The 72,089-nt window shown below is 37.3% G+C and overlaps 6 protein-coding genes across 6 annotated transcripts; all 6 read left to right on the top strand.

Moving 5' to 3' along the window:
- Positions 1-9,606: 9,606 nt before the first annotated feature.
- LOC142108868 (olfactory receptor 2F1-like) lies at positions 9,607-10,434 on the top strand. The gene has a single exon (XM_075192805.1). It carries the CDS (start codon positions 9,607-9,609, stop codon positions 10,432-10,434), a length of 828 nt encoding a protein of 275 aa, XP_075048906.1.
- A 9,192-nt stretch (positions 10,435-19,626) lies between these two features.
- Positions 19,627-20,553, top strand: LOC142108763 (olfactory receptor 5V1-like). The gene has a single exon (XM_075192617.1). The coding sequence runs from the start codon at positions 19,627-19,629 to the stop codon at positions 20,551-20,553; it is 927 nt and encodes a 308-aa protein (XP_075048718.1).
- A 12,527-nt stretch (positions 20,554-33,080) lies between these two features.
- On the top strand, positions 33,081-34,007 carry LOC142108669 (olfactory receptor 5V1-like). Its single transcript, XM_075192492.1, has one exon. The coding sequence runs from the start codon at positions 33,081-33,083 to the stop codon at positions 34,005-34,007; it is 927 nt and encodes a 308-aa protein (XP_075048593.1).
- Positions 34,008-43,824: 9,817 nt separating this feature from the next.
- LOC142108497 (olfactory receptor 5V1-like) lies at positions 43,825-45,654 on the top strand. The gene has a single exon (XM_075192191.1). The coding sequence runs from the start codon at positions 43,825-43,827 to the stop codon at positions 44,749-44,751; it is 927 nt and encodes a 308-aa protein (XP_075048292.1). The 3' UTR covers positions 44,752-45,654.
- Positions 45,655-57,409: 11,755 nt separating this feature from the next.
- LOC142108668 (olfactory receptor 5V1-like) lies at positions 57,410-58,336 on the top strand. Its single transcript, XM_075192491.1, has one exon. The coding sequence runs from the start codon at positions 57,410-57,412 to the stop codon at positions 58,334-58,336; it is 927 nt and encodes a 308-aa protein (XP_075048592.1).
- Positions 58,337-68,100: 9,764 nt separating this feature from the next.
- LOC142108484 (olfactory receptor 5V1-like) lies at positions 68,101-69,930 on the top strand. Its single transcript, XM_075192173.1, has one exon. The coding sequence runs from the start codon at positions 68,101-68,103 to the stop codon at positions 69,025-69,027; it is 927 nt and encodes a 308-aa protein (XP_075048274.1). The 3' UTR covers positions 69,028-69,930.
- Positions 69,931-72,089: the final 2,159 nt, after the last annotated feature.

The following is a 72,089-nucleotide window of genomic DNA, read 5'->3' as shown; positions in this document are numbered from 1 at the left end:
ATTTCTATTATGAAAAAATCGGCAACATGAAGTCCCTCCTACAATACTAATAAACAGCATCCGGTTTTGTGTTGAATAGTGCTGGAAGTCTTTCACACCCTCATGAGCAAGTGGTTATGGGTAATAAGAGATTGGGATTCCAAGAGGGGTCAATATGCTATATTTACATCAGACCAGAATGGACAAAAGGTCTCTAAGACTCCTAATCATTATATCTGAAATAGTAATAAAGAAATAGTGTGTATAGACACACTCTTCATCCCCTCTAAATATCTTTATTAAAAACAAAAGTCCAAAAATCTTCTTTTCTTCAATCTGACATAGCTTAAGCACTGATTATGTATTTCCCACCCAGTGAAGTCCTCATCCATGATCTTTTGTTTTTATAGACATATTTTAACCATCAGGAAAAGGAAAGCATAGACAGTATCAACCAATGTTTTATGAGCAAAAACAGGATAAGCAGAAAAAAAAATCAGCAAGCTAAAAAAAACAAATAACAGGAGCAATAGCCAGATGATAAGTTGCCCAATAACCTTCAAGTGAGAATACTTCCAAATTAATGGTGTAACCAGAGAGACCAGGTTCCCCAACCTAGGGTAGAGGGAACCAGGGCCCCGACCCTCTGCATCTGCCATGCAGTGGGCCCCATTATCTCCAAGGGCCCTGAGGCACCAATAGTAGTTCTGCCACTGACACAAGTCACTGCAACTTAACTGAAGTTTAACTAGTATTGGTATACAATATTTTGTCATGTTGTAATGGATACTCATGAGTTCCAGCAAGATAAATTTACCAGGCATGAGGCTATAGTACAGGGATAGTGCAGAGGAATGAGATCAAACATCATAACAATGATAGACAAATACTGGCTGCTGCTTTGTATACTACAGGTGGATAAGCACTACATTGTCCATGATAATGTAGGTAAAAAGGAAGCTATTACTATTATTATTGTAGATTTGTAAAGCGCCACAGTGCTCCACAGCGCCGTACAGTAGGGAAAACAGGACATACATAAAACAGGGACATACAAGGTAGGCAAAATAAATGCAGACATGAAAACAAAGGATATGGAGGACCCTGCACATTAGAGAGCTTACATTATAAGTGGAAGAGGGCACAGCTGAAACAAGAGGAGCAAATGTGGCTCAGAGTGGAGAGTGGACAGTTGTGAGGGTGCATTAGTTGAAATGGAGAAAGAGAATCTAAAAGGATTTTTTGAGGCGTGAGAATTCTACTATAATGCCCTTGCTATTGGGTAAGCTGGGTCATTATTATTATTATTATTATCATTTATTTGTTGGGCGCCACAGGGTTTTTGCAGCACCTTACATAGTACAAACAGTAGACCATACAGGGTAAAACATTACATAACAATAAACACTAAGTACCAATGCTTCAGAAACTCCGGCAGACATATGGAGTGAGGGCGGAGCAGAAGAGTCGGTATGGAAACAGGAGGGGAGAGGGGCCCTGCCCATGCGAGCTTACATCCTAAGGGAGGGTGGACAAAACAGGCACGAAGAAAGGCAGTGATGCAAGGGAGAAGAAGGGACCAGGGGAGAGAGGGGAGAGCAAGCACAGTGGATGAGGGGTTAAGTGGATGGTTGGTAGGCTTTCAGGAACAGGTGAGTTTTGAGTGCCCATTTAAAGGAGCACAGATTGGGAGCAAGATGGATGGAGCGAGGGAGGTCATTCCAGTGCAGGGGGGCAGCTAGGGAGAAGTCTTGGACTCTGGAGTGGGAAGAGGTAATAAGAGTGGAGGAGAGGCGACGGTCATTTGCCGAGTGCAGGAAGCGGGCAGGAGTGTGAATGGTAAGAAGGTTAGAGATGTAGGGTGCAGTAGACTGGGAGAGAGCTTTGTAAGTGGTAGTAAGGAGTTTAAAGAGGATTCTGTAGGGGAAAGGGAGCCAGTATAAGGCCTGGTAGAGAGGGAGGAGCGGCGTGAGAGAAAGATGAGTCTAGCAGCTGCCTTAAGTACAGATCGGAGCGGGGCAAGATGGGAGAGAGGGAGGCCCATGAGGAGGAGGTTGCAGTAGTTCAGGCGGGAGATGATGAGTGCGTGGATGATGGTTTTGGTGGCGTCTTGTGAGAGGAAGGGTCGGATGCGGGCGATGTTGCGCAGTTGGAAGCGACAGGCTTGAGCAAGGGATTGGACGTGGGGGGCAAAAGAGAGAGAGGAGTCAAGGGTGACACCCAGTCAACAGAGTTGGGTGACAGATGAGATGGTTGTGTTGTTAACAATGATAGAGAGGTTGTGGTGGGAGGGGAAAGATAATGAGTTCCGTTTTAGAGATGCTAATTTTGAGAAAGCGTGAAGACATCCAGGAGGAGATGGCTGAGAGGCAGTCAGATACGCGAGAGAGGAGGATGGAGGAGAGATCAGGGGGTAAATGTATCAATCTGCGGGTTCTTCAACACCCGCGTGTTCAGCCTCTTCCGCAATTAAATTTCAAGCGGCGCTGCATTGTAAAGGGAAGTTAACCCTTTACAATGCAGCGCCGCTTAAAATTTAATCGCGGAAGAGGCTGAACACGCGGGTGTTGAAGAACCCGCAGATTGATACATTTACCCCCAGATGAGGAGATGTAGAGTTGAATGTCGTCAGCATAAAGGTGATACTGAAGACCAAAGGAGGAGATGAGCGCACTAAGGGAGGAAGTGTAGAGCGAAAAGAGAAGGGGGCCGAGGACGGAGACCTGGGGGACTCCTACTTGGAGGGGGGAAGGGGCGGAGGAAGAGCCGGACGTGGAGACAGAGAAGGTGCGGTTTGCAAGGTAAGAGCAAAACCAGGCGTGGAAAGAACCAGAGAGGCCGAGAGAGAGAAGAGTTTGCAGAAGGAGGGGGTAGTCCACAGGGTCAAGGCCGCGGAGAGGTCAAGGAGGATAAGTAAGGAGAAGTGACCCCTGGATTTGGCTGCTAGGAGGTCATTGGTGACATTGGCCAGGGCAGTTTCAGTGGAGTGGAGGTGGCGGTAACCAGATTAGAGAGGGTCGAGGAGGGAATTGTCGGAGAGGTATCTGGTGAGACGACAGCAGACTAACCGCTCAAGAAGTTTGGAGGCGTAGGGGAGAAGAGAGATAGGGCGATAATTTGCGACGGAGGTGGGGTTGAGATTAGGTTTTTTAGGATAGGAGAGATAAGAGCGTGTTTGAATGAGGAGGGTACAACACCAGAGGAGAGTGATAGGTTGAAGAGGTGTGCCATGTAGGAGCAGGCAGTGGGAGAGAGAGCGCGAAGGAGGTTAGAGGGGATGGGATCAAGAAGACAAGTGGAGGGAGGAGAGGAAAGAATAAGGGAGCGAACTTCTTTGCCTGATGTGGGGCAGAAGGGGCACCAGAGTTGTTTGTTAGAGGGGGGTGAAGCATTAATGGCAGCGGGTGAGGGGTTGGAGGAGGAGATGTGAAGTCTGATGGCTTCAATTTTGGAAGAGAAAAAAGTGGCGAAGTCACCAGCTGAGAGGGAAAGAGGGACCCTTATGGGGGGGTAGAAAGGAGGGAGTTAAAGGTGGCGAAGAGACGACGGGGATTAGAGGACTGAGAGGAAATGAGGGATTTAAAGAAGGTTTGTTTAGCCAGGGACAGGGCAGAGCAGAATGAGGACAGGATAAATTTAAAGTGAAGGAAGTCAGCCAGGGAGCGAGATTTCCTCCAGAGACATTCTGCAGTGCGAGAGCACTTTTTGAGGAAGCGGGTGAGTTTGGAGTGCCATGGTTGGGGGATGAGACGGCGTTGGCGTATGGGAGAGGCAGGGGCAACAGCGTCAAGGGCAGTAGTGAGGGAGTGGTTGTAGAGACAGGACACCTGGTCAGGGCAAGCCAGGGAGGGAAGAGGAGAGAGGAGAGAATCAAGAGAGGAGGAGAAGGAGATGGGGTCGATTGCTTCAAGGTTGCATCTGGTGAGGGTGGCTTTAGGCGGGGGAGGAGCAGGGGAGGAGGACAGAGTGAAAGAGAGGATATGGTGGTCAGAGAGTGGGAAGGGAGAGATGGAGAACTCGGAGAGATCGCAGAGATGCGGGAAGACAAGGTCGAGGGTGTGACCAAGACGGTGGGTGGGGGAGGAGGTCCACTGGGTGAGACCTAAGGAGGAGGAGAGGGAGAGAAGTCTGATAGTGGCAGGGTCTGAGCAGTTGTCAATGGGGATATTGAAGTCGCCGAGTATGATGGAGGGAAGGTCAGAGGAAAGGTAGTGGGGGAGCCAGGCAGCGAAGTTATCCAGCAACAGGGAGGTAGGGCCAGGGGGGGTGGTAGATGATGGAGACCCAGAGATGGATGGGGGAGAAAAGACAAATTGAGGAAAAGGAGGAGAAAGAGAGGGAAGGTACAGTGGAATGACCCGAAAAGTACAGCAGGGGGATAGGAGAAGTCCCACTCCACCTCCTGGACGTTCATCCGGTCTGGTGGCATGGGTAAAGGAGAGGCCACCATAGGAGAGGGCGGCGGGTGAGGTGATGTCAGAGGGAGTGAGCCAGGTTTCAGTGATGGTGAGAAGGTTAAGAGAGTTGGAGATGAAGAGGTCATGAATGGAGGTCAGTTTGTTACGGATGGACCTTGAGTTCCAGAGGGCACAGGAGAAAGGGAGGGAAGGATGAGGGGAGATGTGGATAAGATTGTCGGGGTTTCTGGAGCGAGGGGGGGGTGTGAGTCGGACCGGTGAAGGGGGCTGGGGGAGAGATTGAAGTAGCGAGGGGGGGAGATGGGATCATGTGAGAGGGACTGGTGGAGGTGGCCCGGGGAGAAAATGGGTATGGGAAAGGAGCGAGGCGGCATAGTGAGAGATGGGGGACAGGAGTGAGAGAGACGAGGCAGCAGAGGAAAATTGAGCTATGTCAAATGGGCAGCAGAAGCTGGAGGAGAAAAATTGAGCTGGGTCAAGTAGGGACTGACATAGCAAAGAAAGACAGTACGTGGGAGAGTAAAGGATAGAGGAGCGGAGTGAAACAGAAGGGCAGTAGCAAAACAATATGAACGATGCAAAGTGGGGAAGAGCAGGGGCAATTCGATGGAGACAATGTTTAGTGGAGGAGAATAAAATAAAGGTGGAATAAATAAATTTGATTAAAATGCAATAAACACATTAAGTTAAAGATAAAGATAAAAATTGGTGGTTAGATCACATAAAACACAAGAACAAGCAGTGAAGGGCTACCGAGAGCCCATACCGGGAAGCCGGAAGGATAACTCTGGAACGGGGGAGTCCCGGAGGATTCTGGTGGTCACAAGAGTCGGAGTAGTCCAGGGGGTCGATCGATCGGGAGGTGGTCCAAGGGGTCCAGCGATCGGGAGGTAGGTGCAGGATCAGAAAAGTCCGAGGGGGTTAAGTGATCAGGAGGGATCAGAGTTCCGGAGGGTCAAGACAACCGGTCCAGTACAGAGTTCAGACCTGTAGAGGCACGAGAGTCAGAGGGTCCAAGGGGTCTGGAGTTACGGGGAGTCCGGTGGGACAAGGTGGGGCCGTGAGGAGTGGCAGGGGTGAGAGGATATTGGATATAAACAGGCCCTGAGTTGATGAATAATTGCCCAATTTTTGGTGGATAATTGTGATTTATTTTTTTTGTTTGTTTGTTTGTTTTTTTTATATATAAATCAACCATATGCTGGGGCAGGGAGCATGAGAGGCAGCCCAGAGTGAAGGTTAGATTCTGGAGACCATGAGGTTGAGGCCAGTGCAGAGGAGCCACGGAGACCTCAGGGGAGCAGGGACCCACATGGAGAGGCAGCCGGCGGAGAGGGACACAAGGGGTTAACTTGAGTGCCCGTAGCAGGCGGGGTGTCCAGTGGAGGGGAGTAGGCTGAATCCGGAGCCTGTGATGAGGTGAATGCAGAGGAAGGGAGAGCGGGTTCACCGTTAGTTGTCAACGGAAATCACCGGAGATGGAGCAGCGGGACACATGGGCTGTGCCACTGGAGGGAATCAGCACATCCAGGAACAACAGACTCATAGACTCAGCAGCAGCTTAGGTCCACAACGTGGAGGTGGGAAACAGCAGTCATGGAGGTCAGACGGCGGCGATGTAGCGTTCGGCACATCCAGCACTTTCAAAACTGGCCCACGACGTGGAGGCAGGAAGCAGCAGTGGAGGTCACACAGCAGGCTGTGAACAGACGAGTGGAGCGGGAGGAGGAGCGGCAGGAGTCGGCAGCGTGAGAACAGAAGGCAGCAGGCAGGGGTCAGGCATTAGGTTGGAGGTCAGGCTACAGGTAGAAGGTAACCGGAGGAAGTGAGGCAGAGTACCCCAGCCATCAGCAGCAGCGCTCGGAGGAAGAGGCAGGCATCTCCGTAGTGAGATTCGGGGCCCAGAGGGGTTCCAGGCTGGGCTCCAATGGAGACACGTCTGTCCTGTTCAGAGGTCTACAATCAATTCCTGGGTCATGTGACCAGCCAGGATGAGTTGAGTGAGTTGGATCATGGAACTGGCCAGGGTGAGGCCCGTCATATTAAATATCATTTAAATTTCATACTACATGAAAAAACAGTATTTAAGTTATGTGCAAAACAGAATACTAATTTGCACCCCTTGCATTGTAACATGGTTTTGTCCAGGAGACTGATTTAATGAATCAGGCCCTATGTTCCATACATTATTTCTCATAAAGTGCCACCCAAACTAGAGTTACCAAGGGATGGTAGATTGGCTTTCAGAATTTGAGCAAAAGGTGTACTCACTTTAATTGCAAAATATGTGGGTTAATTGGGGTCCTAGAATGCATTTTGCTGTACTTGTTTGTCACATAGGGAATACATTATATTTTAAACCTTCCATGTTGGGTGTTGGAAAAATGGCACATTAAGCCTTACTGACCAACAGCAATGACACACTGATACTTGGGGGTCCCAGAAAATTTGAACATGGACACTTAGAGTGCCAGAACAATGGTACAATGAAACTTGGGGAAGCAGAACAATAGCACACCAACGCTTAGGGTCCCAGAAAAATGGTACATTGACACTAGGGGGAAAAAAGGTAGTTACACATTTAGTGCCTGATTCATTAAGGGGAGTAAACAGCAATTTTGGGCATATGATCCACTCAATTACTGTGATCCAGACAATATACCACATAACGCAGCAATGTTCAATTCATCTTCAACTGCAAAAAACACTTACTATAGCCAGGGCCATCTTTTCCATTGGGCACGTGCCCGGGGGCCCCATGGGCAAGGGGGCCCCATAGGCAGGGCTCTTAATTAGAATAAATAATCCTGCAAAAGAAAAAACCTGCAAAAAAACCCTTCAAGGTTCACTGAGCAAGTACATCTATCTATCTCTATCTCTATACATCTATATATATATATATATCTATATATGTAGGGGCCCCGGTGCACTGCTTTGCCCGGGGGCCCATAATGTTGTTAAGATGGCCCTGACTATAGCCTATGATTTCAGGGTGGTGCAGGGCTGGGAATGAGTGGATGTCTGTAGTCAATGTAGAGACAAGGTGTGCGAAAATCAGGGGCAGTTGTAAACATGTGTTTTATGTGCAGTAAACATTCTAATAAATATGTTTCATGAAACAAAAATATTAAAAATACACTTTATTTTTTAATGTTCTATCATTAATATGAGGAAACCACCCTTAGCTGGGAGATAGAATGAATCCACTGACATACTGCTCTCCTTATAGTCCTGGCTCTTTACACAGAGAATAGGGTCAAGATGTCCCAATCCTCCCCCTTTCAGCAGGGGTCTATCAGTGGACACTTATCAGAGCAATATCCTAAGGTAGCAATAAAATAAATACGAATATGTGTCATATCCAACTTTTTATCCTCTTATCTGGCCTCCATATCTGCAAGTTAGGTGAGAGCATACACAAAACTGGAATCACATAAATATTTCTTATGATAATTAGCACACTCAACCTTGCTTCAAATAGAATAACACATATAGGATGGAATTCAATTGGCCACATTACTGTAAAAAGTAATGCGCACTATTACCGTTATTGCAGTAATAATTCGCTTAAATACCGTTATTATGGTAGTTTCAAATCCGGCTTTTTGCTGGGCTAAATTTTCCATAATAATGTTAGTAGGATGACACTGTTATGTTTGTTACGGAAACCAGCTATACAAAGAGTATCCTGTGATAGACATGACCTGTGAATGACCTGGCATTGTGTGCTAGCACTGTTCTGCTGAAAGGATGAGGAGGAAGATGATGAACAATGATGTGTGTAAAGCTTGCTACAATCCCTATGAAACATAGTGGCAGAGCACTGCCTGGTTGGGTGGTCATTTTAGACAAGTAGATAGACAAAGGTGGGCTGCACCTAGAAGAAATATAGTGAAAGACCAGGCATGCTATAGTTTTAACATTAGACAGCATCCATCATAGAAAGTGATAGGCAGTGAAAAGCAGAGGTTATTAGACAGACAGCTGTATCAGTACATTTCAACAAGTAGATAAACGAAGGTGGGCTGTACCCAGAAGAAAGTGTTGAAAGAAAGACCACGCACTCTATATTTTTAATGTTAAACAACATGTCTCATGGAAAGTGAAGAGGCAACAGTCAGAACTCATTAGACAGACATCGGTGGCATCAATAAACCCACTCATCCATATGTTAAAAAGGACATGCACATAATAAAATCAAGCACCTCATCGACAGGGACTGACACTTGTGTGGTTAAATTGCTTGATTTGTTTGTGCTCCCACAAAACCAAACCTTTTGGTTGTTGGCTGTTGAACTGAAATATAGATAGGGATTTTAACAATTTATTAATGGACATTTGGCTAACAGTGGTCATCTTTCTCAATGGTGATGTCATCATCCTCATCACAGATGTCTAGATCAATTACATTTTCATTTTACAAAAAAACTACACAATGTACCAGTAATGTGACTAGTACCGCTTGTTCACATATCTTTAAGTGGATAGTCGGTGCGATGACATTTTCTAGGGACTTATAGATGGTTGTAGTGAGCCGCGCTCAAACCCCAAAACCCACTAGTGTAGTGCAGCAACACATAGATGTCAAGGTATCACTCCTTGGGATAGTATATATAGACAAGTTTTCATATAGAACTGCGGTCACACCACACTTGATATTATAAATGAAAGACTAATATGGTAGGTGTTCACGGTTAAATTCAAAATGTCCAAACACTAGTTTTGAATTAGGGTGTAGTACTGTTGGAATATCCAGTATCGTAGCAATGATAGACCAACATTAGACTTTATGGTGCTATTTACTTCTGCCAGTTGGGACTAAATAACACTATTTGAGGAGCTATCTTTGTGACTCAAGTATTTTAATGTATGCTTTCTTTATTATCAGAGTCATATTTATTGATGCCAACTGTTTATTTTAGATGATACATTATCTTACCAATTCTATATATGTTATTTATTTATTGGCTTGTGCAATAATTGTTATATACTGTGCACTTTATAGTTTTAATAGTTTAGTATAATAAAATTGTGTTTTATCTTTATATCAGAGTCATTTACATAATATAAGACAACATTTTAACCGCTAACATCTACCATATTAGTATTTCATTTATAGTATCAAGTGTGGTGTGAGCGCAGTACTATATGAAAATGTTCTAGGGACTGAATTTACCTCCAGGTTATCTGTTTCCTCATTGTATTGTTGATGTATATAATCACGTTGTCAGGAAATCTACTACTGATCATTGTGGTGAGGAGCAACCCAAAATTACACAGTCCCATGTACTTTTTCCTGTGTAACCTCTCTATCATTGACATAGGTTTCTCTTCTTCCATAGTTCCCATAATCCTAATAAACACCCTAGCCAAAGACAGAAGTATTTCCCTGTTAGGATGTGCAGCCCAGATGTTCTTGTCTTTAGCACTAGGGGTAACAGAATGCATGATACTAGCTGTCATGTCTTATGATAGATTTGCTGCCATATGTAGACCGTTGCACTACAACAACATCATGAACAAGACAATGTGTTTTTATTTAGCTGTCATTCCATGGAGTGTTGGCTTCATAAACTCTTTCATTCAGGTGCCCCTCACATTCCAACTGCCATTCTGCAGGTCCCACCATGTCAACCACTTCCTCTGTGAGGTTCCTCCATTCCTACGAATGTCCTGCAGAGATACTTGGCTCAATGAGACATCAATTTATATCTCTGCAGCGATTATTCCTATGTGTTCTTTCTCCTTGACTCTAGTTTCATATGTCCATATTATCGCCACCATCATGAAAAACCATTACTCCCAAGGGAGGCATAAAGCTTTCTCCACTTGTGCCTCGCACCTTAATGTTGTCACTCTCTATTATGGTACAATTACGTTCATGTATCTACGACCCCACTCCACTAACTCTCATGAAACAGATAAGGTTGTATCTATTCTCTATACAGCAGTGACTCCAATGCTGAATCTCTTCTTATACAGTATGAGGAATAAGGATGTGAAAGACACCATAATTAATCATATAAGTAGGCAATAATTGTTGAAGAAAAGTGTGCTCCGTATGCTCTCTCTTCTCTCACTCTCTCTCTCTGTTGGTCCTCTAGTGTCAACTGGTGCAGGGGTGGTGATCTATGACATCAGCATTCTGCTGCTGTTTGACCATATTACCCTGCTGTATGACCCTATGACCCTAGCTGCATTCTATAACTGTTACAACTGCTGCATCCATTAACCATGTGTGTACCTGCATCACTGCTGTTGTTCCTGTTCTCAAAAAAACCAACAACTTGGTTAAGTTTAACGCTGTGTGGACTAACATACCTAGCCAACACTAATGACACCTTACAGACACCAAAAGTTTCTGGCAATAATAACATCTCTAAAACCAGCTTTTCCTATGAGATGATATCCATATCTAGTTGTGTTTAATTTCCAATTATTCTATTAAAGTTGCCATAGTGGAACCGTTTTAAGTGGAATAATGGTAGGAACTGACTCATCTTCTGATGAACTATCCATTAGTGATACAGTACATAGTAATTATATAAGTGTTACAATAAACAGTCACCATTCATGAAGAGCAAGATAACATGCAGGCCAATCCCTGTGAATATTGAGCATTCAAACTCCTTCAATGTTATTGGGCAATAATCTGATTGACAGAAACAGGTAAGTTATCATATGGAAACATAATATGTCTTGTATAATTCAAACATTTATTTTTTGGCATTGCACTTAATCCCAATTCCCTCTTCAATCATACCAGTATATTGCCTCACCAATTTATTCTCTGCATCTATTTGCTGTAATCCTCTACACTGACCCTATATATATATATATATATATATATATATATATATATGTCAGTAATGAAACAGAAAAACTTCCTGCAGATGATGCCAAACTTTGTCACAGTACGAAATTCCTCGAGTCTTCCGTGACTTGCTGAACCCTGGCTGCTGTGGATTGTACTGGTTGCGGAACAGCCACATCTTGATGGAGGCCGATGTATAGATCCAGAAAATATGAAATGTACTCCACGTGGAGGAATGCCCCCCAAGAAAATTGTGGTGAGTTCGAATAGCTGTTCTTGTAATTCTCTACACTGCCCCTATATATATATAAATGGCAGTAATGAACAGAAAAACTTCCTGCAGATGATACCAAACTTTGTCACAGTACGATATCCTGCGAGTCTTCTGTGACTCGCTGATCCCTGGCTTCTGTGGATTGTACTGGTTGCGGAAAAGCCACATCTTGATGGAGTAAATGGCCCAGGCCATCCAGCGAGCCCGATGGATAGCTCCAGGAAATATGAAATGTACTCCACGTGGAGGAATGCCTCCCAAGAAAATTATGGTTCGTTCCAAAAGCTCACGGTAATCATCTCTCAGTTGAAATTTCTCTAAATGAGCAACTACAAACTTAATGATGTCATCTTTCCAGGGAGCAACCACCCCTGATGTATTTTCATCTTTAATTGCTGAGCTGAATGGAGCTTGATCGATTCTAGGCGAAAAGTCTCAGAAGTGGACGAAAAGCTCCATGTTTGGAGATTTAGAAACATCATGGATACTGAAGACCTCACCCAGCATTATTTCAGAGATGTGATGTTGAGACGCCAAAGTCAGTAGTGATCAGCCAATCTGAGACTCCAGCAGCACACATACTCCACCTTTCACTCCAGTGTTAGATGCTGTGGTATCAAAATAAAGCCCTTGGATGTTGTCCCGCAATCCCCACTCATCTATGGTTTCCACCATAGTTTTTGCTTTTCCATCCTGAAGTTTCGGAACTGAGAGCACCTTTATGACATTCTGTCCTGAAACCAGAATAGGGAGCCTGTCAACCCGTGTTCGGGGAAACACCGTAATAACACTGAATATCTCCCATATAATCACTCATTGACATGACTGCAGTGCATTAGGTTGTTAATGTTCACTTCTATTTGTTCCTGCAATTATACAGCATTAATAGAAATATGTATAATGCACATTCTTAGCATAAATTGTGTATTGGCAAAGTCACTACGTCTGATATTGTGGAAAATCATATAATATCAAACTTTGACCATCTTGGGCAAGTAGAAAATATGCAGTGAATAAAAAAATATTTATCATTCATTGTCAGTATAACAAGTGGAACCGGATGATGGGTTGGAGAAGTTTGAAAAAAAAAATGGCCATTGGGGAAGAAATCACTATAATATAAATATATATATATATATATATATATTTCTATAGTTTAAACAATACATTTCAAGCATTTAACAGCTGTAACGTCTCACCATTGGATAGTTTTGGAAGTATTACTGAATACTTATCTAACCATTCAGTGATCTCTGATTCCTCAACAGCTACACAATAGCAGTCTTCCAAGACTGTTGCTCTGCATCAGCTCACTCATGGATTTGACGACCTCAAAATATCACTTTCTCCCACCATCCAAATCCTCAGGTATTCTCTATAATATAATTTATTTTTACTTTTAGCCATCTCCCCTGGTTGGACATCCACCCATCTGTCTCCAGGCTGCACACACAACTTCGGCAAATGGTGTGCCCACGTGGCTTAATAGGAAGCTCTGGGTCCAAATAGTCACTTTTCCAGCCTTTAATCAGGTTAAGTCAGATTGGGATGGAGTCCCATCTGGCCCCATAATGATCCCCACTGCTGTTTGCATTGTACCTGCCTCCACCCTCTCTTGGTACCCCTGATTGTACATAAAGTCCAACCAATATATATCTTCTATTATGAATAATGTTAGTTTTTGTTGTGACAATAGTAATTTTCCCTTTCCTTGAGGTTCACTATTCATTGTGGATTGTGAGCTTTTCCTGGCAAGATCCTCACCACCAATTTCTTTAATATATACATATATTATCCTATACTTAGTTGATTACAAGTACACGTATACAAGTACAGGTACAGTGGTACAGAATATGCTGAAACTTTAGAAACAAAAAAGCAATAATAATTATAAATATTATAATAAATTGCATTGAGACGACATAATATAAGTATAACGTTATTAAGTCATTATTGTTTATTAATATCTTATCGGCAATAAAGAGAGAGAATGAATAATTACAGACATCTGAGGACCTATAGTTCATCTGGGAGCTTCATACCCAGCTCAACTCTCTACCCTGGAGATCAATGTTCTATCACATAATGTATAAGAGAGACATTGAAACATTTAAATTTGCTGTAGGTTCTTGGAGATCAATTACTTCAACAAGTAGAGATCCCCAGATTAAATGCAATTACTACAGACTGTGTAGAAGAGTATTTAAAGTCCTTACAAAATGCAATCTAATCTACTTAAATTGTTTTAACAACACAAAAGGTCCACTTGTTTATTATACGCCCATCTGAAGGGCATTTCCTCTTAAGGTAAGTTCAAAGCCAATTAATCCAGAGAACATGATTAACCAGGTGCTAAGTAAAACAACTCAATTTGTGCTAAATTTACTCTGCATAAGTTGGGTGAGAGCAAAGACTATTTTTGGTATCCCCAAATTTGTATATAAAGAGGGCCACTTATATGTTAGTACTGTCTGCTCACGGGTAGGATACTTTTAAAACAAATATGTCATACAGCATTGACTATGTAGGCTCTCTATGATGTTGGAGGCCACCAATTGGACAGTCCAGATAATCCGGTATAATTAGACAGGTGAATGCAAATTCTCAAAACAGCAGTCTATGATTATAACACTGTCAGGTAACTATAAATGCTGGATGGAGCATAGAGGCTGTTTTTGGGCCATCAAGCATTTGAAAAAGTAGAGCAAATACTAAAAATGTTATTCTCAGTGTGAAGAGATCATTATTTTGAGGAGTGACCGTATTTACCTTCTGTTGAACACAACCCAAGGCAATAGACAGCCCGCTAGGAAGAAAAAAGCTTTCTGAATAGATTATTTTTTTGTTATAATGTCTACCTGATATTGCCCTTAGGCCGACCTCTGATCTGCACAAGACTAAAAGTAATGGGCACTAGTCTCTCTGTACGTACATTAAAGGAACACGTTTCAGCATAAATCATTTAAGCACTTTCAGCTGTTGTTAAATAAATTGCTTCTGCATTATCCCATCCTTTATCAGGCTCATTGCCCAAAGTCCACTTGCTTCAGGAGCTAGCACTCACTAGCTGCATTAATAAGTGTCCTCCCGTTGCACTTCTCTCCTCCTTTTCTGTGGCTTTTTGGGGTAGCTGTTTAAAGTTGTTCTAATCACTCTATTTGCAGATCTCTTTGCTACACTAGGCAATCCTGTGTAATGAGGAGCCTGGGTCCCCTCTCATAATGCTCTTGTGTGCTGGGACAGCTGCACTGTAAATTTTCTTTTTGTAAAGCTAGTAAATGCTCTGCTACCATAGGTAATGTTATTTCCCTGGACTGTCAAAGGTGCTCTTTACTCTGGACTGTTTAGGACTATTTCATTATGAAAAGTAAGGCAAAAAAAGGAGTAACTTTCTTCTGGACAAACCATGTTACATTGCAAGGGGTGCAATTAGTTTATTATTTTGCACATAAATTAAATAATGGCTGTTTTTTCATGTAGTACATAGATACTTGATAGCTTTACTTTTAAACTGACGTTTACAGTTGATCTAGGACATGCCCTATCCCAACTATAAATCTGTCCCCACATTTTACATTTACCTCCCCCTCCAATACAACATGGTTTTGCCCAGGTGCAAAGTTACTCCTTTTCATAGCTTTACTTTCCTTAATGAATCAGGTCAAAACTGATTAGTCCATGAACTAGCACTCTCACAAGCTCTCTCAACTCATGGCCTCTTCCCGTTAAATAGAGCATTGTTCCCTTTCAAACATCACAAGGGGGCATTACATTTTTTTTATTTTTTGTAAAAAAAATTAATGAAAAAATGTGTACTAATTACCAAGAAATTTGCTTCTTTTATGGAGAAATAGTTACCACATGCATATTATACTCAAGCTTTTTACTTTTTAAAATATATACAATTAATTCTACATAAAAAAATCTAATTTGTTGTTATATCTATGGGCAATGAGAAGAAACAAAAAGAGAAATGACTGAATGCAAATTTCTTTAATATTTTAATTTACTTTATTCTCTTTGAAAACATTTTGGAAAAAAATATGTAATATTAGCCAGTATGCCTATTTAGTAATAATTCAAACTAATGTAAAACTTATGAGATATCACTCTGAACTTTGTGTAATAATTTTTTGTTTTTTTGCAGAAACTTAATATAAATTGAAACCACTGTACAATATTTGTGTTAGTGTGCAAAATATGCTATCTTGTGTCTGTTATTTTCAGTTTAATGTTATTAGTAACAAAAACATGTATACCATGGCGACGTTGTAAAATAAAAAGTACAACTATGGAATTAACATATGTAATTGATAGTTTTGTTCCAAATAATAAATTGGACCCACAACATGTACTAGTGATGCTTTTATGTTAGTCCACGGGAGATTCTTCAGACATGAAACTGAACAACAAGAAAATAAAAAGCTATGATAAAAAACAAAAAACAGAAACAAAAAAGATCACCTAACGTGTACTATTTAATAGCAAAATAGTGTTACTGAAAGTAGCAGTGTAACCTACAAGTGCATTAATGCAGACTGTTGTTAAATAACTAAAGGTTTCTGTAAAACACTTATATTTATATCAGTTAGTAATATGAGAGGACCAGTAGCCGCCTGCAACCCGTTAAGACTACTCCAATTAGAGAAAAAAGCTGTGGACTGTTTGCGTGAAGCAATGCATAGCGTGAGAGGAGGAAGGAGGGGGCTGCCGATGGCTTTTGTACTGGGCCCACAAATTCTGGTAGCAGCTCTCCCTGTACTCCTCACATCCAAATAATTAAATCACACATAATTATTGAACACACAGGGATAAATCCATGATCACATTTAAAATGGTTATGTTTAATAGAATGAATACATTGTTTATAACTTTTCATAATATTCAAAATATCTTTTATGCTTATCATCCTCTTGGTTACAATTTACTTTTTATTTGCCCATGTTTGGGTCAAGCTGATTAATACATCACCCCCTTTTTATAATTATTATGATTACACACATCAGATATTTAAAACATAGGGAAACTGTTTCCCGTCATTCTGCAACACTAATACTGACTTGTCTAAATGTGCTGTAGGTCACAATATTTTCTTTTCAAAGTAGAAATGCTTTGTGGTACAGTATTGTATTGCAACTTGGTATCATTTCACCTTATATTGGTGGTTAGAATATTTTAAATATTCTGCATGATGGTATAAAGCATGTTAGATCAATGCTTCATTATACTTGTCGCTCTATATTATTATTTCAATATTTAATTCAATTATGTATTAGTCCATCCTACAATAAATTTATGTCTTTTTCATAGGTGCTAAAAATTAACTAAAAAAAAATTCACATGAGACTTGTGAACCAATTATATGGGATTTTAGTGAAGAACTAAAAACATTAACTCATAAAATAAATAACTAAATAACTGAATGTGTATAGTAAGTGATGGTTACTAGCTACGACTAATAATAATTAAATAATAGCAAAATATGAGGTAACCAAAATATGAGGTAATTTGCTTATTATATATGATAATGTAATAAACCAGTGCACAAATTCCAACCATGCAGTGTCAAAGTGTAAATATGTGAATATTAACAATATGTATAATATATATTAATCTTAAAAAAAAATTAAAACATTTAATATGGAATACTTTTTTTTGTGACTCACCATTATTTTCTCATAGTGTAAGGCATTCATAGGGAAAAATTTATAAGCATCTTTAAGATATTAGTGTCTATATTTTATCATCATACCCTATACTCTATCATAGTTCTTTATATAGAATATTGTACTTCCTTATACATAAAGCTCAATCTGTAAATACCTTATAATGTAATTGTATTATTTTAGCCAGGAAATGTCACATCATTTATATCTTCATATAAACCTCAAAGTGCTAGAATATTCAGAAAAAAAAATCAATTTACTTATATTTTTGGCCTGGAACCCTGCAAGATCATAGAATGTTTCATTGAATGATTCAGTGCAACCCGACAAAATTTTACCTAAGTACTTCTCCCATTCTAGAATTTCACCCAGGTGGTGTGCAGGTGGAACTGGCTGTTTAAAAATGACTCCCAGCATGTCCTACCCCATGAAACCTATGTTTTCACTTTATTTTTTAACTTTCTTTTTTACTTTTAGCACTTAATTTGGTTATGTGCAGCCCAGGCACTTCCTGTGCAATGATCTTTTATTACTTCCTGTTGCCATAATTAATGTTAAGTGCGTGGTTACAAAGCTTTGAGAGAGGTTTCATGGAACTTCCTGAGTGTCCATCAATTAGCATTGATCACTGAAACAGTAAGTGCAATGACAATTTCTGGTCACAGTCCCACCTCTCCTTCATATAAGAGTTTGAAAAATATTATATTGCAACGTCTAATTCATTAATAACTTTAGAATAATGATTGTATTATGTTTTGGGGTGAGAATAGTAAACAACTGGTGAGTTTGAACATAACCCCCTTTATCAAAACTTTCTTCATAATGCAATTTCTTGTAATAATAGCCACAGGCCCTCTGATATCTTATGCCCCCCCCCCCCCATCAGCCTCCATGCTTCCTGTGGTGGTCCTAGCTCTGTTTCTGGAGCTTTATCAGTGGTCTTGGAGAAATAGGCAATGAGTACAAGGGTTTGACCAAAAGCCACAGATATGCCCAATCGGCCTATCCAATTTACAATGCTCTTTATTGCCATTGAAAGACTATCTTGCATGAAATTTCAGAAAAGAATAAAACATTTGTTCAATCATTAAATTAAAAGTTATTTACAATGCCCCTAAATAACTAATTAAAGACTCCACCATGGACGCCTCCTTCCAAGGTACACATTACATGTTGTCACCCTTTCCAAATAAAGGGTGGGAATTAATTAAAGCTCAATTAACGTTAATATGGTCTATCTTCATTTATATAAATGTTGGGGGGGGCATCATAATTGCCCCCCAAGCAGTTCCCTCTTGCACTAATGAGTTTGGAGCTGTAGCGGTCACATACAGTAATTGGTACCAAATTACTCAAAGGGGTTCACATTGTTAAAGGTACATTAGATATAACCACTTAATCTAATTCTTAAAACATATTACACAAACAATTAGGAGAAAACATGATTTTTTTCTCTTCATGAATGATAACCTAACATGGGATATATAATTTAGTCCAAACGAGATACCAATAAAAGGCTGAACTTGTCTTAAAAAATATACATTTACATGCTGTGCCTGAATTTTAATTAAACATAAAAAGATGCCCCTTTTGTGAATGAGCAAATATACGTTTGCACTTTTTCATTTCTTTGTTTTGAGTTAGATGCATCTAATCATATATATATGTATCCAGAATAAATATGCGTCAATCTTTATCTTCAACGCCAAAACTTGAACCTGGTTTATGTAGATGCACCTGTACTCCCGTGCTGTATTGCAATTGTATGATAGATCCAACTCTCAATATTAATATTATTAATGCAATTTATGCATATGTGCAGCATGTACATTTCGCACTAACACGCATCTTTAAGTCATACAAATTTCAAATCAGGCCCTTAGTGTGCACAGAGGAAGTCACATGAATCATAGTTAAACTGATGCACTGCATATCAACATCATTTTATAGTTGTCACATGACTGCCCAATCAGGTGCTGCATTCCACATATGTCTTCTCAGCATAACTGTGTATCTGCAGGTCTCCAGCCTCTGAAAGCGCATCACTTGGTCACTTAAGTGACGCAAACAGCAAAATATGGAGTCCCGCAGAAGATGGAATCTTTCCCAATACTTTTCTACAATGGAAAACCCCTTTAACATACTCTTGAATCCTCAAGGTCACATGTTTCTTTGATAATCAAGAGATTAATGAATATTTTAATCTTTTTGCCGAAAAGCTCCAGAAAAAAACAAATAACCACTTTCAGCTTTTTTCAAAAATGGAAAAATAATTTATATTTTTGATTGATTGAAAGTTAAGTTGATGAATTCATACCTGCATTTTGTTTAGTGGGAATTTTAGTTTCTGTTTCTTCATTTGTTTTGTTTTTAACTGATATTGATGATGAGACTGATACATTGCTGGAGGAGACAGGTGTGGTGAATTTTAATTTCATTTTCACCATTCTTTACTACCAGGTATCAATGGATGTTATGGAAGACTCAAACCAAACTTCACCAGACAGGTTTATCCTACTTGGTTTAGCTAATGTCCTTTACCTCCAGGTTATCTGTTTCCTCATGTTCTTGTTGATGTATATAATCACGTTATCAGGAAATCTACTACTGATCATTGTGGTGAGGACCAACCCAAAATTACACAGTCCCATGTACTTTTTCCTGTGTAACCTCTCTATTATTGACATAAGCTTCTCCACTTCCATAGTTCCCATAATCCTAATAAACACCCTAGCCAAAGACAGAAGTATTTCCCTGTTAGGATGTGCAGCCCAGATGTTCTTCTCTTTAGTATTAGGGGCAACAGAATGCATGATACTAGCGGTCATGGCTTATGATAGATTTGCTGCCATATGTAGACCGTTGCACTACAACAACATCATGAACAAGACAATGTGTTTTTATTTAACTGTCATTCCATGGAGTGCGGGCTTCATAAATGCATTCATTCAGGTGGCTCTCACATTCCAACTGCCATTCTGCAGGTCCCACCATGTCAACCACTTCTTCTGTGAGGTTCCTCCATTCCTACGAATGTCCTGCAGAGATACTTGGCTCAATGAGACATCAATTTATATCTCCGCAGCGATTATTGCTATGTGTTCTTTCTCCTTGACTCTAGTCTCATATGTCCATATTATCGCCACCATCATGAAAAACCATTACTCCCAAGGGAGGCATAAAGCTTTCTCCACTTGTGCCTCCCACCTTAATGTTGTCACTCTCTATTATGGTACAATTATGTTCATGTATCTGCGACCCCACTCCAGTAACTCTCATGAAACAGACAAGGTTGTATCTATTCTCTATACAACAGTGACTCCAATGCTGAATCCCTTCTTATACAGTATGAGGAATAAGGATGTGAAAGACACCATAATTATTCATATAAGTAGGCAATAATTGTTGACAGCATACTCCTTATTCTGTCTCCTCTCTCACACTCTCTCTCTGTTGGTCCTCTAGTGCCAAGAGTGACCAATGACATTAGTATTCTGCTGCTGTTTAACCCTATGACCCTGCTGTATGATTCTTACTGCATTGTATAACTGTTACAACTGCTGCATCACTGCTGTTGTTCCTGTTCTCAAATAAACCAACAACTTGGTTAAGTTTAACGCTGTGTGGACTAACATAAATAGCCAATACTGATGACACTTTACAGACACGAAAATATTCTGCCAATAATAACATCTCTAATACCAGCTCCTCCTATGAGATAATATCCATATCTAGCTGTGTTTCATTTTCAATTATTCTGTTAAAGGTGCCATAGTGGAACATTTTTATGTGGTATAATGTTAAGAACAGAATGGCAGTGCACTAGGCCATTAGCAAAATTCACTCATTTTCTGATGAACTATCCAATAGTGATACAGTACATAGTAATTATATAATCCTTATAATAAACAGTCATCACTCATAAAGTGCAAGATAACGTGCAGGCTAATCCCTGTGAATATTGATCATTCAAACTCTGTAAATATTTTAGAGCAACAATCTGATTGACAGAAACAGGTGATCTATCATATTGTGAAGGTCAAATAATTGGATGAAATAAACCAAATTGATTAATATTGTTTACCGTGCGATTAATACGACACGTGTCGTGACACAATCGCACGGATTCATAACACACACATTTACATTCGCACTTACACTTCTCTATAATACACATTTATTTATGTTCCAATCCACATTTATTTATTAGTAAAATGTATTAGAGTTTGTTTATACATAAATGTTAATATATTAAAAGTATCTAAGGCTCAGGATATAGGAAATGTATCATGTTTAGTGTCACTTTAATCTGCATATTACCATCTCGAATCCGCTACTTTCGGCTTTGCTATCGCTTCCTGCTATCAATAGTTATGGAAGATAAAAGATTAATAATCAAAATGACATTGTGTTTGAAAAACTGATAGGTTGGTAGAATCTGGTTTAAGTCAGTTCCTTAAGCACCAATATGTGTGCAGCAGTTGGGGGTGGGTTGGTCACACCTTATCAGAGGAATCCTTGGAATAAACCTATGACCAGCAGACAACTGGAACATCATTAGCCCTGAGAAAATGAAGAACCCCTAGACGTGATGCTTGTGTACATAGTGACATCATCAGTAGTTTTTTTCTATACTGAAACTTTATATTATCAAGCATCAACATGACTCCTCTTATACTTTCTTGCTTTATTGTAATATCTTTTATGCGTAATAATGGCTTACTGTAAATCCTGCTATATTTTGCAATTAAATAGCTTTGTGCTTTGGAACCACAATAATTGCATTGGTCAATGTTAATTTGGTAAGTGATAAAATGACTTTAATATATGGAAACATTGTAAATCATTACATATATTAGAACATTTTAGACTCCGTTTATCAACCATCTATATCTCCAAAACCTACCAAATATCTGCTAAAATGATTGACTGTTGACAAGACAATCAACAACATTACTGTCATCCAGATCTTCAAACAGAATCCAGACTCCCCAACAAGAATACACATTCAACAACAAAAAAAAAAAAAATAGATTATATTCTTGATAATGTACATAATCAGAATTGTCAAATGTTGTCACGGGACCATCATCATCATCTATTTATATAGCTCCACTAATTCTGCAGCGCTGTACAGAGAACTCACTCACATTAGTCCCTGCCCCATTGGAGCTTACAGTCTAAATACCATAACATACACACATAGACCAAGAGAGACTAAGGTAAATTTAATAGCAGCCAATTAACCTACCAGTAAGTTTTTGGAGTGTGGGAGGAAACCGGAGCACCCGGTGGAAACCCACACAAACATGGGGAGAACATACAAACTCCACACAGATAAGGCCATGGCCGGGAATCAAACTCATGAACCCAGTGCTGTGACACACTCAGTGGGCCATACCTTTCACTAAACACTAAGCCATTTTGTTTTCGTCATGGCATTGAAACTTAGAATATCCTTGTCTGCCGCTTGCCCTGACCTTGGTTTGTGACCCATACTATTCTGTTTGCAACTTTTTGAATTGTACTATTTTGAATTGTACCTGACTACTTTGCCTCTTATATTCAGGTATCAGGTGTCATCTGGTATTAGCTATGTGTTGATTCAGGGTAATGGTAATCATTATATCTTTTGTATGTATCTGTTTATAAATATAAACTTATTCCATTGCAGAAAGTCCTAGGTGTAACTAAGTAGCAGTGAGTATATATCGTACTATGGGAAATAGTGTCTGCTATAGATGAATACCGGACCTTCAGTTATATGGGTTTATAAAATAACTGGTGGAATATATTTCATAAATATGATATAAAGAACAACATTGTCTTCATCTAGATCATTATGACATCTACATTGTATACAAGAGAAGAACTCCAGCATTGTGATAACAGCATGAGCTACTGGTAAACTTGGTTTCATTAGCCTTCTGGCAAGAGGTACCCAGTTCTGGTCTTGGTTTAACAGAACCAGTGCTGATAAAACTCAATTAATAAAGTTAAAAACTGGGCAGTGCACCCCCAACCCCAAAAAATATCATACAAGCCTGCTCTAGTTTCATAGCCTGTTATCACTATAATGGGGAAATCCATAGCATGTTTTTCTCCCATCATAGTGTTAAAGTTGTATATATATATAATAATAATAATAATAACATTTATTTATCAGCAACCTGATTTGCAATATTATTATATATTATTGTTGTAATACATATTATTATTTTGAGGAATAGCTGGTAAAATACTGTGACAAGGCTAGGAACTATATCTTGTGCAAATATCTCTTCTAAGAAAGTAGATCAGTGAAGTTAATGCTGATTCATTGTAAACCATCCATGTGACCTCTGTGATGACATCATTTTGTAAACACACCCACCAATGTAAAAGTTTTTAAATTGACCTGCAGCCAACTGAGCACACACTCTCTGCGAAGAAATCATGGTCTGCAGGCTGTATGGAAAATTAACTCGGTCTTTGGTAACTATGTAACTTAAGATCTGAAAATGAAGTAAATCTCTTTTTATTGCAAAATCTACAATTGGACTGGACAATATTGGTTTATTCTGGAAATGAAGTCAACAAGATGGGGGCCCTAATAGAATTTTTCAATCTTTCTGCTATGGCCAACTTTAGCATATCAACAAGAGAGTAGAATAAGGAAAATGGTAAGAAATTATTTTTTTGTTGAAGAGCTGAAGGCTTGTCCATTAGGTGAAAATTGCTAAAAATAAATTCTGGGACATTTAAGGTAAACTCTTGTCCTGAAATAGCTATTTCAATTGTAGATTTTGCTGTAAAAAGGTAAGTTTAAATGTAGTTTTATATGAATTTTTCATGCTGTCGCAAATCTAATATTAAGTTGGTTATAAAAATATAGAAAATATAGGTATCTTATTTAAGCATGCCAATGGAGAAAACTGTACTATTTGATTTAATGTATATTTTCAGGCCTCTGTATTGTGTAAATTTGAAAGTAATGTGTTAAATGTATATTGTTGCATCATAACAATAGTCTGCAGCTTAAAATAGCACTGGATTTTTAATAAGCAGTTTAAGTTGGAATTCTTAGGAATCTTAAAATGTCTGCTGTGTAAAATGCCACATGGATCGGCCATTTTAAAGACAAGCATGGTGGTGATGCAAAAATATTTTGTATAGTACATGGAATAAATAAACTATATATTGTAAAGTATGTTATAGAAATGAGAGGTAGAGTTTTGACATCATGTAAAAATTCAAAATGGTAGTTAATTTTGTAATAGATTAAGAAACTAAGTAATATAATACGGTTCTAAAGTAATTTTTTTTGTGTCTAGTTTCAAAGAAGTCTGATAATTGTGGGGCAGTTGCCTATAGATACATACTAATAGTTCTTTTTTATATAGACTCATAGTTAGCAGGCTTACAAGAGAACTTTTTTGTAACTTTGAAAGAGAATTATGTTGTCTGTGCAGGTAAGTTATCATATGGAAACATAATATGTCTTGTATAATGCAAACATTGTTGTAATTCTCTACATTGCCCATATATATATATATATATATATATATATATATATATATATATATATATATATATATATATATATGTATGCGGATAGATAAACAAGTATGGCGCTCCAATGTGTAGTATTGATAGTAATATGGGAAGATGTAATAAAATGCGTACCATATAGATGAAATCAATGATCGTATGGTAGAAACGGAGTTCCTCTTCTGAGGTAATGTCTCCCCCTCTCCAATAATAGCGATAATGTGGGTCAAAAAATAGAGAAACACAAATAGTGTAATAGAGTTTATGTACTGTATCACCACATGTGATAAACCTCCACCAGGATCAAATGTTAGCCCGGCACCAAATGGGTTAATCTTATGAGTACACCTCCACAAAACACCAACAGCTTATACTGCGTACCAGATGCTGCAGAGTGAACTGGGTCTCTGGTGTCTGCAGTCGCCACATTGTCTATATATATATACAAGTTAACCCGTGCATGATACTCATGCATTCTAGTCAAATCAAGCTACTTAAGGTGTTAAAAAGGTTCTTGTCATGCATTTGAGCCTAGCCCAGGCCTCCTCAGGGGAAGAGCGTTACTTCCCGACGCAAGCGCCCTTTTTTAACGTGGTTTTGTCCACATGTCACCACCTCATCATTTTTCTCCATCACCTCATCCTTCATCTTCCACGCCACATCCTTCATCAAGCTACTTAAGGTGTTAAAAACTCCCCACTGTCACCCCCGGCAACCACCAACCACTCCCAACTGTCACTTCTCCTTCAAGAAATATATAGGTAAGTGTATAACTCTGCCCAGCAGGTGGCGCTGCAGCTTGTTTTTTTTTTTCCACACACGCCACTAGGCATTTATATAGTAGATATATATATATATATATATATATATATATATATATATAAATGTCAGTAATGAACAGACAAACTTCCTGCAGATGATGCAAAACTTTGTCACAGTACGATATCCAGCGATTCTTCCGGGACTCGCTGAACCCTGGCTGCTGTGGATTATACTGGTTGCGGAACAGCCACATCTTGATGTAGTAAATGGCCCAGGCCATCCAGCGAGCCCGATGGATAGCTCCAGGAAATATGAAATGTACTCCACATGGAGGAATGCCTCTCAAGAAAATTATGGTGAGTTGCAATAGCTCACGGTAATCATCTCTCGGTTGGAATTTCTCCAAATGAGCAACTACAAAATGATGTCATTTTTCCAGGGAGCAACCACAGCTGTTGTATTTGCATCTTCAGCTTCATTCAGCTGAATGAAGCTTGATCGATTCTAGGCCAAAAGTCTCGGAAGTGGACGAGAAGCTCCATGTTTGTAGAATTAGAAGACCTTTTCCAGCATTAATTCAGAGATGTGATGTCAACAAGCCAAATTTAGTAGTGGTCGGCCAATCTCAGACTCCAGCAGCTCACATACTCCACCTTTCACTCCAGTGTTATATGCTGTGGTATCAAAATAAAACCCTTGGATGTTGTCCCGCAATCTCCACTCATCTATGCTTTCCACAATTGCCTTAGCCGTAGTTTTTGATTTTCCATCCTGAAGTTTCGGAACTGAGAGTAGCTTTATTTTAGTCTGTCCTGAAACCAGAATACGGAGCCTGTCAACCGGTGGAACGAAATGACGGGTTAGAGAAGTATGAAAAAAAAAATAATGGCCGCTGGGGATGGAATCACCCTAATAAATATATATATATATATATATATATATATATATATATATATATATATATATAAAAATATATATATATATATATATATATATATATATATATTTATATATATATATATTTCTATAAGTTAAACATTACATTTCAAGCATTTAACACCAGCAATGTCTCTTAAACGCTGTCTCACAATTGGATAGTTTGGGAAGTGTTACTAAATACTTATCTACCCAATCAGTGATGTCGGATTCCTCAACAGCTACACAATAGCAGTCTTCCAAGACTGTTGCTGTGCATCAGCTCACTCATGGATTTGACGACCTCAAAATATCACTTTCTCCCACCATCCAAATCCTCAGGTATTCTCTATAATATAATTTATTTTCACTTTTAGCCATCACCCCTGGTTGGACATCCACCAATCTGCCTCCAGGCTGCACACACAACTTCAGCAAATGGTGTGACCACGCGGCTTAATAGAAAGCTCTGGGCCCACATAGTCACTTTCCCAGCCTTTAATCAGGCTAAGTCAGATTGGGATGGAGTCCTATCTGGCCCCATCATAATCCCCACTGCTGTTTGTATTGTACCTGCCTCCACCCTCTCTTGGTACCCCTGATTGTACATAAAGTCCAACCAATATATATCTTCTATTATGAATAATGTTAGTTTTGTTGTGACAATACCAATTTTCCCTTTCCTTGAGGTCCACTATTCATTGTGGATTGTGAGCTGTTCCTGGCAAGATCCTGACCATCAATTTCTTTAATATATACAAATATTATCTTATACTTAGTTGATTACAAGTACACGTAGACAAGTACAGATACAGTGGTCCAGAATATGTTGAAACATCCTAAATAAAAAAAAGTAATAATAATTATAAATATTATAATAAATTGCATTGAGAAAACATAATATAAGTATAACGTTATTAAGTCATTATTGCTTATTAATACCTTGGCGGCAATAACGAGAGAGAATGAATAATTACAGACATCTGAGGACCTATAGTTCATCTGGGAGCTTCATACCGAGCTCAACTCTCTACCCTGGAGATCAAAATGTTCTATCACATAATTTATAAGAGAGACATTGAAACATTTAAATTTGCTGTAGGTTCTTGGAGATCAATTACTTCAACAAGTAGAAATCCCCAGATTAAATGCAATTACTACAGACTGTGTAGAAGAGTATTTAAAGTCCTTACAAAATGCAATCTAATCTACTTGAATTGTTTTAAAAACACAAAAGGTCCACTTGTTTATTATACGGCCATCTGAAGGGCATTTCCTCTTAAGGTAAGTTCAAAGCCAATTAATCCAGAGAAAATGGTTAACCAGGTGATAAGTAAAACAACTCAATTTGTGCTAAATTTACGCTACATAAATTGGGTGAGAGCAAAGACTATTTTTGGTATCCCCAAATTTGTATATAAAGAGGGCCACTTATATGTAAGTACTGTCTGCTCACGGGTAGGATACTATTAAAACAAATATGTCATACAGCATTGACTATGTAGGCTCTCTATGATGTTGGAGGCCACCAATTGGACAGTCCGGATAATCCGATATAATTAGGCAGGTGAATGCAAATTCTGAAAACAGCAGTCTATAATTATAACACTGTCAGGTAACTATAAATGCTGGATGGAGCATAGAGGCTGTTTTTGGGCCATCGAGCATTTGAAAAAGTAGAGCGAATACTAAAAATGTTATTCTCAGTGTGAAGAGATCATTATTTTGAGGAGTGACCGTATTTACCTTCTGTTGAACACAACCCAAGGCAATAGACAGCTCGCTAGGAAGAAAAAAGCTTTCTGAATAGATTATTTTTTTGTTATAATGTCTACCTGATATTGCCCTTAGGCCGACCTCTGGTCTGCACAAGACTAAAAGTAATGGGCACTAGTCTCTCTGTACGTACGTTAAAGGAACACGTTTCAGCATAAATCATTTAAGCACTTTCAACTGTTGCTAAATAAATCACTTCTGCATTATCCCATCCTTTATCAGGCTCATTGCCCAAAGTCCACTCGCTTCAGGAGCTAGCACTCACTAGCTGCATTAATAAGTGTCCTCCCGTTGCACTTCTCTCCCCCTTCTCTGTGGCTTTTTGGGGTAGCTGTTTAAAGTTGTTCTAATCACTCTATTTGCAGATCTCTTCGCTACACTGGGCAATCCTGTGTAAAGAGGAGTCTGGGTCCCCTCTCATAATGCTCTTGTGTGCTGGGACAGCTGCACTGTAAATTTTCTTTTTGTAAAGCTAGTAAATGCTCTGCTACTATAGGTAATGTTATTTCCCTGGACCGTCAAAGGTGTTCTTTACTCTGGACTGTTTAGGACTATTTCATTATGAAAAGTAAGGCAAAAAAAGGAGTAACTTTCTTCTGGACAAACCATGTTACAAAGCAAGGGGTGCAAATAGTTAATTATTTTGCACATAAATTAAATAATGGCTGTTTTTTCATGTAGCACATAGATACTTGATAGCTTTACTTTTAAACTGACGTTTACAGTTGATCTAGGACATGCCCTATCCCAACTATAAATCTGTCCCCACATAGTAAATTTATCCCCCCCCCCCCTCTAATGCAACATGGTTTTGCCCAGGTGCAAAGTTACTCCTTATTTTGTTTCACTTTACTAAATGAATCAGGTCAAAAGTGATTAGTCCATGAACTAGCACTCTCACAAGATCTCCCAACCTATGGCCTCTTCCCTTAAATAAAGCATTACTCCCTTTCTTACATCACAAGGGGGCATTCCTATTTTTTATTTTTTAGGAACTTTACATGAAAAAATGTGTACTAATTACCAAGAAATATGCTTCTTTTATGGAGAAATTTATTATTAGCAACAAAAACTTGTATACCATGGCGATGTTGCAAAAACAAAATACAACTATGGAATTAACATACATAAATTATAGTTTTGTTCCATATATTTCAAGGTGTACTAGTGAGGCTTTTATGTTAGTCCACAGGATATTCTTAAGACATGAAATTGAACAACAAGAAAATTAAAAGGTATGATAAAAAACACAAACAAAAAAGATCACCTAACGACTACTATTTAATAGCAAAACAGTGTTACGGGAAGTAGCAGTGTAACCTACAAGTGAATTAATGCAGACTGTTGTTATTTTTAGCGCTATTGATAAATAATTAAAGGTTTGTGTAAAACACTTATAATTATATCCGTTAGTAATATGAGGGGACCAGCTAACACTGCTCCAATTATAGAAAAAGCTATGGACTGTTTGCGTCAAGCCATGCATAGCGTAAGAGGAGGAAGGAGGGGGCTGCCGATGGCTTTTGTACTGGGCCCACAAATTCTGGTAGCAGCTCTCCCTGTACTCCTCACATCCAAATAATTAAATCACACATAATTATTGAACACACAGGGATAAATCCATGATCACATTTAAAATGGTTATGTTTAATAGAATGAATACATTGTTTATAACTTTTCATAATATTCAAAATATCTTTTATGCTTATCATCCTCTTGGTTACAATTTACTTTTTATTTGCCCATGTTTGGGTCAAGCTGATTAATACATCACCCCCTTTTTTATAATTATTATGATTACACACATCAGATATTTAAAACATAGGGAAACTGATTCCCGTCATTCTGCAACACTAATACTGACTTGTCTAAATGTGATGTAGGTCACAATATTTTCTTTTCAAAGTAGAAATGCTTTGTGGTACAGTATTGTATTGCAACTTGGTATCATTTCACCTTATATTGGTGGTTAGAATATTTAAAATATTCTGCATGATGGTATAAAGCATGTTAGATCAATGCTTCATTATACTTGTCGCTCTATATTATTATTTCAATATTTAATTCAATTATGTATTAGTCCATCCTACAATAAATTTATGTCTTTTTCATAGGTGCTAAAAATTAACTAAAAAAAAATTCACATGAGACTTGTGAACCAATTATATGGGATTTTAGTGAAGAACTAAAAACATTAACTCATAAAATAAATAACTAAATAACTGAATGTGTATAGTAAGTGATGGTTACTAGCTACGACTAATAATAATTAAATAATAGCAAAATATGAGGTAACCAAAATATGAGGTAATTTGCTTATTATATATGATAATGTAATAAACCAGTGCACAAATTCCAACCATGCAGTGTCAAAGTGTAAATATGTGAATATTAACAATATGTATAATATATATTAATCTTAAAAAAAAATTAAAACATTTAATATGGAATACTTTTTTTTGTGACTCACCATTATTTTCTCATAGTGTGAGGCATTCATAGGGAAAAATTTATAAGCATCTTTAAGATTTTAGTGTCTATATTTTATCATCATACCCTATACTCTATCATAGTTCTTTATATAGAATACTGTACTTCCTTATACATAAAGCTCAATCTGTAAATACCTTATAATGTAATTGTATTATTTTAGCCAGGAAATGTCACATCATTTATATCTTCATATAAACCTCAAAGTGCTAGAATATTCAGAAAAAAAAATCAATTTACTTATATTTTTGGCCTGGAACCCTGCAAGATCATAGAATGTTTCATTGAATGATTCAGTGCAACCCGACAAAATTTTACCTAAGTACTTCTCCCATTCTAGAATTTCACCCAGGTGGTGTGCAGGTGGAACTGGCTGTTTAAAAATGACTCCCAGCATGTCCTACCCCATGAAACCTATGTTTTCACTTTATTTTTTAACTTTCTTTTTTACTTTTAGCACTTAATTTGGTTATGTGCAGCCCAGGCACTTCCTGTGCAATGATCTTTTATTACTTCCTGTTGCCATAATTAATGTTAAGTGCGTGGTTACAAAGCTTTGAGAGAGGTTTCATGGAACTTCCTGAGTGTCCATCAATTAGCATTGATCACTGAAACAGTAAGTGCAATGACAATTTCTGGTCACAGTCCCACCTCTCCTTCATATAAGAGTTTGAAAAATATTATATTGCAACGTCTAATTCATTAATAACTTTAGAATAATGATTGTATTATGTTTTGGGGTGAGAATAGTAAACAACTGGTGAGTTTGAACATAACCCCCTTTATCAAAACTTTCTTCATAATGCAATTTCTTGTAATAATAGCCACAGGCCCTCTGATATCTTATGCCCCCCCCCCCCCCATCAGCCTCCATGCTTCCTGTGGTGGTCCTAGCTCTGTTTCTGGAGCTTTATCAGTGGTCTTGGAGAAATAGGCAATGAGTACAAGGGTTTGACCAAAAGCCACAGATATGCCCAATCGGCCTATCCAATTTACAATGCTCTTTATTGCCATTGAAAGACTATCTTGCATGAAATTTCAGAAAAGAATAAAACATTTGTTCAATCATTAAATTAAAAGTTATTTACAATGCCCCTAAATAACTAATTAAAGACTCCACCATGGACGCCTCCTTCCAAGGTACACATTACATGTTGTCACCCTTTCCAAATAAAGGGTGGGAATTAATTAAAGCTCAATTAACGTTAATATGGTCTATCTTCATTTATATAAATGTTGGGGGGGGCATCATAATTGCCCCCCAAGCAGTTCCCTCTTGCACTAATGAGTTTGGAGCTGTAGCGGTCACATACAGTAATTGGTACCAAATTACTCAAAGGGGTTCACATTGTTAAAGGTACATTAGATATAACCACTTAATCTAATTCTTAAAACATATTACACAAACAATTAGGAGAAAACATGATTTTTTTCTCTTCATGAATGATAACCTAACATGGGATATATAATTTAGTCCAAACGAGATACCAATAAAAGGCTGAACTTGTCTTAAAAAATATACATTTACATGCTGTGCCTGAATTTTAATTAAACATAAAAAGATGCCCCTTTTGTGAATGAGCAAATATACGTTTGCACTTTTTCATTTCTTTGTTTTGAGTTAGATGCATCTAATCATATATATATGTATCCAGAATAAATATGCGTCAATCTTTATCTTCAACGCCAAAACTTGAACCTGGTTTATGTAGATGCACCTGTACTCCCGTGCTGTATTGCAATTGTATGATAGATCCAACTCTCAATATTAATATTATTAATGCAATTTATGCATATGTGCAGCATGTACATTTCGCACTAACACGCATCTTTAAGTCATACAAATTTCAAATCAGGCCCTTAGTGTGCACAGAGGAAGTCACATGAATCATAGTTAAACTGATGCACTGCATATCAACATCATTTTATAGTTGTCACATGACCACCCAATCAGGTGCTGCATTCCACATATGTCTTCTCAGCATAACTGTGTATCTGCAGGTCTCCAGCCTCTGAAAGCGCATCACTTGGTCACTTAAGTGACGCAAACAGCAAAATATGGAGTCCCGCAGAAGATGGAATCTTTCCCAATACTTTTCTACAATGGAAAACCCCTTTAACATACTCTTGAATCCTCAAGGTCACGTGTTTCTTTGATAATCAAGAGATTAATGAATATTTTAATCTTTTTGCCGAAAAGCTCCAGAAAAAAACAAATAACCACTTTCAGCTTTTTTCAAAAATGGAAAAATAATTTATATTTTTGATTGATTGAAAGTTAAGTTGATGAATTCATACCTGCATTTTGTTTAGTGGGAATTTTAGTTTCTGTTTCTTCATTTGTTTTGTTCTTAACTGATATTGATGATGAGACTGATACATTGCTGGAGGAGACAGGTGTGGTGAATTTTAATTTCATTTTCACCATTCTTTACTACCAGGTATCAATGGATGTTATGGAAGACTCAAACCAAACTTCACCAGACAGGTTTATCCTACTTGGTTTAGCTAATGTCCTTTACCTCCAGGTTATCTGTTTCCTCATGTTCTTGTTGATGTATATAATCACGTTATCAGGAAATCTACTACTGATCATTGTGGTGAGGACCAACCCAAAATTACACAGTCCCATGTACTTTTTCCTGTGTAACCTCTCTATTATTGACATAAGCTTCTCCTCTTCCATAGTTCCCATAATCCTAATAAACACCCTAGCCAAAGACAGAAGTATTTCTCTGTTAGGATGTGCAGCCCAGATGTTCTTCTGTTTAGCATTAGGGGCAACAGAATGCATACTACTAGCTGTCATGGCTTATGATAGATTTGCTGCCATATGTAGACCGTTGCACTACAACAACATCATGAACAAGACAATATGTTTTTATTTAGCTGTCATTCCATGGAGTGTTGGCTTCATAAATGCATTCATTCAGGTGGCTCTCACATTCCAACTGCCATTCTGCAGGTCCCACCATGTCAACCACTTCTTCTGTGAGGTTCCTCCATTCCTACGAATGTCCTGCAGAGATACTTGGCTCAATGAGACATCAATTTATATCTCCGCAACGATTATTGTTACGTGTTCTTTCTCCTTGACTCTAGTTTCATATGTCCATATTATCGCCACCATCATGAAAAACTATTACTCCCAAGGGAGGCATAAAGCTTTCTCCACTTGTGCCTCCCACCTTAATGTTGTCACTCTCTATTATGGTACAATTATGTTCATGTATCTGCGACCCCACTCCAGTAACTCTCATGAAACAGACAAGGTTGTATCTATTCTCTATACAACAGTGACTCCAATGCTGAATCCCTTCTTATACAGTATGAGGAATAAGGATGTGAAAGACACCATAATTAATCATATAAGTAGGCAATAATTGTTGAAGAAAAGTGCACTCCGTATGCTGTTTCTTCTCTCACATGCGCTCTCTGTTGGTCCTCTAGTGTCCACTGGTGCAGGGTTGGTGATCAATGACATTAGTATTCTGCTGCTGTATGAACCTATGGCCCGGCAGTATGACCCTAGCTGCATTCTATAACTGTTACAACTGCTGCATCCATTAACCCTGTGTGTACCCGCATCACTGCTGTTGTTCCTGTTCTCAAATAAACCAACAACTTGTTAAAGTTTAATGCTGTGAGTACTAACATACCTAGCCAACACTGATGACACCTTACAGACACCAAAAGTTTCTGGCAATAATAACATCTCTAAAATGAGCATCTCCTATGAGATGATATCCATATCTAATTGTGTTTCATTTCCAAATATTCTATTAAAGGTGCCATAGTGGAACATTTTTATGTGGTATAATGTTAGGAACTGAATGGCAGTGCACTAGGCCATTAGCAAAATTCACTCATTTTCTGACAAACAATCCAATAGTGATACAGTACATAGTAATATATATATATATATATATATATATATATATATATATATATATATATATATAATTGTTACAATAAACAGTGACCATTTATAAAGACAAAGATAACATGCAGGCCAATCCCTGTGAATAATGAGCATTCAAACTCCTTAAATGTAATAGGGCAACAATCTGATTGACAAAAACAGGTAAATTATCATATGGAAACATAATATGTCTTGTATAATGCAAATATTTTTTTTCTCACATTGCACTTAATCCCAATTCCCTCTACAATCATACCAATATATTGCCTCACCTATTTATTCTCTGCATCTATTCGTTGTAAATCTCTACACTGCCCCTATATAAATATATATATATACACATAAATGGCAGGAATGAACAGACAAACTTCCTGCAAATGATGTCACAGTACAATATCCTGTGGGTCTTTCGTGATTCGCTGAACCCTGGCTGCTGTGGATTGTATTGGTTGCTGAACAGCCACATCTTGATGGAGTAAATGGCCCAGGCCATCCAGCGAGCCCGATGTATAGCTCCAGGAAATATGAAATGTACTCCACGTGGAGGAATGCCTCCTAAGAAAATTATGGTGAGTTCCAATAGCTCACGGTAATCATCTCTCAGTTGGAATTTCTGAAAATGAGCAACTAAAAACTTAATGATGTCATCTTTCCAGGGAGCAACCACAGCTGATGTCTTTTCATCTTCAATTGCTGTGCTAAATGAAGCTTGATCGATTCTAGGCCAAAAGTCTCGGAAGTGGACGAAAAGCTCCATGTTTGGAAATTTAGAAACATCATGGATACTGAAGACCTTTTCCAGCATGATTTCAGAGATGTGATGTTAAGATGCTAAATTCAGTAGTGGTCGGCCAACCTCAGACTCCAGCAGCTCACATACTCCACCTTTCACTCCAGTGTTAGATGCTGTGGTATCAAAACATTGCCCTTGGATGTTGTCCCGCAATCCCCACTCATCTATGGTTTCCACCATTGTCTTAGCCATAGTTTTTGCGGTTCCATCCTGAAGTTTCGGAACTGAGAGCACCTTTATGACATTCTGTCCTGAAACCAGAATAGGGAGCCTGTCAACCCGTGTTCTGGGAAACACCGTAATAACAATGAATATCCCCCATATTATCACTCATTGACACGACTACAGTGCATTAGGTTATTAATGTTCACTTCTATTTGTTCCTGAAATTATACAGCATTAATAGAAATATTTATAATGCATATTCCCAGCATAAATTGTGCATTGGTAAAGTCACTACGTTTGATATTGTGGAAAATCGTATAACATCAAACTCTGACCATCTTGTGCAAGTTGAAAATATGCAGTGAATAAAAAGAAATGTATGATTCAATGTCAGTATAACAAGTGGAACCGAATGATGGGTTGGAGAAGTATGAAAAAAAATGGGCATTGGGGATGGAATCACTCTAATATATAATATATACAAGTTAACCCGTGCATGATACTCATGCATTCTAGTCAAATCAAGCTACTTAAGTTCTTAAAAAGGTTCTTGTCATGCATTTGGACCTAGCCCAGGCCTCCTCAGGGGAAGAGCGTTAGTTCCTGACGCAAGCGGCCTTTTTAATGTGTGTTCATGAGGTAAAATTACCTCACGAAAATGAGTTTGACCCCTCAACTTGTAAATTTAGCTTTTACTACCCCTCCCACGGGGGGAAGGGGGGATGATGGAAGTTAACTGACTTAACTATTCTAATTTTTTTGTCAAATAATGTCAGTATACCAAATTTCAGGTCAATTGGATGAGCCCTTTCTGAGAAAATAGTTTTTTCCACACACACACACACACACTAACACACGCCTCTACACATGTGTGTTCATGAGGTAAAATTACCTCACGAAAATGAGTGAGCCCTACCAAATTTCAGCCCTTTTTGATTTTTTTTTCCCACACACACTAAGAATTTAGTAGGTCAGTGTATAACTCTGCCCAGCAGGTGGCGCTGCAACTTGTTTTTTTTTTCCACACACAGACGCCACTAAGCATTTATATATTAGATATATATATATATATATATATATATATATATATATATATATATATATATATATATTTCTATAGGTTAAACAATACATCTCTAGCATTTAACACCAGAAATGTCTCTTAATCACTGTCTCACCATTGGATAGTTTGGGAAGTATTACTATATACTTATCTACCGATTTAGTGATCTCAGATTCCTCACCAGCTACACAATAGCAGTCTTCCAAGACTGTTGCTCTGCATCAGCTCACTCATGGGTTTGACGACCTCAAAATATCACTTTCTCCCATCATCCAAATCCTCAGGTATTCTCTATAATATAATTTATTTTGATGTTTAGCCATCACCCCTGGTTGGACATCCACCAATCTGTCTCCAGGCTGCACACACAACTTCGGCAAATGGTGTGCCCATGTGGCTTAATAGGAAGCTCTGGGTCCACATAGTCACTTTCCCAGCCTTTAATCAGGCTACGTCAGATTGGGATGGAGTCCCATCTGGCCCCATAATGATCCCCACTGCTGTTTGTATTGTACCTGCCTCACCCTCTCTTGGTACCACTGATTGTACATAAAGTCCAACCAAAATATAATCTATTATCAATAATGTTAGATTTGTTGTGGCAATACCAATTTTCCCTTTCCTTGAGGTTCACTATTCATTGTGGATTGTGAGCTTTTCCTGGCAAGATCCTCACCACCAATTTCTTTAATATGTACATATATGATGATATACTTAGTTGATTACAATTACACGTATACAAGTACAGGTACAGTGGTCCAGAATATGCTGAAATTTCATAAATAAAAAGGCAATAATAATTATAAATATTATAATAAATTGCATTGAGACCACATAATATAAGTATAACGTTATTAAGTCATTATTGCTTATTAATACCTTGGCGGCAATAAAGAGAGAGAATGAATAATTACAGACATCTGAGGACCTATAGTTCATCTGGGAGCTTCATACCCAGCTCAACTCTCTACCCTGGAGATCAAAATGTTCTATCACATAATTTATAAGAGAGACATTGAAACATTTAAATTTGCTGTAGGTTCTTGAAGATCAATTACTTCAACAAATAGAAATCCCCAGATTAAATGCAATTACTACAGACTGTGTAGAAGAGTATTTAAAGTCCTTACAAAATGTAATCAAATCTATTTCAATTGTTTTAACAACACAAAAGGTCCACTTGTTTATTATACGGCCATCTGAAGGGCATTTCCTCTTAAGGTAAGTTCAAAGCCAATTAATCCGGAGTAAATGGTTAACCAGGTGCTAAGTAAAACAACTCAATTTGTGCTAAATTTACTCTGCATAAGTTGGGTGAGAGCAAAGACTATTTTTGGTATGCCCAAATTTGTATATAAAGAGGGCCACTTATATGTTAGTACTGTCTGCTCACAGGTAGGATACTATTAAAACAAATATGTCATACAGCATTGACTATGCATGCTCTCTGGGATGTTGGTGGCCGCCAATTGGATAGCTCGGGCAATTTGGTATAATTAGGCAGGTGAGATTATTAGTTTGAGGAGTGACCGTATTTACCTTCTGGTGGACACAGCCCAAGGCAATAGACAGCCCGCTAGGAAGATGAGCCCTGAGTAAAAAGAAAAAAGCTTTCTGAATAGATTATTTTTTTCGTTATAATGTCTACCTGATATTGCCCTTAGGCCGACCACTGGTCTGCACAAGACCAAAAGGTAATGGGCACAAGTCTCTCTGTACGTACGTTAGAGAAACACATTTTAGCACAAATCTCTTCTGCATTATTAAATTGCCTCTTCAATTAACCCATCCTTTATCAGACTCATTCCCAAAGTCTACTTGTTTCAGGAGCTAGCACTCACTAGCTGCATTAATACGTGTCCTCCCTTTTCACTTCTCTCCTCCTTCTCTGTGGCTTTTTGGGGTAGCTGTTTGAAGTTGTTCTAATCAGTCTATTTGCAGATCTCTTCAATACACTGCGAATTCCTGTGCAATGAGGACCCTGGGTCCCCTCTCATCACGCTCTTGTATTCTGGGTCAGCTGCACTGTAAACTTTCTTTTTTTAAGCTAGAACAATCCCTACCCCAACTATAAATCTGTCCCCCAAATATTAAATTTAGCTCCCCCTCTAATGCAACATGGTTTTGCCAAGGTGCAAAGTTACTCCTTTTTTTGCTTTATTTTCGTTAAATCAGGTCATAACTGATTAGTCCATGAACTAGCACTCTCACAAGCTCTAGCAACTTATGCCCTCTTCCTCTTTAGTAAAGCATGTCTCTCTTTCTTACAGCACAAGGGGGCATTCATTTTTATTTTTTTTTTGGAACTTTTCATGAAAAAATATGTACTAATTACCAAGAAATTTGCTTCTTTTATGGAGAAATAGTTACCAAATGCATATATGCATATTATACTGAAGCCTTTTACTTTCTACAATGTATACAATTGTTTCTACACAAAAGATCAACTTTGTTGTTATATCTATGGGCAATGAGAAGAAACAATTCTAACCTAAAAAGAAAAATGACTGAAGACAAATTTCTTTAATATTTTAATTTACTTTATTCTCTATCAAAACATTTTGAATAAAAAAATAATTTTAATATTATCCAGTATGCCTATTTAGTAACAATTTTTGTTTTTTTGAAGAAATGTAATATCCATAATACCACCCTCATTCAACACCAGGCAAAATAAATAGTATTAAATACATTATATTTCAACCTTGTTATCACACCGTCCTTATTATAAGGCACTGTATAATATTTGTGTTGGCGTTCAATGACAAAATATGCTCTCTTGTGCCTGTTCTTTTTCAGTTTAAGGTTATTAGTAACAACATGTATACCATGGCGACGTTGCAAAAAAATGTACAACTATGGAATTAACATACGCAACTGATAGTTTTGTTCCAAATAATAACTTGGATCCACAACATGTACTATTGATGCTTATATGTTAGTCCACGGGAGCCACTTGAGACATGAAATTGTACAAAAAGAAAATGGAAAGCTATGATAAAGAACACAAACATAAAAGATCACCTAACGAGTACTATTTAATAGCAAAATAGTGTTACTGAAAGTAGCAGTGTAACCTACAAGTGCATTAATGCAGACTGTTTTTATTGTTAGCGCTATTGATAAATAATTAAAGGTTTGTGTAAAACACTTATATTTATGTCCGTTAGTAATATGAGGGTACCAGTAGCCGCCTACAACCCGATAAGACTGCTCCAATTACAGATAAAACTGTGGATTGTTTGCGTGAAGCCATGCATAGCATGAGAGGAGGAAGGAGGGGGCTGCCGATTGCTTTTGTACTGGGCCCACAATTTCTGGTAGCAGCTCTCCCTGTACTCCTCACATCCAAATAATTAAATCACACATAATTATTGAACACACAGGGATAAGTCCATGATCACATTTAAAATGGTTATGTGTATTAGAATTAATACATTGTTTATAACTTGTTATAATATTCAATATATCTTTTGTGCTTATCGTCCCCTTGGTTACAATATAGGCTTTTTAGTTGCCCATCTTTCGGTGACGCTGATTAATACATCACCCCCTTTTAATAAGTATTATGATTACACACAACAGATATTTAAAATATAGGGAAACTGATTCCCGTCATTCTGCAACACTGATTTTGCCTTGTCTAAATGTGCTGTAGTTCACAACATTTTTTTTCAAAGTAGAAATGCTTTGCGTTACAATATTGTATTGCAACTTTGTATCATTTCCCCTTATATTGGTGGATAGAATATTTAAAATATTCTGCATGATGGTATAAAGCAGTGATGGGCAAACTACGGCCCGAGGGTCAGATCCGGCCCACTTAGAGGTTCTATCCAGCCCGCCAATATTTTAAAAAATTTCATTAAAATATGCATAAAATTATTAGGGCCGAACCTGTGGGTCAGAACCTTCATTTTTATGCCTTCCCAGCTATTTCCTCCATTACATTTCATCCTCCTTCCTAAAAGGACACTTTGTATGTCAATCACTCAAATACCTGCCCGCCCCCTAATGGCTGAAAGTCATGTGAGAAGAGATGGGCTGGGCCATATACTAAGGCGGATTTCGATTGGCTGCTGTGTTGTCAGTTAGTGGCTCACCAGAAAGACGGATCTGCAACAACCTGCTGAAATAAGTCCTGTGTCTGTACGATCGCTGCACTTATAGAGGTAACACTGCTATATAACACCCTCCCGTCCCATTCAAAAAAATTGTATTATATATTTCGATATTTGAGTTTTTTAATAAATTATATTGGCCCGCCTTAAGTTTTTCTTTTTTATTTGGCTCGCTCCTGAAAAAGTTTGCCCATCACTGGTATAAAGCATGTTAGATCAATGCTTCATTATACTTGTTGCTCTATATTATTATTTCAATATTTAATTCAATTATGTATTACTCCATCCTACAATAAATTTATGTCTTATTCATAGGTGCTAAAAATATTTATTAACTAAAAACAAATTCATATGAGACTTGTGAACCAACTGTATGGGATTTTATTGAAGACCTGAAAACAGTAACTCATAAAATAAATAAATGAATGTGTATAAGTGATGGTTAATAGCTATGACTAATAATAATTAAATAATAGCAAAAACTAACCAAAATCTGAGGTTATTTGCTAATATTATACGTAATAATGTCATAAACCAGTGCACAAATTCCAACCATGCAGTGTCAAAGTGTAAATATGTGAATATTAACACTATGCATAATATATATTAATATTAAAAAAATTCTTAACCTTTAATATGGAATACTTATATTTGTGACTTACCACTATTTTCTCATAGTGTGAGGCATTCATAAGGAAAAATTTATAAACATCTCTAAGAATTTAGTGTCTGTATTTCATCATCGTACCCTATACTCAATAATGATTCTTTATATAGAATATTGTACTTCCTTATACATAAAGCTCAATCTGTAAATACCTCATAATGTATTTGTATTATTTTAGCCAGGAAATGCCACATCATTTATATCTTCATCTAAACCTCAAAGTGCTAAAATATATAGTAAATAAAATCAATTTACTTATACTTTTGGTCTGGAACCCTTCGAGGTCATAGAATGTTTCATAGAATGATTCAGTGTAACCCGACAAAATTTTACCTAAGTACATCTCCCATTCTAGAATTTCACCCAGGTGGTGTGCAGGTGGAACTGGCTGTTTAAAAATGACTCCCAACATGTCCTACCTCATGAAACCTATGTTTTCTATTTTTTTTTTCTTTATATTTTACTTTTAGCACTTCATTTGGTTATGTGTAGCCCCAGTGCTTCCTGTGCAATGATGCTTTCTTATTTCCTGTTACCATAATTAATGTTAAGTGCGTGGTCACAAAGCCTTGGGAGAAGTTTCATGGAACTTGAGCGTCCATCAGATAGCATTAATCACTGAAACAGTAAGTGCAAGGACAATTTCTGGTCTCAGTCCTACCTCTCCTTGATATAAGAGTTTGAAAAATATTATATATCAACGTCTAATTCATTAATAACTTTAGAACAATGAATATATCATGTTTTGAGGTGGGAATAGTAAACAACTGGTGAGTTTGAACATAACCCCCTTTATCAAAGCTTTCTTCATAATGTAATTTATTGTAATAATAGCCAAAGGCGCTCTGATATCACATGCCCCCCATCAGCCTCCATGCTTCCTGTGGTGGTCCTAGCTCTGTGTCTGGAGGTTTATCAGTGGTCTTCGAGACCTAGGCAATGAGTACAAGGGTTTGACCAAAAGCCACAGATATGCCCAATCGGCCAATCCAATTTACAATGCCCTTCATTGCCGTTGAAAGACTGGGTTGCATGATATTTCAGAAAAGAATAAAACATTTGTTCAATCATTGAATTAAAAGTTATTTGAAATGCCCCTAAATAACTAATTAAAGACTCCACCATGGACACCTCCTTCCAAGGTAGACGTTACATGTTGTCACCCTTTCCAAATAAAGGGTGGGAATTAATTAAAGTTCAATAAACATTAATATGGTCTTTCTTTATTTATATAAATGTTGGGGGGGCATCATAAAAGCCCCCCAACCAGTTCCCTTTTGCACTAATGAGTTTGGAGCTGTAGCGGTCACATACAGTAATTGGTACCAAATTACTCAAAGGGGTTCACATTGTTAAAAGTATATTAGTTATAACCACTTAATCTAATTCTTAAAACATATTACACAAACAATTAGGAGAAAACATGATTTTTTTTCCCTTCATGAATGATAACCTAACATGGGATATATAATTTAGTCCAAATGAGATACCAATAAAAGGATGAATTTGTCTTAAAAATATACATTTACACGCTGTGCCTGATTTTTAATTAAACATATAAAGATGCCCCTTTTGTGAATGAGCAAATATACGTTTGCACTTTTTCATATCTTTGTTTTCAGTTAGATGCATCTAATCATATAAAAAATGTGCAACCTTTAATCTAGCATAAAGATGTATCCAGAATAAATATGCGTCAATCTTTATCATCAACGCCAAAACTTGAACCTGGATTATGTAGATGCAAAATTGACGTCTTATGGCAAATGTATTTCAAGATCCACGTAACTCAAAATAAGACACTTAAGATTAACTTGCACCTGTACTCCCTTGCTGTATTGCAGTTGTATGATAGATCCACCTCTCAATATTAATGCAATTTATGCATATGTGCAGCATGTACATTTCGCACTAACACGCATCTTTAAGTCATACAAATTTGAAATCAGGCCCTTAGTGTGCACAGAGGAAGTCACATGAATCATAGTTAAACTGATGCACTGCATATCAACATCATTTTATAGTTGTCACATGACCACCCAATCAGGTGCTGCATTCCACATATGTCTTCTCAGCATATACACTGTGTATCTGCAGGTCTCCAACCTCTGAAAGCGCATCACTTGGTCACTTAAGTGAGACAAACAGCGAAATATAGAGTCCTGCAGAAGATGGAATCTTTCCCAACAATTTTCTACAATGGAAAGAAAACCCCTTTAACATATTGTTGAATCCTCAAGGTCACATGTTTCTGTGATAACTAAAAGATTAATGAATATTTTAATCTTTTTGCAGAAAAGCTCCAGAAAAAACAAATAACCACTTTCAGCTTTTTTCAAAAATGGAAAAATAATTAATATTTTTGATTGATTCAAAGTTAAGTTGATGAATTCATACCTGCATTTTGTTTTGTGGTGAATTTTAATTTCATTATTCACCATTCTTTACTACCAGGTATCAATGGATGTTATGGAAGACTCAAACCAAACTTCTCCAGACAGATTTATCCTACTTGGTTTAGCTAATGTCCTTTACCTCCAGGTTATCTGTTTCCTCATGTTCTTGTTGATGTATATAATCACGTTATCAGGAAATCTGCTACTGATCATTGTGGTGAGGACCAACCCAAAATTACACAGTCCCATGTACTTTTTCCTGTGTAACCTCTCTATTATTGACATAGGTTTCTCCTCTTCCATAGTTCCCATAATCCTAATAAACACCCTAGCCAAAGACAGAAGTATTTCCCTGTTAGGATGTGCAGCCCAGATGTTCTTCTCTTTAGTATTAGGGGCAACAGAATGCATGATACTAGCTGTCATGGCTTATGATAGATTTGCTGCCATATGTAGACCGTTGCACTACAACAACATCATGAACAAGACAATGTGTTTTTATTTAGCTGTCATTCCATGGAGTGTTGGCTTCATAAACGCATTCATTCAGGTGCCCCTCACATTCCAACTGCCATTCTGCAGGTCCCACCATGTCAACCACTTCCTCTGTGAGGTTCCTCCATTCCTACGAATGTCCTGCCGAGATACTTGGCTCAATGAGACATCAATTTATTTCTCTGCAGCGATTATTGTTATGTGTTCTTTCTCCTTGACTCTAGTCTCATATGTCCATATTATCTCCACCATCATGAAAAACCATTACTCCCAAGGGAGGCATAAAGCTTTCTCCACTTGTGCCTCCCACCTTAATGTTGTCACTCTCTATTATGGTACAATTATGTTCATGTATCTGCGACCCCACTCCAGTAACTCTCATGAAACAGATAAGGTTGTATCTATTCTCTACACAACAGTGACACCAATGCTGAATCCCTTCTTATACAGTATCAGGAATAAGGATGTGAAAGACACCATAATTAATCATATAAGTAGGCAATAATTGTTGAAGAAAAGTGCACTCTGTATGCTGTCTCCCTCTCTCACACTCTCTCTCTGTTGGTCCTCTAGAGTCAACTGGTGCAGGGGTGGTGATCAATGACATTAGTATTCTGCTACTGTTTAACTCTATGACCCTGCTGTATGTCCCTAGCTGCATTCTATAACTGTTACAACTGCTGCATCCATTAACCCTGTGTGCACCCGCATCACTGCTGTTGTTCCTGTTCTCAAATAAACCAACAACTTGGTTAAGTTTAACACTGTGTGGACAAACATACCTAGCCAACACTGATGACACTTTGCAGACACCAAAAGTTTCTGCCAATAATAGCCTCTCTAAAACCAGCTTCTCCTATGAGATGATTTCCATATCTAGTTGTGTTTCATTTTCAATTATTCTGTTAAAGGTGCCATAGTGGAACATTGTAATGTGATATAATGTTAGGAACTGAATGGCAGTGCACTAGGCCATTAACAAAATTCACCAATTTTCTGGTGAACTATCCAATAGTGATACAGTACATAGTAATTATATATTCGTCACAATAAAGAGTCACCACTCATACAGTGCAAGATAACTTGCAGGCTAATCCCTGTGAATATTGAGCATTCAAACTCCGTAAATATTTTAGAGCAACAATCTGATTGACAGAAACAGGTGAGCTATCATATTGTGAAGGTCAAATAATTGGATGAAGTATACCAAATTGATTAATATTGTTTTACCATGCGATTAATATGACACGTGTTATGACACAATCGCACGGATTCATAACACACACATTTACATTCGCACTTACACTTCTCTATAATACACATTTATTTAGGTTCCAATCCACATTTATTTATTAGTAGAATAAATTAGAGTTTGTTTATACATAAATGTTAATATATTAAAAGTATCTAAGGCTCAGGATATAGGAAATGTATCATGTTTAGTGTCATTTAATTCTGCATATTACCATCTCGAATCCACTACTTTCGGCTTTGCTATCGCTTCCTGCTATCAATAGTTATGGAAGATAAAAGATTAATGATCAAAATGACATTGTGTTTGGAAAAATGATAGGTTGGTAGAATCTGGTTTAAGTCAGTTCCTTAAGCACCAGCATGTGTGCAGCAGTTGGGGGTGGGGTGGTCACACCTTATCAGAGGAATCCTTTGAATTAACCTATGACCAGCAGACAACTGGAACATCATTAACCCTGAGCCAATGAAGACCCCTAGACGTGATGCTTGTGTACATAGTGACATCATCAGTAGTTTTTTTCTATACTGAAACTTTATATTATCAAGCTGGTTCCCCCAGCTATCTCTCTTTAGCCTGACTACAGACAACATGACTCCTCTTATACTTTCCTGCTTTATTGTAATATCTTTTATGTGTAATAATGGCTTACTGTAAATCCTGCTATATTTTGCAATTAAATAGCTTTGTGCTTTGGAACCACAATAATTGCATTGGACAATGTTTATTTGGTAAGCGTTAAAATGACTTTAATATATGGAAACATTGTAAATCATTACATATATTAGAACATTTTAGACTCCGTTTATCAACCATCTATATCTCCAAAACCTACCAAATATCTGCTAAAATGATTGACTGTTAACAAGACAATCAACAACATTACTGTCATCCAGATCTTCAAACAGAATCCAGACTCCCCAACAAAAATACACATTCAACAAAAAAAAAAAAAAAAAATAGATTATATTCTTGATAATGTACATAATCAGAATTGTCAAATGTTGTCACGGGACCATCATCATCATCTATTTATATAGCTCCACTAATTCTGCAGCGCTGTACAGAGAACTCACTCACATTAGTCCCTGCCCCATTGGAGCTTACAGTCTAAATACCATAACATACACACATAGACCAAGAGAGACTAAGGTAAATTTAATAGCAGCCAATTAACCTACCAGTAAGTTTTTGGAGTGTGGGAGGAAACCCACACAAACATGGGGAGAACATACAAACTCCACACAGATAAGGCCATGGCCGGGAATCAAACTCATGAACCCAGTGCTGTAAGGCAGAAGTGCTAACCACTAAACCACAGTGCTGCCCAATCAACAGACATTAACCCCCCCCCATCTCCAGCACCAATAATGACAGATAATCCATTAAGTGACACACTCAGTGGGCCATACCTTTCACTAAACACTAAGCCATTTTGTTTTCGTCATGGCATTGAAACTTAGAATATCCTTGTCTGCCGCTTGCCCTGACCTTGGTTTGTGACCCATACTATTCTGTTTGCAACTTTTTGAATTGTACTATTTTGAATTGTACCTGACTACTCTGCCTCTTATATTCAGGTATCAGGTGTCATCTGGTATTAGCTATGTGTTGATTCAGGGTAATGGTAATCATTATATCTTTTGTATGTATCTGTTTATAAATATAAACTTATTCCATTGCAGAAAGTCCTAGGTGTAACTAAGTAGCAGTGAGTATATATCGTACTATGGGAAATAGTGTCTGCTATAGATGAATACCGGACCTTCAGTTATATGGGTTTATAAAATAACTGGTGGAATATATTTCATAAATATGATATAAAGAACAACATTGTCTTCATCTAGATCATTATGACATCTACATTGTATACAAGAGAAGAACTCCAGCATTGTGATAACAGCATGAGCTACTGGTAAACTTGGTTTCATTAGCCTTCTGGCAAGAGGTACCCAGTTCTGGTCTTGGTTTAACAGAACCAGTGCTGATAAAACTCAATTAATAAAGTTAAAAACTGGGCAGTGCACCCCCAACCCCAAAAAATATCATACAAGCCTGCTCTAGTTTCATAGCCTGTTATCACTATAATGGGGAAATCCATAGCATGTTTTTCTCCCATCATAGTGTTAAAGTTGTATATATATATAATAATAATAATAATAACATTTATTTATCAGCAACCTGATTTGCAATATTATTATATATTATTGTTGTAATACATATTATTATTTTGAGGAATAGCTGGTAAAATACTGTGACAAGGCTAGGAACTATATCTTGTGCAAATATCTCTTCTAAGAAAGTAGATCAGTGAAGTTAATGCTGATTCATTGTAAACCATCCATGTGACCTCTGTGATGACATCATTTTGTAAACACACCCACCAATGTAAAAGTTTTTAAATTGATCTGCAGCCAACTGAGCACACACTCTCTGCGAAGAAATCATGGTCTGCAGGCTGTATGGAAAATTAACTCGGTCTTTGGTAACTATGTAACTTAAGATCTGAAAATGAAGTAAATCTCTTTTTATTGCAAAATCTACAATTGGACTGGACAATATTGGTTTATTCTGGAAATGAAGTCAACAAGATGGGGGCCCTAATAGGATTTTTCAATCTTTCTGCTATGGCCAACTTTAGCATATCAACAAGAGAGTAGAATAAGGAAAATGGTAAGAAATTATTTTTTTGTTGAAGAGCTGAAGGCTTGTCCATTAGGTGAAAATTGCTAAAAATAAATTCTGGGACATTTAAGGTAAACTCTTGTCCTGAAATAGCTATTTCAATTGTAGATTTTGCTGTAAAAAGGTAAGTTTAAATGTAGTTTTATATGAATTTTTCATGCTGTCGCAAATCTAATATTAAGTTGGTTATAAAAATATAGAAAATATAGGTATCTTATTTAAGCATGCCAATGGAGAAAACTGTACTATTTGATTTAATGTATATTTTCAGGCCTCTGTATTGTGTAAATTTGAAAGTAATGTGTTAAATGTATATTGTTGCATCATAACAATAGTCTGCAGCTTAAAATAGCACTGGATTTTTAATAAGCAGTTTAAGTTGGAATTCTTAGGAATCTTAAAATGTCTGCTGTGTAAAATGCCACATGGATCGGCCATTTTAAAGACAAGCATGGTGGTGATGCAAAAATATTTTGTATAGTACATGGAATAAATAAACTATATATTGTAAAGTATGTTATAGAAATGAGAGGTAGAGTTTTGACATCATGTAAAAATTCAAAATGGTAGTTAATTTTGTAATAGATTAAGAAACTAAGTAATATAATACGGTTCTAAAGTAATTTTTTTTGTGTCTAGTTTCAAAGAAGTCTGATAATTGTGGGGCAGTTGCCTATAGATACATACTAATAGTTCTTTTTTATATAGACTCATAGTTAGCAGGCTTACAAGAGAACTTTTTTGTAACTTTGAAAGAGAATTATGTTGTCTGTGCAGGTAAGTTATCATATGGAAACATAATATGTCTTGTATAATGCAAACATTGTTGTAATTCTCTACATTGCCCATATATATATATATATATATATATATATATATATATATATATATATGCGGATAGATAAACAAGTATGGCGCTCCAATGTGTAGTATTGATAGTAATATGGGAAGATGTAATAAAATGCGTACCATATAGATGAAATCAATGATCGTATGGTAGAAACGGAGTTCCTCTTCTGAGGTAATGTCTCCCCCTCTCCAATAATAGCGATAATGTGGGTCAAAAAATAGAGAAACACAAATAGTGTAATAGAGTTTATGTACTGTATCACCACATGTGATAAACCTCCACCAGGATCAAATGTTAGCCCGGCACCAAATGGGTTAATCTTATGAGTACACCTCCACAAAACACCAACAGCTTATACTGCGTACCAGATGCTGCAGAGTGAACTGGGTCTCTGGTGTCTGCAGTCGCCACATTGTCTATATATATATATACAAGTTAACCCGTGCATGATACTCATGCATTGTAGTCAAATCAAGCTACTTAAGGTGTTAAAAAGGTTCTTGTCATGCATTTGAGCCTAGCCCAGGCCTCCTCAGGGGAAGAGCGTTACTTCCCGACGCAAGCGCCCTTTTTTAACGTGGTTTTGTCCACATGTCACCACCTCATCATTTTTCTCCATCACCTCATCCTTCATCTTCCACGCCACATCCTTCATCAAGCTACTTAAGGTGTTAAAAACTCCCCACTGTCACCCCCGGCAACCACCAACCACTCCCAACTGTCACTTCTCCTTCAAGAAATATATAGGTAAGTGTATAACTCTGCCCAGCAGGTGGCGCTGCAGCTTGTTTTTTTTTTCCACACACGCCACTAGGCATTTATATAGTAGATATATATATATATATATATATATATATATATATATAAATGTCAGTAATGAACAGACAAACTTCCTGCAGATGATGCAAAACTTTGTCACAGTACGATATCCAGCGATTCTTCCGGGACTCGCTGAACCCTGGCTGCTGTGGATTATACTGGTTGCGGAACAGCCACATCTTGATGTAGTAAATGGCCCAGGCCATCCAGCGAGCCCGATGGATAGCTCCAGGAAATATGAAATGTACTCCACATGGAGGAATGCCTCTCAAGAAAATTATGGTGAGTTGCAATAGCTCACGGTAATCATCTCTCGGTTGGAATTTCTCCAAATGAGCAACTACAAAATGATGTCATTTTTCCAGGGAGCAACCACAGCTGTTGTATTTGCATCTTCAGCTTCATTCAGCTGAATGAAGCTTGATCGATTCTAGGCCAAAAGTCTCGGAAGTGGACGAGAAGCTCCATGTTTGTAGAATTAGAAGACCTTTTCCAGCATTAATTCAGAGATGTGATGTCAACAAGCCAAATTTAGTAGTGGTCGGCCAATCTCAGACTCCAGCAGCTCACATACTCCACCTTTCACTCCAGTGTTATATGCTGTGGTATCAAAATAAAACCCTTGGATGTTGTCCCGCAATCTCCACTCATCTATGCTTTCCACAATTGCCTTAGCCGTAGTTTTTGATTTTCCATCCTGAAGTTTCGGAACTGAGAGTAGCTTTATTTTAGTCTGTCCTGAAACCAGAATACGGAGCCTGTCAACCGGTGGAACGAAATGACGGGTTAGAGAAGTATGAAAAAAAAAATAATGGCCGCTGGGGATGGAATCACCCTAATAAATATATATATATATATATATATATATATATATATATATATATATATATAAATATATATATATATATATATATATATATATATATATATATATTTCTATATATATATATTTCTATAAGTTAAACATTACATTTCAAGCATTTAACACCAGCAATGTCTCTTAAACGCTGTCTCACAATTGGATAGTTTGGGAAGTGTTACTAAATACTTATCTACCCAATCAGTGATGTCGGATTCCTCAACAGCTACACAATAGCAGTCTTCCAAGACTGTTGCTGTGCATCAGCTCACTCATGGATTTGACGACCTCAAAATATCACTTTCTCCCACCATCCAAATCCTCAGGTATTCTCTATAATATAATTTATTTTCACTTTTAGCCATCACCCCTGGTTGGACATCCACCAATCTGCCTCCAGGCTGCACACACAACTTCAGCAAATGGTGTGACCACGCGGCTTAATAGGAAGCTCTGGGCCCACATAGTCACTTTCCCAGCCTTTAATCAGGCTAAGTCAGATTGGGATGGAGTCCTATCTGGCCCCATCATAATCCCCACTGCTGTTTGTATTGTACCTGCCTCCACCCTCTCTTGGTACCCCTGATTGTACATAAAGTCCAACCAATATATATCTTCTATTATGAATAATGTTAGTTTTGTTGTGACAATACCAATTTTCCCTTTCCTTGAGGTCCACTATTCATTGTGGATTGTGAGCTGTTCCTGGCAAGATCCTGACCATCAATTTCTTTAATATATACAAATATTATCTTATACTTAGTTGATTACAAGTACACGTATACAAGTACAGATACAGTGGTCCAGAATATGTTGAAACATCCTAAATAAAAAAAAGTAATAATAATTATAAATATTATAATAAATTGCATTGAGAAAACATAATATAAGTATAACGTTATTAAGTCATTATTGCTTATTAATACCTTGGCGGCAATAACGAGAGAGAATGAATAATTACAGACATCTGAGGACCTATAGTTCATCTGGGAGCTTCATACCGAGCTCAACTCTCTACCCTGGAGATCAAAATGTTCTATCACATAATTTATAAGAGAGACATTGAAACATTTAAATTTGCTGTACGTTCTTGGAGATCAATTACTTCAACAAGTAGAGATCCCCAGATTAAATGCAATTACTACAGACTGTGTAGAAGAGTATTTAAAGTCCTTACAAAATGCAATCTAATCTACTTGAATTGTTTTAACAACACAAAAGGTCCACTTGTTTATTATACGGCCATCTGAAGGGCATTTCCTCTTAAGGTAAGTTCAAAGCCAATTAATCCGGAGTAAATGGTTAACCAGGTGCTAAGTAAAACAACTCAATTTGTGCTAAATTTACGCTACATAAATTGGGTGAGAGCAAAGACTATTTTTGGTATCCCCAAATCTGTATATAAAGAGGGCCACTTATATGTAAGTACTGTCTGCTCACGGGTAGGATACTATTAAAACAAATATGTCATACAGCATTGACTATGTAGGCTCTCTATGATGGAGGCCACCAATTGGACAGTCCGGATAATCCGATATAATTAGGCAGGTGAATGCAAATTCTGAAAACAGCAGTCTATAATTATAACACTGTCAGGTAACTATAAATGCTGGATGGAGCATAGAGGCTGTTTTTGGGCCATCGAGCATTTGAAAAAGTAGAGCAAATGCCAAAAATGTTATTCTCAGTGTGAAGAGATCATTATTTTGAGGAGTGACCGTATTTACCTTCTGTTGAACACAACCCAAGGCAATAGACAGCTCGCTAGGAAGAAAAAAGCTTTCTGAATAGATTATTTTTTTGTTATAATGTCTACCTGATATTGCCCTTAGGCCGACCTCTGGTCTGCACAAGACTAAAAGTAATGGGCACTAGTCTCTCTGTACGTACGTTAAAGGAACACGTTTCAGCATAAATCATTTAAGCACTTTCAACTGTTGCTAAATAAATCACTTCTGCATTATCCCATCCTTTATCAGGCTCATTGCCCAAAGTCCACTCGCTTCAGGAGCTAGCACTCACTAGCTGCATTAATAAGTGTCCTCCCGTTGCACTTCTCTCCCCCTTCTCTGTGGCTTTTTGGGGTAGCTGTTTAAAGTTGTTCTAATCACTCTATTTGCAGATCTCTTCGCTACACTGGGCAATCCTGTGTAAAGAGGAGTCTGGGTCCCCTCTCATAATGCTCTTGTGTGCTGGGACAGCTGCACTGTAAATTTTCTTTTTGTAAAGCTAGTAAATGCTCTGCTACTATAGGTAATGTTATTTCCCTGGACCGTCAAAGGTGTTCTTTACTCTGGACTGTTTAGGACTATTTCATTATGAAAAGTAAGGCAAAAAAAGGAGTAACTTTCTTCTGGACAAACCATGTTACAAAGCAAGGGGTGCAAATAGTTAATTATTTTGCACATAAATTAAATAATGGCTGTTTTTTCATGTAGCACATAGATACTTGATAGCTTTACTTTTAAACTGACGTTTACAGTTGATCTAGGACATGCCCTATCCCAACTATAAATCTGTCCCCACATAGTAAATTTATCCCCCCCCCCCTCTAATGCAACATGGTTTTGCCCAGGTGCAAAGTTACTCCTTATTTTGTTTCACTTTACTAAATGAATCAGGTCAAAAGTGATTAGTCCATGAACTAGCACTCTCACAAGATCTCCCAACCTATGGCCTCTTCCCTTAAATAAAGCATTACTCCCTTTCTTACATCACAAGGGGGCATTCCTATTTTTTCTTTTTTAGGAACTTTACATGAAAAAATGTGTACTAATTACCAAGAAATATGCTTCTTTTATGGAGAAATTTATTATTAGCAACAAAAACTTGTATACCATGGCGATGTTGCAAAAACAAAATACAACTATGGAATTAACATACATAAATTATAGTTTTGTTCCATATATTTCAAGGTGTACTAGTGAGGCTTTTATGTTAGTCCACAGGATATTCTTAAGACATGAAATTGAACAACAAGAAAATTAAAAGGTATGATAAAAAACACAAACAAAAAAGATCACCTAACGACTACTATTTAATAGCAAAACAGTGTTACGGGAAGTAGCAGTGTAACCTACAAGTGAATTAATGCAGACTGTTGTTATTTTTAGCGCTATTGATAAATAATTAAAGGTTTGTGTAAAACACTTATAATTATATCCGTTAGTAATATGAGGGGACCAGCTAACACTGCTCCAATTATAGAAAAAGCTATGGACTGTTTGCGTCAAGCCATGCATAGCGTAAGAGGAGGAAGGAGGGGGCTGCCGATGGCTTTTGTACTGGGCCCACAAATTCTGGTAGCAGCTCTCCCTGTACTCCTCACATCCAAATAATTAAATCACACATAATTATTGAACACACAGGGATAAATCCATGATCACATTTAAAATGGTTATGTTTAATAGAATGAATACATTGTTTATAACTTTTCATAATATTCAAAATATCTTTTATGCTTATCATCCTCTTGGTTACAATTTACTTTTTATTTGCCCATGTTTGGGTCAAGCTGATTAATACATCACCCCCTTTTTTATAATTATTATGATTACACACATCAGATATTTAAAACATAGGGAAACTGATTCCCGTCATTCTGCAACACTAATACTGACTTGTCTAAATGTGATGTAGGTCACAATATTTTCTTTTCAAAGTAGAAATGCTTTGTGGTACAGTATTGTATTGCAACTTGGTATCATTTCACCTTATATTGGTGGTTAGAATATTTAAAATATTCTGCATGATGGTATAAAGCATGTTAGATCAATGCTTCATTATACTTGTCGCTCTATATTATTATTTCAATATTTAATTCAATTATGTATTAGTCCATCCTACAATAAATTTATGTCTTTTTCATAGGTGCTAAAAATTAACTAAAAATAAATTCACATGAGACTTGTGAACCAATTATATGTGATTTTAGTGAAGAACTAAAAACATTAACTCATAAAATAAATAACTAAATAACTGAATGTGTATAGTAAGTGATGGTTACTAGCTACGACTAATAATAATTAAATAATAGCAAAATATGAGGTAACCAAAATATGAGGTAATTTGCTTATTATATATGATAATGTAATAAACCAGTGCACAAATTCCAACCATGCAGTGTCAAAGTGTAAATATGTGAATATTAACAATATGTATAATATATATTAATCTTAAAAAAAAATTAAAACATTTAATATGGAATACTTTTTTTTGTGACTCACCATTATTTTCTCATAGTGTAAGGCATTCATAGGGAAAAATTTATAAGCATCTTTAAGATTTTAGTGTCTATATTTTATCATCATACCCTATACTCTATCATAGTTCTTTATATAGAATACTGTACTTCCTTATACATAAAGCTCAATCTGTAAATACCTTATAATGTAATTGTATTATTTTAGCCAGGAAATGTCACATCATTTATATCTTCATATAAACCTCAAAGTGCTAGAATATTCAGAAAAAAAAATCAATTTACTTATATTTTTGGCCTGGAACCCTGCAAGATCATAGAATGTTTCATTGAATGATTCAGTGCAACCCGACAAAATTTTACCTAAGTACTTCTCCCATTCTAGAATTTCACCCAGGTGGTGTGCAGGTGGAACTGGCTGTTTAAAAATGACTCCCAGCATGTCCTACTCCATGAAACCTATGTTTTCACTTTATTTTTTAACTTTCTTTTTTACTTTTAGCACTTAATTTGGTTATGTGCAGCCCAGGCACTTCCTGTGCAATGATCTTTTATTACTTCCTGTTGCCATAATTAATGTTAAGTGCGTGGTTACAAAGCTTTGAGAGAGGTTTCATGGAACTTCCTGAGTGTCCATCAATTAGCATTGATCACTGAAACAGTAAGTGCAATGACAATTTCTGGTCACAGTCCCACCTCTCCTTCATATAAGAGTTTGAAAAATATTATATTGCAACGTCTAATTCATTAATAACTTTAGAATAATGATTGTATTATGTTTTGGGGTGAGAATAGTAAACAACTGGTGAGTTTGAACATAACCCCCTTTATCAAAACTTTCTTCATAATGCAATTTCTTGTAATAATAGCCACAGGCCCTCTGATATCTTATGCCCCCCCCATCAGCCTCCATGCTTCCTGTGGTGGTCCTAGCTCTGTTTCTGGAGCTTTATCAGTGGTCTTGGAGAAATAGGCAATGAGTACAAGGGTTTGACCAAAAGCCACAGATATGCCCAATCGGCCTATCCAATTTACAATGCTCTTTATTGCCATTGAAAGACTATCTTGCATGAAATTTCAGAAAAGAATAAAACATTTGTTCAATCATTAAATTAAAAGTTATTTACAATGCCCCTAAATAACTAATTAAAGACTCCACCATGGACGCCTCCTTCCAAGGTAGACATTACATGTTGTCACCCTTTCCAAATAAAGGGTGGGAATTAATTAAAGCTCAATTAACGTTAATATGGTCTATCTTCATTTATATAAATGTTGGGGGGGCATCATAATTGCCCCCCAAGCAGTTCCCTCTTGCACTAATGAGTTTGGAGCTGTAGCGGTCACATACAGTAATTGGTACCAAATTACTCAAAGGGGTTCACATTGTTAAAGGTACATTAGATATAACCACTTAATCTAATTCTTAAAACATATTACACAAACAATTAGGAGAAAACATGATTTTTTTCTCTTCATGAATGATAACCTAACATGGGATATATAATTTAGTCCAAACGAGATACCAATAAAAGGCTGAACTTGTCTTAAAAAATATACATTTACATGCTGTGCCTGAATTTTAATTAAACATAAAAAGATGCCCCTTTTGTGAATGAGCAAATATACGTTTGTACTTTTTCATTTCTTTGTTTTGAGTTAGATGCATCTAATCATATATATATGTATCCAGAATAAATATGCGTCAATCTTTATCTTCAACGCCAAAACTTGAACCTGGTTTATGTAGATGCACCTGTACTCCCTTGCTGTATTGCAATTGTATGATAGATCCAACTCTCAATATTAATATTATTAATGCAATTTATGCATATGTGCAGCATGTACATTTCGCACTAACACGCATCTTTAAGTCATACAAATTTCAAATCAGGCCCTTAGTGTGCACAGAGGAAGTCACATGAATCATAGTTAAACTGATGCACTGCATATCAACATCATTTTATAGTTGTCACATGACTGCCCAATCAGGTGCTGCATTCCACATATGTCTTCTCAGCAAATCAACTGTGTATCTGCAGGTCTCCAGCCTCTGAAAGCGCATCACTTGGTCACTTAAGTGACGCAAACAGCAAAATATGGAGTCCCGCAGAAGATGGAATCTTTCCCAATACTTTGCTACAATGGAAAACCCCTTTAACATACTCTTGAATCCTCAAGGTCACGTGTTTCTTTGATAATCAAGAGATTAATGAATATTTTAATCTTTTTGCCGAAAAGCTCCAGAAAAAAACAAATAACCACTTTCAGCTTTTTTCAAAAATGGAAAAATAATTTATATTTTTGATTGATTGAAAGTTAAGTTGATGAATTCATACCTGCATTTTGTTTAGTGGGAATTTTAGTTTCTGTTTCTTCATTTGTTTTGTTCTTAACTGATATTGATGATGAGACTGATACATTGCTGGAGGAGACAGGTGTGGTGAATTTTAATTTCATTTTCACCATTCTTTACTACCAGGTATCAATGGATGTTATGGAAGACTCAAACCAAACTTCACCAGACAGGTTTATCCTACTTGGTTTAGCTAATGTCCTTTACCTCCAGGTTATCTGTTTCCTCATGTTCTTGTTGATGTATATAATCACGTTATCAGGAAATCTACTACTGATCATTGTGGTGAGGACCAACCCAAAATTACACAGTCCCATGTACTTTTTCCTGTGTAACCTCTCTATTATTGACATAAGCTTCTCCTCTTCCATAGTTCCCATAATCCTAATAAACACCCTAGCCAAAGACAGAAGTATTTCTCTGTTAGGATGTGCAGCCCAGATGTTCTTCTGTTTAGCATTAGGGGCAACAGAATGCATACTACTAGCTGTCATGGCTTATGATAGATTTGCTGCCATATGTAGACCGTTGCACTACAACAACATCATGAACAAGACAATATGTTTTTATTTAGCTGTCATTCCATGGAGTGTTGGCTTCATAAATGCATTCATTCAGGTGGCTCTCACATTCCAACTGCCATTCTGCAGGTCCCACCATGTCAACCACTTCTTCTGTGAGGTTCCTCCATTCCTACGAATGTCCTGCAGAGATACTTGGCTCAATGAGACATCAATTTATATCTCCGCAACGATTATTGTTACGTGTTCTTTCTCCTTGACTCTAGTTTCATATGTCCATATTATCGCCACCATCATGAAAAACTATTACTCCCAAGGGAGGCATAAAGCTTTCTCCACTTGTGCCTCCCACCTTAATGTTGTCACTCTCTATTATGGTACAATTATGTTCATGTATCTGCGACCCCACTCCAGTAACTCTCATGAAACAGACAAGGTTGTATCTATTCTCTATACAACAGTGACTCCAATGCTGAATCCCTTCTTATACAGTATGAGGAATAAGGATGTGAAAGACACCATAATTAATCATATAAGTAGGCAATAATTGTTGAAGAAAAGTGCACTCCGTATGCTGTTTCTTCTCTCACATGCGCTCTCTGTTGGTCCTCTAGTGTCCACTGGTGCAGGGTTGGTGATCAATGACATTAGTATTCTGCTGCTGTATGAACCTATGGCCCGGCAGTATGACCCTAGCTGCATTCTATAACTGTTACAACTGCTGCATCCATTAACCCTGTGTGTACCCGCATCACTGCTGTTGTTCCTGTTCTCAAATAAACCAACAACTTGTTAAAGTTTAATGCTGTGAGTACTAACATACCTAGCCAACACTGATGACACCTTACAGACACCAAAAGTTTCTGGCAATAATAACATCTCTAAAATGAGCATCTCCTATGAGATGATATCCATATCTAATTGTGTTTCATTTCCAAATATTCTATTAAAGGTGCCATAGTGGAACATTTTTATGTGGTATAATGTTAGGAACTGAATGGCAGTGCACTAGGCCATTAGCAAAATTCACTCATTTTCTGACAAACAATCCAATAGTGATACAGTACATAGTAATATATATATATATATATATATATATATAAATATAATTGTTACAATAAACAGTGACCATTTATAAAGACAAAGATAACATGCAGGCCAATCCCTGTGAATAATGAGCATTCAAACTCCTTAAATGTAATAGGGCAACAATCTGATTGACAAAAACAGGTAAATTATCATATGGAAACATAATATGTCTTGTATAATGCAAATATTTTTTTTCTCACATTGCACTTAATCCCAATTCCCTCTCCAATCATACCAATATATTGCCTCACCTATTTATTCTCTGCATCTATTCGTTGTAAATCTCTACACTGCCCCTATATAAATATATATATATACACATAAATGGCAGAAATGAACAGACAAACTTCCTGCAAATGATGTCACAGTACAATATCCTGTGGGTCTTTCGTGATTCGCTGAACCCTGGCTGCTGTGGATTGTACTAGTTGCGGAACAGCCACATCTTGATGGAGTAAATGGCCCAGGCCATCCAGCGAGCCCGATGGATAGCTCCAGGAAATATGAAATGTACTCCACGTGGAGGAATGCCTCCTAAGAAAATTATGGTGAGTTCCAATAGCTCACGGTAATCATCTCTCAGTTGGAATTTCTGAAAATGAGCAACTAAAAACTTAATGATGTCATCTTTCCAGGGAGCAACCACAGCTGATGTCTTTTCATCTTCAATTGCTGTGCTAAATGAAGCTTGATCGATTCTAGGCCAAAAGTCTCGGAAGTGGACGAAAAGCTCCATGTTTGGAAATTTAGAAACATCATGGATACTGAAGACCTTTTCCAGCATGATTTCAGAGATGTGATGTTAAGATGCTAAATTCAGTAGTGGTCGGCCAACCTCAGACTCCAGCAGCACACATACTCCACCTTTCACTCCAGTGTTAGATGCTGTGGTATCAAAACATTGCCCTTGGATGTTGTCCCGCAATCCCCACTCATCTATGGTTTCCACCATAGTTTTTGCGGTTCCATCCTGAAGTTTCGGAACTGAGAGCACCTTTATGACATTCTGTCCTGAAACCAGAATAGGGAGCCTGTCAACCCGTGTTCTGGGAAACACCGTAATAACAATGAATATCCCCCATATTATCACTCATTGACACGACTACAGTGCATTAGGTTATTAATGTTCACTTCTATTTGTTCCTGAAATTATACAGCATTAATAGAAATATTTATAATGCATATTCCCAGCATAAATTGTGCATTGGTAAAGTCACTACGTTTGATATTGTGGAAAATCGTATAACATCAAACTCTGACCATCTTGTGCAAGTTGAAAATATGCAGTGAATAAAAAGAAATGTATGATTCAATGTCAGTATAACAAGTGGAACCGAATGATGGGTTGGAGAAGTATGAAAAAAAATGGGCATTGGGGATGGAATCACTCTAATATATAATATATACAAGTTAACCCGTGCATGATACTCATGCATTCTAGTCAAATCAAGCTACTTAAGTTCTTAAAAAGGTTCTTGTCATGCATTTGGACCTAGCCCAGGCCTCCTCAGGGGAAGAGCGTTAGTTCCTGACGCAAGCGGCCTTTTTAATGTGTGTTCATGAGATAAAATTACCTCACGAAAATGAGTTTGACCCCTCAACTTGTAAATTTAGCTTTTACTACCCCTCCCACGGGGGGAAGGGGGTATGATGGAAGTTAACTGACTTAACTATTCTCATTTTTTTGTCAAATAATGTCAGTATACCAAATTTCAGGTCAATTGGATGAGCCCTTTCTGAGAAAATAGTTTTTTCCACACACACACACACACTAACACACGCCTCTACACATGTGTGTTCATGAGGTAAAATTACCTCACGAAAATGAGTGAGCCCTACCAAATTTCAGCCCTTTTTGATTTTTTTTTCCCACACACACTAAGAATTTAGTAGGTCAGTGTATAACTCTGCCCAGCAGGTGGCGCTGCAACTTGGTTTTTTTTTTCCACACACAGACGCCACTAAGCATTTATATATTAGATATATATATATATATATATATATATATATATATATATATATATTTCTATAGGTTAAACAATACATCTCTAGCATTTAACACCAGAAATGTCTCTTAATCACTGTCTCACCATTGGATAGTTTGGGAAGTATTACTATATACTTATCTTCCGATTTAGTGATCTCAGATTCCTCACCAGCTACACAATAGCAGTCTTCCAAGACTGTTGCTGGGCATCAGCTCACTCATGGATTTGATGACCTCAAAAAATCACTTTCTCCCACCATCCAAATCCTCAGGTATTCTCTATAATATAATTTATTTTGATGTTTAGCCATCACCCCTGGTTGGACATCCACCAATCTGTCTCCAGGCTGCACACACAACTTCGGCAAATTGTGTGACCACGTGGCTTAATAGGAAGCTCTGGGTCCACATAGTCACTATCCCACCTTTAATCAGGCTACGTCAGATTGGGATGGAGTCCCATCTGCCCCATAATGATCCCCACTGCTGTTTACATTATACCTGCCTCACCCTCTCTTGGTACCCCTGATTGTACATAAAGTCCAACCAAAATATAATCTATTATCAATAATGTTAGTTTTGTTGTGGCAATACCAATTTTCCCTTTCCTTGAGGTTCACTATTCATTGTGGATTGTGAGCTTTTCCTTGGAAGATCCTAACCACCAATTTCTTTAATATATACATATATGATCATATACTTAGTTGATTACAATTACACGTATACAAGTACAGGTACAGTGGTCCAGAATATGCTGAAATTTCATAAATAAAAAGGCAATAATAATTATAAATATTATAATAAATTGCATTGAGACGACATAATATAAGTATAACGTTATTAAGTCATTATTGCTTATTAATATCTTGGCGGCAATAAAGAGAGAGAATGAATAATTACAGACATCTGAGGACCTATAGTTCATCTGGGAGCTTCATACCCAGCTCAACTCTCTACCCTGGAGATCAAAATGTTCTATCACATAATTTATAAGAGAGACATTGAAACATTTAAATTTGCTGTAGGTTCTTGGAGATCAATTACTTCAACAAGTAGAAATCCCCAGATTAAATGCAATTACTACAGACTGTGTAGAAGAGTATTTAAAGTCCTTACAAAATGTAATCAAATCTATTTCAATTGTTTTAACAACACAAAAGGTCCACTTGTTTATTATACGGCCATCTGAAGGGCATTTCCTCTTAAGGTAAGTTCAAAGCCAATTAATCCTGAGTAAATGGTTAACCAGGTGCTAAGTAAAACAACTCAATTTGTGCTAAATTTACTCTGCATAAGTTGGGTGAGAGCAAAGACTATTTTTGGTATGCCCAAATCTGTATATAAAGAGGGCCACTTATATGTTAGTACTGTCTGCTCACGGGTAGGATACTATTAAAACAAATATGTCATACAGCATTGACTATGCATGCTCTCTGGGATGTTGGTGGCCGCCAATTGGATAGCTCGGGCAATTTGGTATAATTAGGCAGGTGAGATTATTAGTTTGAGGAGTGACCGTATTTACCTTCTGGTGGACACAGCCCAAGGCAATAGACAGCCCGCTAGGAAGATGAGCCCTGAGTAAAAAGAAAAAAGCTTTCTGAATAGATTATTTTTTTCGTTATAATGTCTACCTGATATTGCCCTTAGGCCGACCACTGGTCTGCACAAGACCAAAAGGTAATGGGCACAAGTCTCTCTGTACGTACGTTAGAGAAACACATTTTAGCATAAATCTCTTCTGCATTATTAAATTGCCTCTTCAATTAACCCATCCTTTATCAGACTCATTCCCAAAGTCTACTTGTTTCAGGAGCTAGCACTCACTAGCTGCATTAATACGTGTCCTCCCTTTTCACTTCTCTCCTCCTTCTCTGTGGCTTTTTGGGGTAGCTGTTTGAAGTTGTTCTAATCAGTCTATTTGCAGATCTCTTCAATACACTGAGAATTCCTGTGCAATGAGGAGCCTGGGTCCCCTCTCATCACGCTCTTGTATTCTGGGTCAGCTGCACTGTAAACTTTCTTTTTTTAAGCTAGAACAATCCCTACCCCAACTATAAATCTGTCCCCCACATATTAAATTTAGCTCCCCCTCTAATGCAACATGGTTTTGCCAAGGTGCAAAGTTACTCCTTTTTTTGCTTTATTTTCGTTAAATCAGGTCATAACTGATTAGTCCATGAACTAGCACTCTCACAAGCTCTAGCAACTTATGCCCTCTTCCTCTTTAGTAAAGCATGTCTCTCTTTCTTACAGCTCAAGGGGGCATTCATTTTTATTTTTTTTGGAACTTTTCATGAAAAAATATGTACTAATTACCAAGAAATTTGCTTCTTTTATGGAGAAATAGTTACCACATGCATATATGCATATTATACTGAAGCCTTTTACTTTTTACAATGTATACAATTGTTTCTACACAAAAGATCAACTTTGTTGTTATATCTATGGGCAATGAGAAGAAACAATTCTAACCTAAAAAGAAAAATGACTGAAGACAAATTTCTTTAATATTTTAATTTACTTTATTCTCTATCAAAACATTTTGAATAAAAAAATAATTTTAATATTATCCAGTATGCCTATTTAGTAACAATTTTTGTTTTTTTGAAGAAATGTAATATCCATAATACCACCCTCATTCAACACCAGGCAAAATAAATAGTATTAAATACATTATATTTCAACCTTGTTATCACACCGTCCTTATTATAAGGCACTGTATAATATTTGTGTTGGCGTTCAATGACAAAATATGCTCTCTTGTGCCTGTTCGTTTTCAGTTTAAGGTTATTAGTAACAACATGTATAACATGGCGACATTGCAAAAAAATGTACAACTATGGAATTAACATACGTAACTGATAGTTTTGTTCCAAATAATAACTTGGATCCACAACATGTACTATTGATGTTTATATGTTAGTCCACGGGAGCCTCTTGAGACATGAAATTGTACAAAAAGAAAATGAAAAGCTATGATAAAGAACACAAACATAAACGATCACCTAACGAGTACTATTTAATAGCAAAATAGTGTTACTGAAAGTAGCAGTGTAACCTACAAGTGCATTAATGCAGACTGTTTTTATTGTTAGCGCTATTGATAAATAATTAAAGGTTTGTGTAAAACACTTATATTTATGTCCGTTAGTAATATGAGGGGACCAGTAGCCGCCTACAACCCGATAAGACTGCTCCAATTACAGATAAAACTGTGGATTGTTTGCGTGAAGCCATGCATAGCGTGAGAGGAGGAAGGAGGGGGCTGCCGATTGCTTTTGTACTGGGCCCACAATTTCTGGTAGCAGCTCTACTTGTACTCCTTACATCCAAATAATTGAATCACACATAATTATTGAACACACAGGGATAAGTCCATGATCACATTTAAAATGGTTATGTGTATTAGAATTAATACATTGTTTATAACTTGTTATAATATTCAATATATCTTTTGTGCTTATCGTCCCCTTGGTTACAATATAGGCTTTTTAGTTGCCCATCTTTCGGTGACGCTGATGAATACATCACCCCCTTTTAATAAGTATTATGATTACACACAACAGATATTTAAAATATAGGGAAACTGATTCCCGTCATTCTGCAACACTGATTTTGCCTTGTCTAAATGTGCTGTAGTTCACAACATTTTTTTTCAAAGTAGAAATGCTTTGCGTGACAATATTGTATTGCAACTTTGTATAATTTCCCCTTATATTGGTGGATAGAATATTTAAAATATATTCTTCATGATGGTATAAAGCAGTGATGGGCAAACTATGGCCCGAGGGCCAGATCCGGCCCACTTAGAGGTTCTATCCAGCCCGCCAATATTTTAAAAATTTTCATTAAAATATGCATAAAATTATTAGGGCCGACCCTGTGGGTCAGAACCTTCATTTTTATGCCTTCCCAGCTATTTCCTCCATTACACTTCATCCTCCTTCCTGAAAGGACACTTTGTATGTCAATCACTCAAATACCTGCCCGCCCCCTAATGGCTGAAAGTCATGTGAGAAGAGATGGGCTGGGCCATATACTAAGGCGGATTTCGATTTGCTGCTGTGTTGTCAGTTAGTGGCTCACCAGAAAGACGGATCTGCAACAACCTCCTGAAATAAGTGCTGTGTCTGTACGATCGCTGCACTTATAGAGGTAACACTGCTATATAACACCCTCCCGTCCCATTCAAAAAAATTGTATTATATATTTCGATATTTGAGTTTTTTAATAAATTATATTGGCCCGCCTTAAGTTTTTCTTTTTTATTTGGCTCGCTCCTGAAAAAGTTTGCCCATCACTGGTATAAAGCATGTTAGATCAATGCTTCATTATACTTGTTGCTCTATATTATTATTTCAATATTTAATTCAATTATGTATTACTCCATCCTACAATAAATTTATGTCTTATTCATAGGTGCGAAAAATATTTATTAACTAAAAACAAATTCATATGAGACTTGTGAACCAACTGTATGGGATTTTATTGAAGACCTGAAAACATTAACTCATAAAATAAATAAATGAATGTGTATAAGTGATGGTTAATAGCTATGACTAATAATAATTAAATAATAGCAAAAACTAACCAAAATCTGAGGTTATTTGCTAATATTATATGTGATAATGTCATAAACCAGTGCACAAATTCCAACCATGCAGAGTCAAAGTGTAAATATGTGAATATTAACACTATGCATAATATATATTAATCTTAAAAAAATTCTTAACCTTTAATATGGAATACTTATATTTGTGACTCACCACTATTTTCTCATAGTGTGAGGCATTCATAAGGAAAAATTTATAAGCATCTCTAAGAATTTAGTGTCTGTATTTTATCATCGTACCCTATACTCAATAATGATTCTTTATATAGAATATTGTACTTCCTTATACATAAAGCCCCAATCTGTAAATACCTCATAATGTATTTGTATTATTTTAACCAGGAAATGCCACATCATTTATATCTTCATCTAAACCTCAAAGTGCTAAAATATATAGTAAATAAAATCAATTTACTTATACTTTTGGTCTGGAACCCTCCGAGGTCATAGAATGTTTCATAGAATGATTCAGTGTAACCCGACAAAATTTTACCAACGTACATCTCCCATTCTAGAATTTCACCCAGGTGGTGTGCAGGTGGAACTGGCTGTTTAAAAATGACTCCCAACATGTTCTACCTCATGAAACCTATGTTTTCTATTTTTTTTTTCTTTATATTTTACTTTTAGCACTTCATTTGGTTATGTGTAGCCCCAGTGCTTCCTGTGCAATGATGCTTTCTTATTTCCTGTTACCATAATTAATGTTAAGTGCGTGGTCACAAAGCCTTGGGAGAAGTTTCATGGAACTTGAGCGTCCATCAGATAGCATTAATCACTGAAACAGTAAGTGCAATGACAATTTCTGCTCTCAGTCCTACCTCTCCTTGATATAAGAGTTTGAAAAATATTATATATCAACGTCTAATTCATTAATAACTTTAGAACAATGAATATATCATGTTTTGGGGTGGGAATAGTAAACAACTGGTGAGTTTGAACATAACCCCCTTTATCAAAGCTTTCTTCATAATGTAATTTATTGTAATAATAGCCAAAGGCGCTCTGATATCACATGCCCCCCATCAGCCTCTGTGGTGGTCCTAGCTCTGTGTCTGGAGGTTTATCAGTGGTCTTCGAGACCTAGGCAATGAGTACAAGGGTTTGACCAAAAGCCACAGATATGCCCAATCGGCCAATCCAATTTACAATGCCCTTCATTGCCGTTGAAAGACTGGGTTGCATGACATTTCAGAAAAGAATAAAACATTTGTTCAATCATTGAATTAAAAGTTATTTGAAATGCCCCTAAATAACTAATTAAAGACTCCACCATGGACACCTCCTTCCAAGGTAGACGTTACATGTTGTCACCCTTTCCAAATAAAGGGTGGGAATTAATTAAAGTTCAATAAACATTAATATGGTCTATCTTCGTTTATATAAATGTTGGGGGGGCATCATAAAAGCCCCCCAACCAGTTCCCTTTTGCACTAATGAGTTTGGAGCTGTAGCGGTCACATACAGTAATTGGTACCAAATTACTCAAAGGGGTTCACATTGTTAAAAGTATATTAGTTATAACCACTTAATCTAATTCTTAAAACATATTACACAAACAATTAGGAGAAAACATGATTTTTTTTCCCTTCATGAATGATAACCTAACATGGGATATATAATTTAGTCCAAATGAGATACCAATAAAAGGCTGAATTTGTCTTAAAAATATACATTTACACGCTGTGCCTGATTTTTAATTAAACATATAAAGATGCCCCTTTTCTGAATGAGCAAATATACGTTTGCACTTTTTCATATCTTTGTTTTGAGTTAGATGCATCTAATCATATAAAAAATGTGCAACCTTTAATCTAGCATAAAGATGTATCCAGAATAAATATGCGTCAATCTTTATCATCAACGCCAAAACTTGAACCTGGATTATGTAGGTGCAAAATTGACGTCTTATGGCAAATGTATTTCAAGATCCACGTAACTCAAAATAAGACACTTAAGATTAACTTGCACCTGTACTCCCTTGCTGTATTGCAGTTGTATGATAGATCCACCTCTCAATATTAATGCAATTTATGCATATGTGCAGCATGTACATTTCGCACTAACACGCATCTTTAAGTCATACAAATTTGAAAACAGGCCCTTAGTGTGCACAGAGGAAGTCACATGAATCATAGTTAAACTGATGCACTGCATATCAACATCATTTTATAGTTGTCACATGACCACCCAATCAGGTGCTGCATTCCACATATGTCTTCTCAGCATATCAACTGTGTATCTGCAGGTCTCCTGCCTCTGAAAGCGCATCACTTGATCACTTAAGTGAGACAAACAGCGAAATATAGAGTCCTGCAGAAGATGGAATCTTTCCCAACAATTTTCTACAATGGAAAGAAAACCCCTTTAACATATTGTTGAATCCTCAAGGTCACATGTTTCTGTGATAACTAAAAGATTAATGAATATTTTAATCTTTTTGCAGAAAAGCTCCAGAAAAAACAAATAACCACTTTCAGCTTTTTTCAAAAATGGAAAAATAATTAATATTTTTGATTGATTCAAAGTTAAGTTGATGAATTCATACCGGCATTTTGTTTTGTGGTGAATTTTAATTTCATTATTCACCATTCTTTGCTACCAGGTATCAATGGATGTTATGGAAGACTCAAACCAAACTTCTCCAGACAGATTTATCCTACTTGGTTTAGCTAATGTCCTTTACCTCCAGGTTATCTGTTTCCTCATGTTCTTGTTGATGTATATAATCACGTTATCAGGAAATCTGCTACTGATCATTGTGGTGAGGACCAACCCAAAATTACACAGTCCCATGTACTTTTTCCTGTGTAACCTCTCTATTATTGACATAGGTTTCTCCTCTTCCATAGTTCCCATAATCCTAATAAACACCCTAGCCAAAGACAGAAGTATTTCCCTGTTAGGATGTGCAGCCCAGATGTTCTTCTCTTTAGTATTAGGGGCAACAGAATGCATGATACTAGCTGTCATGGCTTATGATAGATTTGCTGCCATATGTAGACCGTTGCACTACAACAACATCATGAACAAGACAATGTGTTTTTATTTAGCTGTCATTCCATGGAGTGTTGGCTTCATAAACGCATTCATTCAGGTGCCCCTCACATTCCAACTGCCATTCTGCAGGTCCCACCATGTCAACCACTTCCTCTGTGAGGTTCCTCCATTCCTACGAATGTCCTGCCGAGATACTTGGCTCAATGAGACATCAATTTATATCTCTGCAGCGATTATTGTTATGTGTTCTTTCTCCTTGACTCTAGTCTCATATGTCCATATTATCTCCACCATCATGAAAAACCATTACTCCCAAGGGAGGCATAAAGCTTTCTCCACTTGTGCCTCCCACCTTAATGTTGTCACTCTCTATTATGGTACAATTATGTTCATGTATCTGCGACCCCACTCCAGTAACTCTCATGAAACAGATAAGGTTGTATCTATTCTCTACACAACAGTGACACCAATGCTGAATCCCTTCTTATACAGTATCAGGAATAAGGATGTGAAAGACACCATAATTAATCATATAAGTAGGCAATAATTGTTGAAGAAAAGTGCACTCTGTATGCTGTCTCCCTCTCTCACACTCTCTCTCTGTTGGTCCTCTAGAGTCAACTGGTGCAGGGGTGGTGATCAATGACATTAGTATTCTGCTACTGTTTAACTCTATGACCCTGCTGTATGTCCCTAGCTGCATTCTATAACTGTTACAACTGCTGCATCCATTAACCCTGTGTGCACCCGCATCACTGCTGTTGTTCCTGTTCTCAAATAAACCAACAACTTGGTTAAGTTTAACACTGTGTGGACAAACATACCTAGCCAACACTGATGACACTTTGCAGACACCAAAAGTTTCTGCCAATAATAGCCTCTCTAAAACCAGCTTCTCCTATGAGATGATTTCCATATCTAGTTGTGTTTCATTTTCAATTATTCTGTTAAAGGTGCCATAGTGGAACATTGTAATGTGATATAATGTTAGGAACTGAATGGCAGTGCACTAGGCCATTAACAAAATTCACCAATTTTCTGGTGAACTATCCAATAGTGATACAGTACATAGTAATTATATATTCGTCACAATAAAGAGTCACCACTCATACAGTGCAAGATAACTTGCAGGCTAATCCCTGTGAATATTGAGCATTCAAACTCCGTAAATATTTTAGAGCAACAATCTGATTGACAGAAACAGGTGAGCTATCATATTGTGAAGGTCAAATAATTGGATGAAGTATACCAAATTGATTAATATTGTTTTACCATGCGATTAATATGACACGTGTTATGACACAATCGCACGGATTCATAACACACACATTTACATTCGCACTTACACTTCTCTATAATACACATTTATTTAGGTTCCAATCCACATTTATTTATTAGTAGAATAAATTAGAGTTTGTTTATACATAAATGTTAATATATTAAAAGTATCTAAGGCTCAGGATATAGGAAATGTATCATGTTTAGTGTCATTTAATTCTGCATATTACCATCTCGAATCCACTACTTTCGGCTTTGCTATCGCTTCCTGCTATCAATAGTTATGGAAGATAAAAGATTAATGATCAAAATGACATTGTGTTTGGAAAAATGATAGGTTGGTAGAATCTGGTTTAAGTCAGTTCCTTAAGCACCAGCATGTGTGCAGCAGTTGGGGGTGGGGTGGTCACACCTTATCAGAGGAATCCTTTGAATTAACCTATGACCAGCAGACAACTGGAACATCATTAACCCTGAGCCAATGAAGACCCCTAGACGTGATGCTTGTGTACATAGTGACATCATCAGTAGTTTTTTTCTATACTGAAACTTTATATTATCAAGCTGGTTCCCCCAGCTATCTCTCTTTAGCCTGACTACAGACAACATGACTCCTCTTATACTTTCCTGCTTTATTGTAATATCTTTTATGTGTAATAATGGCTTACTGTAAATCCTGCTATATTTTGCAATTAAATAGCTTTGTGCTTTGGAACCACAATAATTGCATTGGACAATGTTTATTTGGTAAGCGTTAAAATGACTTTAATATATGGAAACATTGTAAATCATTACATATATTAGAACATTTTAGACTCCGTTTATCAACCATCTATATCTCCAAAACCTACCAAATATCTGCTAAAATGATTGACTGTTAACAAGACAATCAACAACATTACTGTCATCCAGATCTTCAGACAGAATCCAGCCTCCCCAACAAAAATACACATTCAACAAAAAAAAAAAAAAAAAAGATTATATTCTTGATAATGTACATAATCAGAATTGTCAAATGTTGTCACAGGACCATCATCATCATCTATTTATATAGCTCCACTAATTCTGCAGCGCTGTACAGAGAACTCACTCTCATTAGTCCCTGCCCCATTGGAGCTTACAGTCTAAATACCATAACATACACACATAGACCAAGAGAGACTAAGGTAAATGTAATAGCAGCCAATTAACCTACCAGTAAGTTTTTGGAGTGTGGGAGGAAACCGGAGCACCCGGTGGAAACCCACACAAACATGGGGAGAACATACAAACTCCACACAGAGAAGGTCATGGCCAGGAATCAAACTCATGAACCCAGTGCTGTAAGGCAGAAGTGCTAACCACTAAACCACAGTGCTGCCCAATCAACAGACATTAACCCCCCCCCCCCCCGTCTCCAGCACTAATAATGACAGATAATCCATCAAGTGACACACTCATTGGGCCATAACTTTCACTAAACACTAAGCCATTTTGTTTCCGTCATGGCATTGAAACATAGAAGAGGTAACATGTCCACTTATACAATATAACAAATAAAATTATTTGGGAACAACCTTTGTTTTGTTGCACAATTTTGAATGTATTTCTCCTACACACAATCAGAAAAAAACAATAATCCACCATCGTCCGGGAACGATATAAAGTAGCCAGTTTTCAGCAAGAAGAAAAAAGAGCTTTAAAGATTGATATCCATCTCCCTAAGCAATTCATAGTCCCATGCAAGCATCAGCGCCAGGGGATAGAGTCAGGGGATGTCATCAACCTTGTGACACTTGATTGATTGTCTAGTGGTTGCAAGGATATGACATGGCAATAAATGTGAATAAATTGTGTTTAATACAAGTGTCAGATCACAATAAGGAATATAAGTCAAATGAAAGTAAGTGTTTAACAGAACATCATGCAAAGCAGTGTGCAAAAACATAAATGAAAATAACAGCTGCTTGCTATGCAAAGCAGGAACAGAAAAAGCTATTAAAGCAAAGTCCAGTATATGAGCAAGGGTCAAATTCAGGCAGAAATAAATAGCAAGATCCAAGAGAGACAAAGTACTGGAGAAGAGAATCCACCAGCAGGATAGAAACTTGCCTGGATCTGGGCCAGAGTAGAACCAGGAAGATGCACATTACCGCTGAACTGAACCCAATGATCTGGCAGTGAGTATAATGCTCATCCAGATCACATAGTGTCCCTGATGGCAGAGCCAGGTGCATTGTAGGAGGCATTGGAGGAGCTTTAACTCCAGACCTGCTGAAAAATATTCCAGGGTTAATGCTGCAGCGAGAAACCCAGAATCCTGACCGGTGTCTCTATTTTATAGCCAAAGGT

Source organism: Mixophyes fleayi, chromosome 12 (assembly GCF_038048845.1).
Source record: "Mixophyes fleayi isolate aMixFle1 chromosome 12, aMixFle1.hap1, whole genome shotgun sequence".
NCBI classification, from domain to species: Eukaryota; Metazoa; Chordata; class Amphibia; order Anura; family Limnodynastidae; genus Mixophyes; species Mixophyes fleayi.
Note: the sequence above shows the minus strand (reverse complement) of the source record. Positions and strands in the feature narration are given on the sequence as shown.

Excerpts from the sequence above, each read along its gene's own strand:
- LOC142108497 (XM_075192191.1), top strand. The coding sequence starts at position 43,825 with ATGGAAGACTCAAACCAAACTTCTCCAGACAGATTTATCCTACTTGGT.
- LOC142108763 (XM_075192617.1), top strand. The coding sequence starts at position 19,627 with ATGGAAGACTCAAACCAAACTTCACCAGACAGGTTTATCCTACTTGGT.
- LOC142108669 (XM_075192492.1), top strand. The coding sequence starts at position 33,081 with ATGGAAGACTCAAACCAAACTTCACCAGACAGGTTTATCCTACTTGGT.
- LOC142108484 (XM_075192173.1), top strand. The coding sequence starts at position 68,101 with ATGGAAGACTCAAACCAAACTTCTCCAGACAGATTTATCCTACTTGGT.
- LOC142108668 (XM_075192491.1), top strand. The coding sequence starts at position 57,410 with ATGGAAGACTCAAACCAAACTTCACCAGACAGGTTTATCCTACTTGGT.
- LOC142108868 (XM_075192805.1), top strand. The coding sequence starts at position 9,607 with ATGTATATAATCACGTTGTCAGGAAATCTACTACTGATCATTGTGGTG.